The sequence below is a fragment of the Arachis ipaensis genome, chromosome B3, assembly GCF_059453495.1.
Source record: "Arachis ipaensis isolate K30076 ecotype BB chromosome B3, ASM5945349v1, whole genome shotgun sequence".
Lineage (NCBI taxonomy): Eukaryota > Viridiplantae > Streptophyta > Magnoliopsida > Fabales > Fabaceae > Arachis > Arachis ipaensis.
This window is the reverse complement of record NC_142438.1, coordinates 131,717,853-131,769,316: the sequence shown is the minus strand read 5'-3', so window position 1 is coordinate 131,769,316 and position 51,464 is coordinate 131,717,853. Positions and strand designations below refer to the sequence as shown.

Genomic DNA, 51,464 nt, shown 5'->3' with positions numbered 1-51,464 from the left:
ACTATTAGTATGGATGATGCTATGGTTCGGAACCATCTAAATCTTATAGTTCAGGGAAGCGTTCGGCCGGCTGGGGTTTGTACCAAGCTCTTGGATATTTTTGAACATACTCCCCTAAGTTTTTTGGGTTCCACCCCAAGAGTTGAGGAACTTGAGGGGGAGATTTCTTTATATCAGGAGGAGGAGAGAAAGTTGAAGGAGGAAGTTACCAAATTAAAAGAGGAAAAGGATAAGATTCGAGAGAGGGAGAAGAAGCTGATGGGCCAGTGTGCCATGGCGAAGGGTCTTAAGGAGAAGGCGGAGCAGAATTATGTCAGACTTTTTACGGAGAATTTAGACCTGAAAAAGGAGCTCTCTGGGTGTCGGAACGCTTTCCAAGACTTGGAGAACTCCATTGCTGAGGGAGCGGAAGAGGCGTGGAGGATCTTTAAGGAACAGGTCGGGGTCATTGCTCCCAACCTGGACCTTTCTCCCTTAGATCCTGATAAAATCGTAGTAAATGGCGTGATTGTCTCCCCTCCCCGACATGAAATTGACTCCGAGTTAAAAACTTGGGGGGGCAGAGGATGATGGAGTCTCCTCCTCGGGGTGACGTTCCGAGTTCTTCGGGGGCTCCTTCTAAAGTTCCCGACCAGCCTGCTCCGACTCTTGGTGGTGACCTTCCTTCTTCTAATTAAGTTATGTTGGCTATATGGGGCTTGGCCTGTGGGTCCCCCCTTTTTTAAACAATTTTTATGTTTTTTATTTATGGTGGTAACTTGGTGACAATTTTGTGGCCTTTTTTGGCCATACACAAAATTACAAATACCCTTTTTTTTATAAGGGTTTTAGGTTATCTTTTATGTTGGCCTGCATGCTTTCTTCTTAGGTTTTTGGAAACCTCTTTTGATCTTTTTTGTTTTTTTGAAAACTTTTTTTCATTTTTGAAAAGGTTTTTACTAGAGCTGACCGTCCTTTGTTTCCAAAGTTTTGGGACAGTTTCTGCCTATTGGTTTTCGATGTATTTTCTTATCTCTTTTTGAGTTGTTCCTTATACTCAATTTTGGATTTCATTGAGTTTCCGTAACTTATGTTATTTTTGCGATGCATTTCGTCTATCCTCGGTTTTCCGACTTCTAGGTTGGCCAATTTCCGAGTTTTTATGATCTGTTTATATAACCTCTTTACACCGACTTATACCTCATTGTTTTATCCTGACGACCATCTAGGTCGGTTCATGGGATTTTCACGCTTTGTCGAGCTTAAGTCGACGCGTTTCGTAGAAAGAAGAAAAATGTGAAAAGGAATTTATAAGAGATATTGTAAAAGATCTTTGATTTATTTGCAAAGGTACTTTATTGCTACTAAGGGTTTTTGATAATTTGTAGTCCCTTAGTCTCTACTTTGATGCCTCATTAAAACCCCCCTCCAGGAAAACCCTTTCTTTTGAGAGAAAACCATGAAGTTAGGAAAAGAGTACATCAGGGAGTAGAGTTTGCTTTTAACTGTAGTGCCTTTTCATATTACAAGCATGCCACGACCTTGGTAACTCGGTGCCGTTTAAGTCAGTCACCATATAATAACATTTTTCTAAGACCTCACTAATTTTGTATGGTCCCTTTCAATTAGCAGCGAGGTTCCCTTCCCCAGATTTGTTGACTCCAATGTCATTTCTGATTAAGACCAAGTCGTCTGGGGTGAAACTCCTCCGAATGACTTTTTTGTTGTATCTGGTAGTCATCCTTTACTTCAATGCCGCTTCTCTTATCTGGGCTTGCTCTCGAATTTCAGGGAGCAATTCAAGTTCCTCTTTGTGCCCCTGTATGTTTCCGACCTCATCATGGAGGATCACCCTTGGACTTTGCTCGTCGATTTCTACTGGTATCATGGCTTCCACGCCATAGACAAGTCGGAAGGGTGTTTCCTCTGTGGCAGATTATGGCATCGTCCGATAAGCCTACAACACTTGGGGGAGCTCTTCAGCCCAAGCTCTTTTTGCATCTTGCAACCTTTTCTTCAATCCTGCCAGTATGACCTTGTTGGCTGCCTCGGTTTGTCCATTTGCTTGTGGATGTTCCACCGAAGTGAACCAGTGTTTAATCTTCATACTGGCTACCAGGCTTCTGAAGGTCGAGTCGGTGAACTGAGTTCCATTATCCGTAGTGATGGAATGAGGTATCCCATACCTTGTGATAATGTTTTTGTATAGGAACTTTCGACTTCTCTGGGCAGTGATGGTGGCTAATGGTTCTACTTCTATCCACTTTGTGAAGTAGTCTATTCCCACTATTAGGTACTTTACTTGTCCTGGGGATTGGAGAAAAGGTCCTAACAGATCCATCCCCCATTTTGGGAAAGGCCATGGAGAAGTTATACTAATGAGCTCCCCGGGGGGAGCTACGTGGAAGTTTGCATGCATTTGGCATGGCTGACACTTCTTCACAAATTCTATGGCATCCTTCTGCAAGGTCGGCCAGTAGAACCCAGCTCGGATTACCTTTCTGGCTAGCGACCTAGCTCCGAGATGATTTCCGCAGATTCCATTATGAACCTCCTCTAACACTTCAGTTGTCCTTGAGGTCGGGATGAACTTTAGCAATGGTGTTGATATTCCTCTTTTATAGAGGATATTTTTCACCAGAGTGTAGTGTTGTGCTTTCCTCCAGATCTTCTTGGCCTCTTTTTTCTCTTTGGGGAGGATGTCGAATTTTAGGTATTCGACTAAGAGATTCATCCATCCGAGGTTTAGCTCAGTGATTTCAAGGACATCCTGTTTGGCCTCTGCTTTAACTACATAGGGTTCTTGGAGAGTTTCCTGGATCAAGCTTCTATTATTCCCCCCGGGTTTGGTACTTGCTAACTTGGAAAGGGCGTCTGCTCTGCTGTTAAGATCCCAAGTTATATGCCTGATCTCAGTTTCTGCAAAGCGCCTGAGGTGCTCCAAGGTTTTCTCCAAGTATCTCTTCATATTTTGGTTTTTGGCCTGATACTCTTCATTTATTTGGGAGGTCACCACTTGAGAGTCGCTGAATATCATTACTTTTGTTGCACCGACTTCTTCTGCCAACTTCAATCCTGCGATCAAGGCTTCATATTCTGCCTGATTATTGGAAGCTGGGAATTCAAATTTGAGGGAAACCTCTATTTGTGTTCCCCCTTCATCGACTAGTATTATGCATGCGCCGCTTCCTGTCTTGTTTGAGGATCCATCCACGTATAGTTCCCATGTAGTTGGTTTTTCCTCTTGATCTCCTGCATGTTCTGCTATGAAGTCGGTGAGGCATTGGGCTTTAATCGCCGTCCGGGTTTCGTACTTCAGGTCGAACTCGGAGAGCTCTATTGCCCATTGAACCATTCTCCCTACAACATCCGTCTTTTGGAGGATTTGCTTCATGGGTTGGTTCGTTCGGACTTTTATTGCGTGAGCTTGGAAGTAAGACAGTAGCCTTCGTGAGGCTATTACTAAGGAGTAGGCGAACTTCTCTAGTTTATGGTACTTTAGTTCAGGGCCTTGTAGAACTTTGCTGGTGAAGTACACAGGATGCTATCCGACCTCATCTTCCCGTATTAGAGCTGATGCTACAGCTTTGTCTGCTACAGACAAATATATGACGAGTTCTTTCCCAACTAGAGGTTGGGTCAGGATTGGAGGTTGGCTCAAAAACCTTTTGAACTCCTGGAATGCTTCTTCGCACTCTGGAGTCCATTCAAACTGGCATCATTTTCTTAGTAGAGAGAACAGTGGAAGGGATCTTAATGCTGACCCTGCCAAGAACCTGGAAAGGGCTGCAAGTCAGCCATTCAATTGTTGAACTTCTTTTAAGCAAGTTGGGCTTTTCATTTTTAGGATGGCTTTGCACTTGTCGGGATTTGCTTCAATTCCCCTTTGCGTCAGCATAAACCCCAGAAATTTTCCAGCCTCCATCGCGAAGGTACATTTTGCGGGATTTAGCCTCATCCCATGTAACCTTATGGTGTTGAAGACTTGCGAGAGGTCTGTCAAGAGGACGGTCTCCTCCTTGGTTTTCACCAGCATGTCGTCCATGTAGACTTCCATTAAGTTCCCAATGTGGGGAGCGAACACCTTATTCATCAGCCTTTAGTATGTGGCCCCAGCATTTTTTAACCCAAAAGGCATGACCACATAGCAGTAGTTTGCTCTGGACGTGATAAATGATGTTTTTTCTTGATCCGACTTGTGCATCGGGATTTGGTTGTATCCTGAGTAAGCATCCATAAACGACAAGTATTGATACCCTGAGCTGGATTCTACTAGAGTATCAATGCTTGGAAGAGGATATGAGTCTTTAGGACACGCCTTATTGAGGTCGGTGTAGTCAACGCACATCCTCCACTTGCCGTTTTGTTTTTTGACTAGTACTACATTTGCTAGCCATGTCGGATACTTGAACTCCCTGATGAAGCCGGCCTCTAAGAGTGCTTCTACCTGCTCCTTCACCACTTGAGCCCTTTCTGGACCGACCTTACGCCTTCGCTGCTGTACAGGTCGCAATCCAGGATATACTGAGAGCCTGTGGGACATGAGTTCGGGGTCTATCCCTGTCATGTCAGAGGCTTTCCAGGCAAAGAGGTCGGAATTATCTCGTTTTAGGTTTTCCTCTAGGCTGGCTTCTATGTTGGTGTTTTTTCCTTCCTCTTCACCAACTTGAATTTCTTCGATTTTGCCCCCTAGTTGCGACCGCAGCTCTTCTTTGGCTCTTGCTCCGCCGAGCTCTATGGTGTGAACTTCCTTGCCTTTTCCTCTCAGGTTCAGACTTTCATTGTAGCATTTTCTTGCCAATTTCTGGTCTCCCCGTACCGTTGCTATCCCCGCATATGTTGGGAATTTCATGCAAAGGTGAGGGGTGGACACCACCGCTCCGAGCCGATTTAGGGTAGTCCTGCCGATCAAGGCATTATATGCTGACCCGACGTCGACGACTATAAAGTCTATGCTCAGAGTTTTGGATTTTTCCCCCTTTCCAAAAGTCGTGTGGAGGGGTATGAACCCTAGTGGTTTTATTGGCGTGTCGCCTAACCCGTACAGGGTATCAGGATAAGCCCTTAACTCCTTTTCGTCCAACCCTAGTTTGTCGAATGCGGGCTTGAAAAGGATGTCGGCTGAACTCCCCTGGTCTACTAGAGTTCTGTGGAGATGGGCGTTTGCCAGGATCATGGTTATCACCACTGGATCATCGTGTCCAGGGGTTACCACTTGCCCATCCTCTTTGGTGAATGAGATAGTTGGGAGGTCGGGTGGTTCGCTCCCGACTTGGTGAACTTGCTTTAGGTGTCTCTTGCGAGATGACTTAGTGAGTCCCCCTCCCACGAATCCCCCCGAGATCATATGTATGTGTCTCTCTGGGGTTTGTGGTGGTGGGTCTCTTCTGTCCACGTCATCTCGCTTTCTTTTTCCATGATTGTCCGACCCTTCCATGAGATATCTGTCAAGTCGACCCTCCCTGGCCAAATTTTCCATCACATTTTTAAGGTTGTAGCAGTCCTTTGTTGAGTGACCATACATCTTATGGTATTCACAGTAATTGCGGCGACTCCCCCGCCCCCTTTTTATTTTTGATGGGCCTAGGGGGCGGCAGTCTTTTCGTATTGCAGATTTCTCTGTATACATCCATTATGGAAACTTTTAGAGGAGTATAAGAGTGATATCTCCTCGGCCTATCGGAACCGACCTCCTCTTTTTTCTTGGGCTCCCTTTCTTTCTCTTTTGCTGAGTGAGGGTGCCCAGGTCGCCAACTCGGTTCTCGTAATCTGACATTCTCCTCCATGTTGATGTACTTTTCTGCTCTCTCTTGTACATCGCTCAAGGAGGAGGGGTGCCTTTTTGATATGGACTGGGAGAAGGGACCTTCTCTAAGTCCATTTACTAGCCCCATGATAACTGCCTCTGTGGGCAGGTCTTGAATCTCCAAGCACGCTTTATTGAACCTTTCCATGTAGTCTCGTAAAGGTTCTCCGACCTCCTGCTTTACTCCCAGGAGGCTTGGCGCGTGATTTACTTTATCCTTCTGGATGGAGAACCGCATTAAAAAATTTCGCGAGAGGTCCTCAAAACTGGTGACCGACCTTGGAGGGAGGCTGTCGAACCACTTCATCGCTGCTTTTGACAAGGTGGTCGGGAAAGCTTTGCAACGAGTTGCATCGGAAACATCAGCCAGATACATCCGACTTTTGAAGTTGCTTAAATGATGCTTCGGGTCTGTGGTTCCGTCATAAAGGTTCATATCAGGGCTTTTGAAATTTCTTGGAACTTTTGCCCTCATTATGTCCTCACTGAACAGATCCTCTCCTCCCAAGGGCGACTCTTCTCGGTCGCCGCGGGAGTTCCGACTTCTAAGGGAGGATTCTAGCTTCAAGAGTTTTTCTTCTAACTCTTTTTGTCGCTCTATCTCTTCCCTTAGATTTCTCTCCGCTTCTCGTTGTCGTTCTAATTCCTGTTCCAACTGTTCTAAACGACCTTGGTGGCTGTGGACCGACCCCATTAGTTCGGTCGCATGGGGTGGTCCTTCTTTTCCTAACTCGCGTCCCTCCGAGGAGTTTACCTTTGGATTTTTTAACCCCGAGGTTCCTTCTCTATGTTGGTCGTTGGTTCCTTAGTGGAGGGTCAAGTCAGCGTCATTATTTCCGGTGTCCAAATTTTCTTGTTCTGAATCGGACGCCGTATGACCATCTTCTGGTGAATTGTTCGCCATTATTGGTTGATCTCTCGGGTCCCCGGCAACGGCGCCAATGTTACGATGGGTAACCGGTGATTAATGGGCAGGACTCGTTGGGTTGGCCCAATCGTCTGAGGAAGGAAGCCTCCGAGCGGGTCCGTGTCTTTGGGGCCTCCGTCCGACTTGTGAGTGTGAGAGAATGGGGGGTGGTACCTGCAAAGACACTCTGATGCCTAAGTTAGCAAGGGTGTAAGCAGGTCTAGAGAGTATTGGGACTTAGTAATACCTGAGGGGTGTCAGTGTATTTATAGTGGTGAGCCAATAACCACCGTTGGAGTAGTTCCACTTTTTAAGGGGAATAACCGTCCCTTTATCTCAGGGAAGTTGGGATATGGCTCCTGGAAGTGGGTTGAGAGATTTTAGGGGCAGTTACTTATTTGAATGAGCGTTATCTGCCAGCTAGCCTCCATTCCCGACTTCTTTAGAGCAAGTCGTGGTAGTCACCGACGTCTTTGAGGAAAAGTCGGTGCAGAGTGAGGGTCAATCCTTTGGATTGGGCCTCTTGTTTGTTCCTGAACCTTGGCGTTGGGGCAGAGTATGAACAACTATCATACACTTATCTTAATAAGTTGTTATAATAACGTGATATCCGACCTGGCTAAGTTTTTTGTATATATCAAAATGGTTATCCGACATTACTATAAAACTTTATGACTCTTAAAAACCAATGTTAAAATTAAAATAATATTTTTTTAATATTTAAAATATTTTTTAATTTGAGAATATAAATAAAAAGTATTATAAAAATAAAAAAATATGACCTTAACTCAAAAATTATATAGCCCACCATAGCAAATATAATGAATTAATGATAGCCAGGATACAGTCGACACAATTCTTAATCTACAACTAATAACATTTGATTTTGACTTTTAAACACCACTAAAATATGCTAATTATAACTTCATATTTTAGTTTGTAGGTATATATATAACTGAAAGATTTTGTTAAAAAACCAACTTTTTTTTCAACCAATAGCTAGTCAATAATATAATAAATGAATAAAGATTAAAATAAGAAAACAAAAATAAAAAGATTGAATTAATATTAATTTTCATTCTTTTTCTATATTATATATGCTGTAACATCATAAATTTAACCATAAAGCCAATTATACATGTATTTATTTAGTTTTGGGCCTGAAAAGCCCAGTTATATTAACAGCTTCTTTATTGGGGTTCGTATTTAGTTCATCAAACAAGTAAAATAAATTGCTCTCCAATTTTTTGTCCGTCTCTTTATGGTTTGGGCTTTACATTCCTTGTATTTTAAAAGGTCAAAATTACGTCTAGTGAAATTAATAGTTGATAATTATTAAATAATTTAATATATTTAATTAAATTATTATTTAATAATTTTTAATTATTAATTTTATATAAAAATAATTGTATATAAATTTGTACCATTTTAAAATTATCATATGAGACTGAGAGACTGCAATACTTGACAATTTGACATTTTTTTTTGTTTGCTTGACAATTTGACATATTATGTTTTTCATGTTTGGTTGTTACTTGTACATACTACAAACATCGAAACTTACTTCAGTGCTATTCTGTTCTCTCAAGCATTTAATTTCTTCCGTCTCAACTTTTTTATTTTATTTCACTGTATTGCTATTTAATTGCTGGGCCTCATTATTAGGATTCAACATCTATGATTTTATTTTATTTTTTTTGAAGTTTAAAATATCATAAACTCATACAATTGTGTAAGCATGAACTATATATTATTAAATATTTCATTTTAATTAACCTAATAAACTATTTATCCGTCCCTTTCCCCAGTTAGGCAGGTTTGTGGATTTTACTTCTTATGGGGTACTCGTAAATCGTAGGTCCAAACAATGAAATTGTGTTTATTTTTCTCTCTTTGCTTTTTTAATGATAAGTTCTTTATTAATTACTTTGTTTAATGCAATAAATCTATGACTTGTACTCAAATCTAGCATCAAAGTATGAACTGAGTTTGATACCCTAATTAGTAATTATGGCCAACTAATCCAACATTAACCAAATAGATCAAGTTGGCAGCAGTCTATTAATTGTCGCTAAGAGATAATACAAAACTCAATCATATTATCTATTGATTGATCATATAATGATTGGATTTTCGATACAAATTCAGTGAATATGTATTCTAAAAATATATATTAAGGTTATTATTGATAAAAAAATTTAAGTTTTTAATGAATAAATTAAGAGCTTAAATTATATTTTTCATGAAAACATTTTCTTAGTATTTTTAACGTGCCGTGAAGAGTTATTTTTAACGTTTGTTAAAGAGTGTTTGGTTAGTAAAAGTGTTTATTCATAGCATATGACACACATCTAATGTTTGATATTGTTCATACACACAATTTTGAATGACAATGAAAATGTGGTATACAAATTGACGCAAGAGTGGATCTACCACCGCTTCTGTCTTTGCCGTTGTCTTATATGATTTTTTTTTTTTTTTTATCAAACATAACACATACACACATGTATATTGTGTCTATATATTTTAACATTTGTATTCCATAATTTATTCTAATAAAAATGAATTTTGAGTATATCTTAATTAAACTCTTTTAATAAAACTTTTTTTTATATCTAACACATTAGCAAGTGCTTTTAGAAGAACAACACTTGTTAACTAATTTTGTTTTTAAAGGTGGCCTCAAATTTTGCATTATTCATTAATGTATTATTCATTAAAATTGGGAGCTTATTGTATAATAATAAGCTGACCATAATGTAAATGTAGGTCTCGTTCAACAGATTTTTTTTTTTGAAAAATCATTGAAAGTTAGTTCAAAATGGTTAGGCTTCAGCTTAGTTTCAAACATGTGTATAAGTCGATTATAGGGTTTTTTGTCATTTTTTATTTGACTTCATATAAATTTTAATTATTTATTTATAATTTTAATTATTAATTCTATTAAAAAAATCAAACTAAATAAAAAAAATACTAACAAATTATAATAAAAAATATACATTAATAAAAATAATTAAAAAAAATTATATAAAAAATATGCATTAATAAAAATGATTAAAAGAATTATATAAACAACGAATACTAAAAATTTCATAAAAACTTAAATTTATGTTACTTAAAACAACATAAATTTATATTATGTAAAATTAATATTTTTTAACACCTTTTGACATTTTTTTAAAGAAAAAATTTAAATTTATGTATTAAAATTTAGTACTCTTTTATTATAATTTGTTAGTATTTTTTTAATTTAATTTAATCTTCTCAATAAAATCAGTAATTGAAATTATAAAAAATATATTTTTTATTTTTTAAGTTAAAATTTAAATAGATATAATTTAAATTAAAATATTATAGATAAGAGTACCCTATTATGCAACCATCACTCTATAACAAGAGTGTTAACTAAGCTACTAAAAAGTCTGATTTCTAACGTCTTATGCTAAACTACATACACCCTAAATCATTAAATCCTTGAGTTCTTAGGGTTACTAACTTGGGCATAAATCGTCCCAGCCCAATTAGTGTTACAAACTAACACATAAATCGTGCCAGGCTGAAGAGGGTCCCAATAATGCATAAATCGTGGCAGCCCAGTGAGAGTTAGCCCATTAACACGTGAAACCTACCACCCTGGGACGATTTATGCTCTTCTTCTAACCCTGGAGACCCTGCCACGATTTACGTTTGATTTGCCTTACATGTTCATGCATTAATCGTCCTAGGCTGAGATGATTCACGTTTTATGTAACCCTGTGCAGCCTAGGACGATTTATATAATAATACCAAGAGGGGATTTACGTTGCAGAATCTGTTTCAGGGGAATCAGGTAATTTTGACTTCCATACAATTTATTTAAGTAAAAAACCCTCGATTATATTGTGGCCCTTTGGCCTATGGAAAATATTATGAAAAATTACTTTACTAATAATAAGCTATCAAGTATAAATACTTTGCTAAGTTGTTACACACATTTTGGATATAACACTAATTCAATATTCGTTCGACACACATGTTTTTTTTATGTTTAATCATAATTTAATAAAAAATAAAAATAATTTTTTGAATACGTTTAAAACACATCTAATTATTATTTGTTATTTTCTCTTTTAGTTATGTTTTTTTTTTATTGAAAATAAAAAGACTCAAATTCACAATCTCTTAAGTAAGTATGAAAAATCTATATCATTTAAGTTATTCTCCTTTCTAGCTATGTTAAGAACTTTGTTGGAAGTCATATGAATGAAAGATAATATTAAAGTGACTCATATTCAATTTGGTAAGAACAACATTCACATTTATTAAAATAAAAGGGCATGATACCTACCATTCTTAATTTGTATATAAAAAGTTTAAAACATATTTGAATGCAATTTAATTAGATTAAATTCAAAATTAAATTTGAGTATTAAATTTCATTAATTAATAAATAGGTAATTTATCAAAATAAAATATTTGAATTTTAATATTACCGAAATACAATTTTTATAGTTTGGATACCAAAATATATTTTTTTAAAAATTTATGCAAATTGCGGGAGGGTTCCAGGAATTCTGAATACATATAAACTGTGGGTAGGAATTTCACGGTTTCTATTAAAAGATAAAATGAACATAAATAATCTTTTTTGTGTAAGGCACACACAAGAGAAAAAATAACAGGTAAAGTTTTTTTTTGTGTAAATAGATTGTACACTGATAAATAAAATTAAAAAAAATCACAAAAAAAAATAAAGTTAGAAGTAAGTCAAATGACTCATGAATAACTAGGTAAGTTGAGTTGGAAAAATTATTATTACATGGGTCAAATTTAAACTTGTTAAGCTTAGTTTATTTGCTAGTAAATTGGATTTATTTTCATACACTATATTGATGAATTGCTAAATTACATAAATTACATGTAAGTTAGCATTCTAAACATTTTGATATTTGAAAAAAAAATTATTTGCTTCTTCAATTATATTATTTATATACTAATATTAATTATTAAATTAATCATTCATATAAAAAAATATATTGAATATATTAGTTAATAGATGAATATGTAATTTTAACATTTTTTTTTCTTTTTTACCTTAGTTAAATTTTTGGTTGCTTTTCTATTATATATAATTTATAAAAATTATATTCATGATATTTTATGGTTACTCATTTTCAATTTTTATGTTTATTAGGTAGAAAAAAACTCATGTCATTTCAATGAATTTATAAAAAGCAGTCAAATAATATATGAATTTTTTATTGGGTATTGAATTAGATTCATACAAAATAGTTAAATTATCACCTACTAACTCACGAATTTGATATTTGTTGTAGAATGAATATTACACTTTTTATATTATTTATAAGCAGTATATTGGCTGGAAGTGAGCCGAGCTAGACCGAGCTCAAGCTCGGCTCACGAAAATTGAGCTTGGCTCGCGGCTCGACTCATTAATAATCGAGCTTATTTCTTAAGCTCAAGCTCAAGCTCGACTCACCAAAAGCTCACGAGCTGGTTCGAGCTCACGAGCTGGCTCAAATAAGAAAAACATTTGAAAATATCAATAAATATTTTGAAAAGATCAATTTTATATATTGTTTATTTATCAATAAATTATAAATTTTTTTATTTATGTCCTATATTAAAATTATATGAAAAAAATAAATATAAATATTAAACAATTAAAATTGTTATAATATATATATATATATAATCGAGCCAGCTCACGAGCTAATGAGCTGAGCTTATCCAAACTCAAACTCGACTCATTTAATTTATGAGCTTAATTTCAGGCTCAAGCTTGGCTCATCAGCTCACGAGCTTAGCTTATCGAACTGTTAACGAGTCGAGCTCGAGCTGGTTTGACTCACTTCCAGCCCTAAGTATATATACCAAATTTATCATTTTACATTTTAATCTTACCTACTAATTAATAATCACACATAGAATATATATCATTTATTAATATCTTCTTATATTTGTATTAATATGGATTGAATAGGTATAAATATAATAATGATAAAAACAAAAAAAAGAAAGTGGAGGAAGAAAAAGAAAGAGAAGAAAATAAAAAAAAGGTTAATAAAAAAAAGAGTAAACAAGCTGAGAGAAGAGAGAAGAAAGAAAAAAATAATAATAAAAGATTAAACCAAAAAACTGAAAGAAGAGATTTTGATGACTTTTACAATTTATACAAAAAAAAAAATTATTTATGCTTATTTTACCCTTCAACAGAAACCGAATTTATAAGACTCCTCCTACAATTTACATAAATTTCTAAAAAATTGTATTTTAATATCCAAACTACAAAAATTATATTTCAATAATATTAAAACTCAAATATTTTATTTTGATAAATTACTCTTAATAAATTATATATAAATAATTCATAGAAGTTTTTAAATATGCAGTCCACCGTAAAATTCGTAATGTTTAATAATATCTAAAATTAAATCCGACAAAATAGAATGGTCAACTGTAAAATTTAAATTTTTAGAATTTTGAGTTAGGATTTTTTATATTTTTATATTGGTCTCATTTGACTCGAAATTAAATATTTTTTTAAAAAAATTATTTTCAATAAAATTAGTGACAAGTTATTTATATCTGGACTAATTTTTTTTTATATTATTTTATACTAGTTTGACCTGAATATTTTTTTCTAAATTTTTTATTTTATTATTGAATTTAAATATTAAAAAATAATTATATTATATGTATATTAAAATTAATTATTAAAATATATATTAAAAATAAATTAAATATTTTTTATTGAAAAATGAGCCCATGAAGAAGGCGGGTAGAATGCAAATCTAATTAAAAGGAATCCAACCCAATGTGTGTATATTGAAGAGATTTTCTCCATTAATAATGGGATGTTTTTGATTACTTAGGTTGATGGATAATCTGCTGCTACACGTTGATGACGTAAGCAAAGCCATCGCGAGTGGGACCCGAACACGCAAACGCAAACGCAACCTCTCGGGTGCACCGCATCGCACCTGATTAATCTCATGCAGACCCCCTTCCCTTTCATTCATTCTCCGCTCTCCTCAAACTCTCTCTCTCTCTCTCTTATTACAAACACCCCCCTTTCCCCAATTCCCATCAACCTCTTCGTTTCTTCCTGCTCTCTCTGTGAGTTTCTTCTTTCTCTCTCCCTCTCTTTCTTTCTTTCTTTCTTTCTTTCTTATCCGTAATTTTACTAATTTCGAGTTTCTCCTTATGCCGGGGATTTGATTTTTTACAATGGGATTCTCATGCTTGCTTGTTTGCTTTTCTGCTTTGCTTGTTTTTCATCAATGTTTGCGCTCCTTTGTCTTGTTTGCTTCAATATTTCAGGATAGTTTCACAAATCACAATCTACCCATTCCAAGCTGGGTTTCTTAATGTACAAAAGAAAAAAACCCCTCTTTTTTTACTTGGGATTTGAAAGTAAATAATAGAAACCCAGTATGATTCATTGACTGTTTTGGATTGCTTCTGGTTTGTTTCGATGGAAAGATAGGATATTTATTAGGAATTGTTCTCGTGTTTTGTTTTGTGTTGTTTTGTTTTATCACATGAGAATGGTGAATTCGCAACTCTTGGTTTTAGCACTACTCCACAGTCTACAGTATATTCTTTGCATTTTGGTTTGTCATGTTACGAACTGCTGATCTTAGGTTAGATTCCCCAAACCCCTTTGGTTGGTTTTGTAATCTTAGCACTATTACATTTCTGACCATGTTGTGTTTGTTTTTATTCCTCAGTGAAGAGGGGCTCATCCCTTTGCGCGTGTCCCGTTCTCTTCTCCAATCCTCCTCCTTCAGTGTATTCATATTACCCTTTTATAGTAATACTATGGAGGTTAAGCTATGGAATGACAAGCGCGAGAGGGAAATGTATGATAACTTTGCTGAGCTCTATGCCATTATCAAAGCCACTGAGAGGCTTGAGAAAGCGTATGTTAGGGATATAATCTCACCACAGGAGTATGAGTTAGAGTGCCAGAAGCTAATTGCGCATTTCAAAACACTGGCTTCCACGCTCAAAGACACTGTCCCTAGCATTGAGCGGTTTGCAGACACTTACAAGATGGAGTGCCCTGCTGCCATTAACCGGCTTGTGATATCCGGTGTTCCTGCCACAGTGGAGCATCGGGCGGCGGCTGCTGCCTCTACATCAACCTCGGCTGCCATTGTAGCTGAGTGTGTGCAGAACTTTATTACGGCTATGGATTCGTTGAAGCTTAACATGGTGGCTGTGGATCAGGTGCACCCACTGCTCTCGGACCTTTATGCTTCCCTCAATAAGTTGACGATCTTGCCACCTGATTTCGAGGGGAAAACAAAGATGAAGGAATGGATTGCAAGGTTGTCGAAGATGGGGGCAGCTGATGAGTTGACAGAACAGCAGGCTCGGCAACTTCACTTTGATCTTGAGTCTTCTTACAATTCCTTTATGGCAGCTCTTCCCAATGCCGGTACATGATTGAGTTTGGGGATGCTTGTAAATTAAATTGAGATTTCTTTTTGCCTTCCTTTTTTTTAACTAATTATGTTGATTAAAGAGGAATTTCTTATTTGGTCACTGCTTATATATTGTTAATGCTGGATATTGGCAAATTATGGCCCTATGCTGTTTTATCTTGTGTATGTGCTTTGGTTTTTTATTTCCTCTAGTTGTTTGGCTGAGTTCCCCTGTTGTTGCTGTGTAAATTGACTGACTGTCAGGAGGTTAAGATGAAGAACTCACTAAAAGAAATTACCATCTTACAGCCCTGAGATGATAGTAGTTTTCATTTATCTGTCTTTCATTAACTGGGTTTCAACCTGCATTGTCAAAGATCCTCTAAATAGTTAGCATCATGAATTGACATCAAGACTTCTGCGAGTCATCACAGCCTCCAAATCATGGCCAATGCAAAAGAGTCTTCAAAGATACTAAGTTCATTAATCATTTCATTCACATCTCTCTCTTCTTAGGCATTGGATAAATAACTTAAATGATTTTTAAATGATTTTTATTAATAGCAGTTTATAAATAAGTTATTTTGTGTTTGAATTTTTAGTTATAGAAATACTTATTTTAAAAATAATAGCGTTTGGATAAATAACTCAAAAAATACACTTTTTTTATACAAAAAATAGATATTAAAATAACTACGATAACAAATGTTGAATATTGCATGTCGATTTTACATAACTTAATCATTAAGATTACAATCGATTAGGCAATTAATTCTTTATTTGTTTTTTTATTAGTTCCATTTTTCTAGCGCTTTTAGCATTGGGTTCTTATCCATAACGGTGTTCTTATATGTGGTGAATAATAACAAAATTCTAATTCACAATAATCTTCATAACAATGTCAAAAAAATTATTGTGCAGTTAGTGTTTGTTGTTTTATTGTGTATGATATGGTAGGTGAAAATAAAAAAAAATGTAAAATGTGTATCCATGTATATTTTGTTGTTTTTTATTTTTTTTATTCTTATTAGAACTTCCTCCTCCTTTATTAAGGTCAAGAACTTGCTATAACTAATTATAAAAATAAAATCATATGTGAAAAAATAAAATTAAAACTGAGATTTTATATCACACACAATGTTAAATACAAACTTAGTAATAAAAATAGTGATAAAATAAAAAAAAATTACCTGGAAGGAATATTTGCAGTAGGTGATTCAGATGGAACATTGTCTGAAAATGCTGGTAGAAGGTCAATATTTCCAACACATGAATCATTACGTGAAAATGGTGGTAAAATGTCAGTACTTCTAGCAGAGTCATATATTTTTACTTTTTCAAGAAATTTTTACTTTCAAGAAACTGTGAGTTAACTCTTCAGAAAATTAAAAACTCTATGACTTTTCATCATTCAAAAAAAAAAAACTTCTGTTACTTACCAAACAAACAGGCTCTTAATCCCGTAGGCTTCTTGATCATAATCTAATCGACTTATGGGCATGCTAGACTCTAACATACGGTAGCTTGCCATCCAATCTTTGAAAAATAAACGTATTCATAAATGACATTTGCATTTGGTTGATTTCAACTTTTGAATGGGTAAATCTCGTTAAACGAGGTCAATTCTATTAGACAACATTAATACGTTAATACATCGTGGGATTATAATAAGGCCATTTTTGTGTCGCACCTTGCTGTAGTAGCTTTTCTTTAATTCATGTATTTAGTTCCACGTCGTTGAAGAAGCAATTTAAGCCTTAAAAAGGGGCCAAGTTATATAAACAAAAAAGAAAAAGTATTTTCTTTGGGGATTGACATCACCTGCGAGGTGTAGCTTATTCTGTTGGAATTTGGATCCCATAATATGATATACCTATTTATGATCTATCAAGTTGCATTATAGAATTGGATGATATGGAAAGTCAAGTTACTAAGTAAGTATTTCAACCATTATGGTTACAACATTGTGATGCTCATGTTTCTGTTGTAGTCTTCCTATTACAATTCTATGTGAATTCAAAAAAAGAAAAAGAAAAATCAGAATAACCTTTGTTCTAATGATCCTTAGCTTCAGAGAAAGTTGTGATGAGAATGAAGGCTATCTGGCTATGAATGAAAATGTGTGAAGTGATGTTGATCAAAACTGCCATTTGGCGAGGCACAAAACATGGTGAATCTAGCGTGTTTAATCAAAACAAGTGAGGCGCTATGTTTATCAGTATAGGGAAGAGGAGGACAATGATGAGGACAATGACGAGGAGGACGGCATAGCAGTACCACTTCCTGGAGTCCTTTTGAATATCTCTAGCTTCCTGAAGCTGCTCGGTGCCGCGGCGAACGAAGGAACTGGCATGAGCAACATGGCTCTCTATGTTGTTGAGCTGTTGGCCCTGAGACTCCACCAAAGCTGCCATGTCGAGGAACACCTGGTGAAGCTCAAGAAGGTTCTTCTCTATCTCCTTGACAGCATCATGTCTCTCCTGAATTTCAGAAATGGTGTCCATAATCTGACCCCTCCCCTGTTCTTGAATTGCTTTCTGGAGGAAGCTCTCACTCTCGCCGCTGGAGATCAAATTCTCAATGGTGTCTTCATCTGCCTTCTCCCCAGTGATTGTGAAATACCTGCGCTCCACTGTCTCCTTGTACTCCGATTGCATCCTGGCCCTCAATCCTTGAAAGTCATCCATCAAGTCCTTTAACTTCTTCCCCAAGCCACTAACAACCGAAGACCTTGTCCTGTCCGCTGAGGACCCTGGACCACACCCCGGAAGCTTTCTGTTTTCTGCGTTGGACCTTTCTAGAGCCTCCAGCTTACCCTTGATCATCTTCACACGTTTCAGGACCTGAGACACGTCTTGGTCCATTCTCGCGCGAAGATCCTTCATGGTCTGAGCATTGTGGACAATCTTGCTCTCTTCATTCGCCTCTTGCAGCTTTCTGTACAGCTTCTCGATGGTTCTCATCTCTTCCTTCACATTCTCCACATCTTCGAAGAACTTGTCCAGATTGATACTTTCCTTTCCGGCCTCCACATCGTTCATGTAGTCGCTCTGCGGCGCCACATCAGTGTATTTCTTGAAGGAACTTGAGAATAGGTCATTCATTTTTGCTTATGTTATGTTTTTTTTTTTTCTTATACTGTTTTGTTACTCTATGTGTTTCTGAACTTGGTAAATCAAGTATCAGAAATCACATATAAGACCATAAACAATGGTCATCATCTAACACAGTAGGGTATGTTCCTCATCCTCCTCTAGATTATGATCAATGGACTAACAGGGAGGAAAGTAGGTGGTGACAAAATGCAACAAAAATTGTCACCAACAAAAGGGTTCTGAAGAGAGAAAAGTCCCTTTTCTTCTTGGGGTGGTACTCTAATAGGAGGCTGTGAAACAAGGAACAACCGAATTTATTTGATGCTAATCAAACAAAGGTGCTTACAACTTGGAACCACCAAAGGTTGCTCCTATAACAACAAATGGCATTGCTGTTTTTCTATTTACACTTGACTTGGTCATATTTTTTCTGTGACTCTCTTTTGATCTTTTTTATTTTTAGGGAGTTTTTTAGCTGAAATTGTAGTTTATTTAAATAGAACTTCCCATCTCATCCCATTTTAAGTTTCTTTAATGTTCCTTCTCTTCTAATTAAGCCTGTAAATGGATAACCTTTTGTTGTTTAAGTCATTCTATTTATATATTTCTTTTTCTAAACAAAACAAAAACTAAAATGATCATAATTAATCAAGGTTGCGTACTTGCGTTACATTATTTTTTCTTCTTTATAAACTTCTGTTTTGAAAAGTGGTTGACTGTAGAATAGAACAAGGAAACTCTCGTAAAATAAAATTAAACGGAGTTCTCTTTAAAATTAGATTGTTATTTATGAATTTTACAATAACAAGAATTAGGATAAAGTTCTATTTTCATTGAAAATAAGATTGTCTCGTTAGATTCATGCTTTACAATAAATAAATAAATAAGTTAATTAATTAAAATTTTAAACATATCATTTATGGTTGGCAAGAAAATCATTAATAAATAGACAAGTTAATGATAAAATACACTATGTTTTTACGATTTGGATTCTCAAAATTTTGAATTTCACTTTAGAGGGTAAAATTTGATCATTTACCCTTGAATAGTTTCTCTCTCATATTTTCTTTTGGTCTCACATGTGAAATAAATGGTGAGAGATCACACTTTACCCTCTAAAATGAGAATTCAAAATTTAGAGGATCCAAATTCTTGTTTTTAGATGTTAAGCATTTCGAAATCAATCATTTCAAAGAAATCCACCAAAATAATTAATTAAAAAAATGATTTTGAAGTGAAAATTCATAGAATGAAAAAGATAAAGTATAAATATATAATTGCATTCCACCAACAAAATTATAATGTGCCAATGCTGAATAGATTCTATTCTAAAGTATTGCTCTTCCCATCAATATACACAAAGTTAACATTAATTACGGAGAACAAATTTGGGCTAATTAATTACATCAGCCTACCATCCCATTCAGCTGCATTTTACAATTTGCCTAAACAAACTGATATGATATCCACTTACATTACCGGACATATTGTTAGCTTTTCACCAATCCCTTTTCAGTTTCCTACCCCTCATTTATGTACAAGCACTCAAAAAAGAAGCATTTAATCGAAGTGGATAAATGTACACACAAAAATCTTCCCCACTTCAACATAGCTTTGCAAGAGTATGTCACTTTAAGTAATTACCAACTTGGGAGTTTGTTGGAACTTCACACATTCATAGTCAAAGGCTGCACAAGCTCCCTATCAGAATTGTGACTATTATTTCCGAGGACTACACCATTGCTGAGTTTTTGTTCCCTTGTTTCATCTCCAACTCCCTTTGACTGGCTACCTGAAGAATCTGCATCCCCGGAGTTCAAAATATTCAGCTGCCTGAGATGTCTTTCTGTGCCATCAAGCAGTGCCTTCATGCCACCAGAATCTGATCGCGGCGACAACTCTTCCTCTCGCTCGGGCTGGATATTGAGGTCGATTTGACCTTTGAATGGTAAGTTAGATGATTTTATCCGGTTAGGATCGTCATCTGAACCGCCATTTCCATCCTTGTTTGGGTTTGGGCTGCTATCTCCTGCATTACTACAAGGCAACGAGTCATCTTCAATCACTATTTCAGCTGATTGTCCCGGGGGAGGAGGCTGCTGCCTTTTCCGTATTGTCTCCGCCTTTTCTGTTTGTTTCTTCTCACGCTTCTGTTGTAGGGTAAGGAATCGACGTTTCACGGTCGAGCAGACAGTACATGTGCATGTCTGCTTATGCTTAGGGCCCTTCCCACTGGGAGGTTGAATGCAAACAATGCAAGAGCAGCCAGGTCTATGCCTGGGGTGTTTCGTTGTAACCTGGGTAGACGTAGGGAGTGACTCATCCTCCCCCAAGATAGCTAGGTTCGCAAGTGTATCAAGTCCTTCCATAGCATCAAAATTATCTGTCTCTTGCTTAGTGGCCTTCATTTTCTTTGAAATAACTGCCAAATAAATGCATTGAACAGAACTAGAGTTGTTATAATACCATAGCTTAGAAATACCTTAAAATATTACAAAGTACCAGAGAAGCAATTCAAAACATTGCTTCGAAAGAAGGAGTCAACATCGAAACCTGAATTACAAGAAGGTAGCAAATTCTCGAGCTCTTCTGCAGTCAGCTCTTGTGCCACTGAGCAAGAGGATCTGTTTTCATGGAGTAAGATTTAAAGAAAAAAAGGAGCTACCTTTCAGCAAGGCTTATGACTCAAAAAAGGGGAAAAAATCCATCAAAGTAAGGAGTCAATTGAAGCATAATTAGATATACAGTAAAAAGAAAAAATTTCCAACTCCTTCAACTTCTCGAATTTTTCATCCATACCACATCACTCTTGGCCCATATCCATTAAGCCTGTATGGCATGCATTCTTATTCACCAGGGATATGTGTTTACTAATTTCATCTGCACTGTCTTGCTAGACACATACAGAAACAAGAGTTCCACAAGAATTAAGAGAAATGGATCACTGCTGTACCTTTCTGGGTCCCATGAATTGTCAGAGCACGTCCATTTTGAGTGAAGAATTGCACTTGCTGGCAATTTGCGCCACTTGAGACAATTTTCACATTGAGCCCACTGGATCTTTTCACTGCCACAAAAATTTGATAATCAATATGCTCAATTAAATTAATAGAGTAAATTACCAAGAATAAAAGAGAGTAAATTTTGCAGAAGGTATAAATTGTCATTTTAAGGTTCTAAATAAACTGATAGCATAAGCACAATAATAAATACACTCGTGCATATAAAATGCTAATCTAGCATACACAACAAAAAACGAAAAATGAAAAAAATTGTGTGGTTTTTGATAACCATGCTAAGGTCACCATTAAAATATAAAATAATTCATGTGCCTTTATCGAATAGTTTAAGGTGGAGATAGAGGACTCTTAGCATGGTATTATTGTCTCTAGAGAGTTCCATCCTTGTTCTTATTCTTCTAAATACAACAACTCGAATTTTAACACAAGAAAGTGGGTCTGGGCATTGTCAAGGCACATTAAGATACAAGTCATTCATATGACTCTATGCAACAGTATCAACTTTAGAAGAAATTGTCCATGCAAGTTACAACAGAACATCATTCCACAAACTATTAAAAAATATGCCAAAGATATCGAGCCATCAACAAATCAAATTATGGATGAATGATGGAAGATAAGTGACTTACCCTTCATTACTAGTGGTGAAAATGGTTGGTTTACCCAGCACTGGAGCATCCTAAAAAAGCACAAGGGAGTCAAGAATTTATACAAATTTCTACCATTTAAATGACTAAAACAACAAGGTAACAACAAAACCAACCAAATAGTTAAAGTACTAGTCTAAAAGACTTCAACATTTTAAATATAAACAAAAAAAGCACATTACAATGTCACATGTCCACTTCCCTTCCTTCCAGTCTTTTTAGCTCGACTTTAAACTCATCTTACGCAAGAGTCTTACAACTACATGCTAAATTAACAGTAGGATAATTTCTAACATAAAGCAAGAAAAAGGTACCTCATATTCCTCAAATTCAAAACCTTCAATCACCACAATGCTAGGGACATGGTCAGGAGGCGGCCTTAGCAGGCCTTGAGCCTCTTGCCAAGTAATCTTGAGTTCTATCAAATCCTCATTTTCAATTTTTAAACGTTTACTCTTTGAACCCAAGATGCTGCTCTTTCTCTTTCTAGAGATTGAAGATTTGCTCCCAAGTGCTTCTTTTGCAATGTATCCTGATTTATCAACTTTAGACCATGAACTAGGATCAGCCATTTCAACCTAAATAAAGAAAGGAAGATACAATCAATTGGGAATATCTCAAATGACAAACATTTGCAGTTCAATGGTGTTTTGGTTTTGCGATACTAACTTCACCAATTGTGGAGTGTCCATTTCCGGTCTTATTTGCTTCATTGTCCTGTAAACAATAAATATAAGTTTTAAGTTGGAAAGTACAAAGTTTCAATTAACTCTACAAATACATGCAATATGCATAATATAAATACAAAATAAGAAACAAAAATTATAAGTCTTTATTAATTTCATGAATTAATTACAGATCCCCTTGTCTTTCACGAATTCTCTGTAAACGTGAATGCCGAGTCCTTGCTGTGTGTCAGCAGATTGGTTTTGGCATAAATTTCTTTACAGAACAACCACCACCATATCCAACAAAGTTTGAATATAAAGAAAGTACATGAAAAATAATATAGATTGCATCGTTCAGAAATTATACTTTTAGTCTCCAAGGCTGTGTTTGGTGAGGAGTACAAGACAGAAATACAAAGACATGCTAGGACACAAATATGTTTGGTTACAAAACAGACACATTAATACAAAGACGCATCACGGCACGTGGTAAAATTTGAAGAAATTTTTGTACCACCAAATTGGAGATACAAAGGAGGAAAAGAATTTTTTGTAATCTTATATTCTTAACGACCTTTATCATATTGTTCTATGGACAATGATGCCCTTAATTGAATCCACTTTCTTCTGTGTCTCCCTCTTTCTCTTCTTCCCTTCCCTTTGCCCCCTTCACCCACCCATTTTCCTCTTCTGACTTCCCCAGAATAACAAAAGCCTTTTCACCCCACCTCCTTGGAAACCAAGAGAGCCTTTTTGTTCTTTCAACCCTTGGAAGGTAAGATTCATTCCCTTTAAATCTTTAATTTTCATTACTGTTATTGCAGAAGTTGTGTTTTTCTCCCTCAAATTTTTTTCTTAGTGGTTGATTGTGATTTTTGTTTAAGGATTGGTTGATGCTGAGGAAGGAGATTATATTGGTAATTTGTGAGGGAAGCTGGACAGCAGATCTGCAGTGAGAGAAGGCATACCTGGAGATTTTGGCCTCGGTGGTGGTGAGTGGTTGATGTTTGTGTGTGTGTGTCTATAATGGAGGATCTATGATAGTGAAAGGAAGATAATAGGGATAAAATAGACTTCTAAAATTTTTGTACTTGTATATTTAAACACAAACCAAACAAGATACAAAAAACGCTTTTTTTTCTGTCTTTGTTCTTGTATTTATGTCTTGTTCCTATCTTGTCTTTTCACCAAATGCACCCTAAAGGCCGTACCTGATCAGATTGGGTAGCAGTTGAAGCCTTTCGAAATCCCATAACCAACTTCCCTTCTGGCTCCAGCCGGCTAAATGTTACTGGAGGAAAAAAAAGTAACACATTCAACAACTAATACAGGAGGAAAGGTCTTAAACTAGATAAATTATAAGGTCTAACTACAAGGATAGGGGGCTCGGCTTTGTGGTAAAGAAAAAAAAAAGATTGTCAACTTTGTTGGAATATTTGAACATTCAAGACATTTTAGAATATAAAATTCATCCAAGTAAATAAAATAGCATTAAGTTAAGGCGTGGAAGAAATGCAAGGCAGACTGAACTACAAGGATCGTTCATGCAAACCTCACATATGAAGGTAAGCTATCAATAAGGACAAACGAACGACGAATATTCCATATATTCTAGCATATCATGTCTTTAATACCTGTGTCACCTGCTTGCAACTGCATGGACTGTATGCAGGGAGTGACACCTTCCAAAACATACATTCTACTGTTATTGTTGGGCCAGAAACGAAACTGAAATATCCACTCTTTGCCTTTTGCATCAAGGATTTTGAGTGGCAACCCTTCAGGCTGTGAAATTGGAGGGAAATAAGCCTGTCTCATGCAGCAGAATTTTAAACTATAGAAAATCAGATTAAATGAAATAAATATGATAGGCTTGCCAAATAAATCAGATTTCCATTCTTTCTTTTTTTTTTTTTTTTTTTTTTGTGGATAAAAATATTATTAAAAGAAAAGAATAGCATGCAAGAAAATAAGGTTTCCTCACAGAATAACAATCTAAAGACTAAGTGAATAAACCATGCTACAATGCACAAACCAAATCATTTGTATGTCAGATGAAGACACAGTCAAATAGATCATGAGTAGAGCACACCAAAATGGTGATCCCGTGACATCCAATTCACTACGCACATTGAACATCCATATAAATTATACCCAATCCAAACTCCAAAAGAGAATTACATCACTAACCTCAGCACACTTCTTTGGAAGCACTAGACGCCCAATTCGCCCAGCATCACTAGCGCTCAAGGTTTTTTGAAACAACGGGGTAATGACAGAATTAGAACTCAAATAAAGTTAAGGAATATAATTCTTCCGTATGATTTTAGTTACAGCAAAAAAATTCCATAGAAAAATGTAAGAAAGAACATGAATTCATGACATTATTATTATCATTTGTAGCTTAAAGGATACTCGATAGATATTTGCTGTAGCTCCTGATCGGTACATCTGGGCCAGTACCGTGGGAGTAACTGGCTTCTTCCTCGTGCATCTACTCGAGGCCGTCCATTACGAACTTGTGTTTCACCTGATGTGTCAAGTGATAAATGAACAGTGCCACTATATTGCTTTCCTAGAGGAGCTGGAGGGGTTTGTTGTAGTTGATTCCCCCCGGGTTGACCATTTCTTTCATTTGGAGATGCATAAGGTACAGGCAATGCAAAAGGTTGCGGAGATGAATCCTCCTTTACAGAAGAAGACTGCTGGCAAAGATTTAAACATGAACTAGGTTTGTCCTCATTCATTGCTCCTGTGATACAATAAAAGAATCAGGTCAAGTAGCTAACTACATGTTAATAAGAGATGCCTTGAGCTCCTAACTAATAACAGGTAAAAATAATGATAGAAACTCAGATAAAACGAACATTACCATTCACAAGCATTATCTCCTGTGATTCAAGCTTAGTGTTCCAGTTGGATATTCCAGGAAAATTTTCATTTTTCTTTCCCAGAGAAAAATCAGGCAATCTTTCATTTCCATAAATTTTGCCAAGTTTATGTGTCAATTCAACTAGAGAGGCCACACCTGGCTGCAGGTTGGATGAAGAAACAGAATTATATAGGCTGGGTGCTTGCTTCCATGGTACAGGACCTGATCCAGCTAACTGATTCCAATTATTTGTGGAGATGTCTCTAAGTCTTAGAGATAAATTAGAGCAAAAAGACTGAGACCATGGCCGGGTTGATGACTGACATGTATAACGGAAAAAAGGAATAATGTAATTACGCATATAAAGAAATAAATGTTGCATAAAACATACTTTAAGCTTGAAAAAATGTCAAGAGTCAAACCATAACCATGAATTTGGAAATATACAAGGGCAAAAAACCAGATAAAAAGGGAATTCAGAAAGTTAGGCATTGCAACGCACAAATAAGTAATTATTAAAGATGTTGAAAAAAAGGATAGGAAAAAATTTTGGCCGAATTTAATCAACATAGTGCATAAATAAAATAATATTTCAGAATTTAATCACCATTATAGATAACCTACCATATGATGTTCCTTTGCACATACATTACATTCAACTCCACCAGGATCCAACAACATAAACGAGTTATCTGAGACAATACATCCACAATGAATCCGCTGCAAAGAAATAATCATCATGAGTTAACACAGTACAACTTGACATGGGGAGTTCAAGTAAAAAGTATTTGGCGCCTAAAGAAGTACCATATAAAGCCCTTCAAGCAATTACAGAATAAAATAAAAATAAAATAAATATTTAACTCACCTTCCTACAAGTCTCACAGTTCCTCCAACCAGAAGTGTTCAAATGAAAAGTCTCGCAAAATCTTCCTTCTTCAAAAGCAGAGCTAAGAAACACAGTAACAATCAGATCTTACAGATGCAGTAGCATATATGCACCATATAAAAAAAACAACACAAACTAAAGATAAGCAGCAGGAATTATTTAACCAAAATAGTGTCTTTTGGTACAAAATGGTTTCTTTCACCATGAGCAAAAGATCAAAAAGGCATTCAGTTCTAGTACCCAGAAAGTCAAAATTCAAATGCATTGGAAATTTTGACAAAATGTATAATAGAAAAACTTGAGTCAACTGAATTCTATAATTACTTTTCCTCACTTTCATTAATGTGCATTGCAGTTGAAATGTTAAATGTAATTAATCTATGATTAGATTAGAAAATGACATTTTGATAGTTTGGGGTCTATCCCAAAATAGAAAAAGAAAAGTTGCATAGGAATAATAAAGTAAATTAGATTACAATAATTAAAAATCCTGGAATTTGGGAGAACCATGAAATGAGGCCAGGGTAACAGAGAGTTCGGAAAAGTTAACACAATCCTCAAATGTCTACTCTTTGCCTCCTAAAAAGTAAGGTGAAACCTCATACTTCATAATCCTTTACCCTCTCTTGTGTTCTGCTCTAAACTAAACTCTTAACAAATTTTAAGGGATTGGATTTAAGGGTTACTTGGCAATTCCTCATTTCAAAATACTCCCAAGCAAGACTCTTCCGCCATCCCTTTTAATCCACTATTAGTGTTCATAATTTCATATCATAGTCTAAAATGTAAAACACCTCCCAAATCCCACAAAAAAATTGAAGGTTGAAAGAAATCAAAACCAAATAACCCTCTCCAAAACTATCTATACATAGAACCTAGTCACGTAATTAAAAGAGCCCCTCAGTCCCGCTTATAAATGGCCCCCTAAGAAATTCTTCAAACTTCAGCGATCGTCACAATATACATTCAAGGTTCCAAGCTTTTAAATACATTATAAGAGAAGTTATTAATGGAAAGAGGGTTCCGTCCATCCGATCTCCAACACACGCTAACAAGAGCTTTTTAAATTAAAAGAAAAAAGGAAAGAAAAAACAAAGAAATAAAAAGTGACCCCAGCTATTTAGATTAAAACCGTAAAAGAAATTTTTTTTTTTTCCAAAACTAATCTCCAATTCACATTATAATTCCAAAACGCCACGCAATGAACAAAAATATGGGAAGTTTCAAAAAGAAAGAGCAAAAGGAGCAAACTTTGTATGAAAATCCCAAAGGCAACCAACACTAACACTGATAAACCTCAGCTAATTCCCAATCTAGTGGCATAAACAGCGCAGAAGTAACCAAAAGAGAAATATATATGTGTGTGTGAAGGTTGTAGTAACAGAAAAAAGATAAAGTCAAAGAAACTAGTTACCCGCATCGATCACAAAGTTCAGCTCGGTCTCCGGAACGGAGTCTCCAACCTTTCTTAGGTATTTGAGACTTCAATTCTTTACATTCAGGGTTGTAGCAGAACCCGGACGACGGCAAGGAGGAAGAAGACACGGAAGCAGCAGCAGAAGCCATTGAAATTTGAAACTATACAACTCTGCAAACTTTTAACTACACCACCAAAATCAACAAGCAGCACCGAGGAATCTGCGAAAGAAAGGTGGCGTGCTTCTGCAGAGAGTGAAAAGTGGAAGAGTTGTTGGTGGCGCGGCTTGATCTGTAATCATACGTGAGTGAGTGAGGGAGAGAGAGAAGAGAAAGAGGGAGGGGGTAGAGAGAGAAAGGTATGATACGGTATGGTGGGAGTAATAAGGACTAAGGAGTCTTTTTCTTTTTTTTTTTTTTTTTTTTTTTTGGGGACATGGAGTAGTAAGGAGTCTGAATTGTTAAATGTAGTAAGTAGTAACGTCGGAGAGAGAGAGTGTGTGTGTGTGTGCGTGCGTTGTTGTGAATTTGGGTTTGGCCTCCGGAGATGCCAACGTGTTTGTTAGATTGGTTTTTTTTTTTAATTAAAAATACTGTGAAAATTCAGATGTAACTAATTGAAATTAATAGTTAAAAATAATTAAATAATTTAATCAGTTAAATTTTTATCTAATAGATCTTAATATTAACTTTTCATAAAATTAATTATATCCTTAAAGATATAGATAAAAAGATATTATTTTTTCGAATTTTAAAATTAAAAATAAGAAAGATTGGCTTGAGTTGATTTATGTTGCAGTTAATTTCTTAAATTTTTTTTGAAAAATAATTGAGAATACATATATTTTAACTTTTAAATAAATAAATATTAAATTTTTATCTTTTTGATATTTCTAAAATATAACACATATATTTAATTTTTTTACTCTTTTAAGTTCTAAAAAAATAATTAAAAGAATGACAAACTTATCTTTGAATAAATAACCATAATTAATTGGTAATTATTTTATTATTATAGTTAAATTAAGAAATTTTCATTAAGAGAATTTTAATTAGTAGATTGATATTAATTCGAACATTAAAATATAATTTTTTTTGAATGCACGATGGGAAAGAATTTATAAATTTTTGTCTGTCAACGTTATGGTAAAGTGCTATATACAAACTTCTTATAAACTTTCTTTTGAGTTATAGGTTTCTGTGTATATATAGTTAATTAATAATAATAATAATAATTTTGGTCACAAGTATATGGTTGTATAATTATAAATACATATAGTTATTTGACTAATTTATAGTTTACTTATAAGTTAAAATATGAGTAATCACCCACTTCAATTTCTAGTTTTATCTGGATGAATAAAGTGATTTCTAAAAAATTAAGAATTTTATATTGGTTTTTGTTTTTGCAAGTTTTGGGACAACACAATCTTTTCTGTTGAATCGAACGTTAAAGGTTGATCTACATGAATTATTAAGGAGTAGTGAGGTTGGATAAGGAGTAGTTATTTGTCCAAAATTGTTAAAATGAAAACGGCAACATTGTAAATTGAATTTTGTTGTGAAAACTCTTCTTCTCTGTTTCAAAATCATTAGAATCAATTTATATTAATTAGTATTGTCTAGTATATTTGTATATTAATCGTAGGATTCTATGCTTTTATTGCTTTAATTCATTTACCACCTATAAATACCCCTTGTATATTGTACCTATGATAACTCAATAATACACTTTTCAGATTACTCTATCAGTCTCTTGTTTCTAACATGGTATCAAGAGCCTAAAGTTTTTTTTTCCAATGAACATTTGTTCATAGCCTCCTTATTTTTCTCTTCCGACAGTGCTTCTTTGCTCTGATTTTTCGTTCTGTTTCCGACGCTTTGGTTCGTTACCTCCGCCACCGTTGTGTTCATCTCTCCGTCAGGATTCCAACGCCGCCGGAACCGTCGCCTAAAGCCGCCGAACACGCCCTCACGCGCCGCCGGAACGTCCCTGCCCACCTCCATTGTTCCTCCTCCCAGATGCTTCAATAGCCATTGAATCTTGTTGCTCATCCCACGATCCTAGAGCCTCCATGTGTCACGCCGCCAGCTTCCACAGCGACCCGCGCGCCCGCTATCGACCCGACCCGGCCCGGCCCGCTGGTTGACCCGACCTCCACTTCAGCGCCAGCCTGTCTTCTCCGTCCTCTCGCGGGCTGCCACGTGTCACCGTTCTGTTGACGTGGCGCTGACGTCACTGCTGACGTGGTGCTGACGTGGCAGTCAAGTGGGACCCTCCCTAAGGTTTTTTGGTGAGCTCTTTCCAATTCTACACTCCGATTTCTCATTTTCTGCTCCGAAATTGCCATTTTCTCTCCTCTCTTTGATCTTTGTGACTACTATCATGGAAAAGCCAGATATTTTTGCTGCCACCGACAGAAAGGGTAAATTCTGTCGAAATTGTAACCGTTCTAGGCACCTCTTCCCCGACTGTCCTTCTGTTGAATGTCGCACATGCCACCAGAAAGGTCATATTAGCTATCATTGTTCACAGCTGTTCTGCCGTTACTGCAAGCTCTCGGGACATTTAATTACTGCCTGTCCTACTCGCCCACCACGTCCTAGTCCACTCAACTCGTCTCCTGTCTCTCTTTCTGATATTGCATCTCTTCTTCAGCGTCTTCTCTCTGATTCTGGTAATACCCCTGATGCTTTTTCCACCCCTCCAGGTAATTCTAAATGGTACTTTGACTCGGGTTGCTTTAATCACATGTCTCCGTTGCGTCATATTTTCTCGTCCATGTCTACCACTATAAATGGACCTTCTGTCAATACTGCAAATGGCTCCCTCTTGCACGCAACACACAAGGGTTCTATATCCCAGTCAACTCTTAATCTTCCTGATACTTATTATATTCCCAAATTAAACTTCAATCTTATTTCTGTTGGTCAACTTGTTGATCTGGGTTTTGAAGTCACTTTTTCCGTTTTTGGTTGTCGTGTACAGGATCCTCGGACGGGACAAATCATCGGGACTGGACGTAAGGTCGGAAGGTTATTTGAACTCGAGAATCTTCATATTCCTCCTGTACTAAATCTCTGTGCTGCTTCTTCTCTCTCTCCCTCCACTTATGGCATCAGCGTCTTGCCCACACCTCCTTAGGAAAACTGCGTCCTCTTGTGTCTCAATGTGTTTTAGGTCAGGTTCCAAATGAATCTTTTGATTGCATTTCTTGTCAAACTACCAAACAACCTGCTTTATCTTTTCACAATAATTCATCTCTTGCTTGCTCTCCTTTTGATCTCATTCACTCTGATGTTTGGGGCCCCGCTCCCATTGCCTCTATGGGCGGAGCTCGATACTTTATCGTTTTCATTGATGATTATTCCCATTTTACTTGGGTTTATTTGATGACTAATCGCCATGAGTTACCTCAGATCTATATCAACTTTGCTACTATGATTAAAACTCAGTTTTCCAAGGTCATTAAGGTTTTTCGACGTGATAATGCTATGGAATACCGTGATTCTAAACTCTTAGCCTTTCTTGCAGAACAGGGTACTTTGTCTGAGTTTTCTTGTCCTGGTACATCTCAACAAAATGGTAGAGCTGAACGCAAACACCATCACATTCTTGACTCCGTCTGTGCAATGCTCCTTTCTTCTTCGTGTCCTGAGCGTACTTGGGGTGAAGCTGTTCTTACTGCTGTTCATGTTATCAATAGACTCCCTTCTTCTGTTCTTGGTAATGTTACTCCCTTTGAGCGTCTTTATCATACCTCCCCAGATTATAGTTCTCTTCGAGTTTTCGATTGTGTATGTTTTGTTCTTCTTCAACCTCATGAACATAGTAAACTTGAACCTCGGGCTCGTATGTGTTGTTTTCTTGATCATGGCACTGAACACAAGGGTTATCATTGTTGGGATCCTCTCTCTAAACGTATTCGTATATCTCGTCATGTTGTCTTCTGGGAGCACCACATGTTTTCTCGATTCTCATCCTTTGAGTCCATTCCTACTACTCAGTCACCTTTGTTTACTAACCCCAATGTTGATCTTTTTCCTAGTGATGATTCTATAGATTCTATCTCGAGTGACCCTCCACAGCCTCTTGTTCTTCTGCCTTCTCCATCTCCCGATGATTCCAGACCGGACGATGATCCTGCTCCTACTGTCATGCCTCCTCCTCCCGCTCGTTCTTTTAGGGTAAGGAATCCACCTCCTCATCTTCTTGATTACCATTGCTTCTCTACTATTCTTCATCAACATGAACCTAAGACATTCTGAGAAGCCTCCTCAAACCCAAATTGGCAACAAGCAATGCAAGAAGAAATACAGGCACTTGAAAAAGCACACACTTGGAATCTGGTTGATCCTCCTTCTGATCAGGAAGTTGTGGGCAGTAGATGGGTATACAAGATCAAGACTCGCTCTGATGGCTCTATTGACCGTTATAAGGCCCGCTTGGTTGCTCAAGGTTGTACGCAAGAGTATGGTATTGATTATGAAGAGACTTTTGCCTCTGTCGCTCGTCTTACGTTTGTTAGAGCTCTTCTTGCCATTGCCGCGGTTAAAAAATGGTCCCTCAGTCAGATGGATGTGAAGAATGCATTTCTTAATGGGGATTTGAAAAAGAAAGTCTATATGAAACCACCTCCGGGATATCCTTGTCCTTCTAATAAGGTTTGTCTCTTTCGCAAGGCACTTTATGGACTTAAGCAAGCTCCTCGTGAATGGTTTGACAAGTTCAGCACTACCATATGCAGTCTTGGTTTTACTTCTAGCCCTCATGAGAATGCCCTCTTCATTCGTAAAAGCGAACGTGGAGTTATTCTTCTACTTTTGTACGTTGATGACATGATCATTACTGGGGATGATGTTGATGGTATCTCTGATCTCAAGGCCTCACTTCACCGTACCTTTGAGATGAAAGATCTTGGTTCTCTCAGCTATTTTCTTGGTCTCGAGGTCATCTCCACCGATGATGGCATCTATCTCTCTCAAGCTAAGTATGCTTTAGATCTTCTTACTCGCGCTGGGATTACAGATAGTCGCACTGAGTCTACTCCTCTTGAGCCTAATGTTCGATTTACCCCTATGGATGGCACTGTTTTGGATAATCCGACTCTCTATCAACAGTTAGTTGGCGGTCTCGTCTACTTGACTGTCACCCGACCAGACATCGCCTATCCGGTTCATGTACTTAGCCAGTTCTTGTCCGCTCCTCGTACTACTCACTATGCGGCAATTCTTCGCATTCTTCGCTACATCAAAGGCACTCTATTTCATGGCCTTTATTATTCTGTCCATTCCTCTTTGTCTCTTCAGGTTTACTCCGATGCTGATTGGGCAGGTGATCCCACTGATCGTCGTTCTACTACTGGTTACTGTTTATTTCTTGGCGATGCTCTCATTTCTTGGCGTGCTAAGAAGCAAACGTTCACTGCTCGCTCAAGCACAGAAGCTGAGTACCGTGCCCTCGCTGACACCACTGCTGAAGTTATCTCGGTTCGTTGACTTCTCGAAGATTTAGGTGCTCCTCAGTCGTCCCCTACTGATGTTTTTTGTGATAACCGCAGTGCTATTCAGATCGCCCATAATGATGTGTTTCATGAACGTACCAAACACATTGAGATTGATTGCCACTTTGTTCGGCAACGTATCCTTATTGATGCTGTTCGTCTCATTACTGTTGGAACACTAGATCAAACTGCTGATATCTTCACGAAAGCTCATCACCCGACTCGTTTTCGGACTTTGTTATTCAAACTCAAGTTGGTATCCTTGGTTGAGCAAACTGTGAAACCCTAAAAAGTAAGTAACGGTCGAGTTGAAAGGAATAAAGGTGACATACATGTAAATGTGACGTGCTATTCTATATATATATATATATATATAGGGTTAATACTGAAATTCGTCCCCGAAAGATTACGCGATCTTCATTTTCGTCCCCGAACGATTTTTTTAATCAAATTAGTCCTTGAAAGATAAAAAATAAGTCAAATTAGTCCTCTTGTCAGTTGGGCGATGACGTGGCACGTTAAGTGCCACGTGGCATGATGACTTGGCACGCCACGTGGCAGGTCAATGCCACGATCAACGCCACGTGGCATGTCAGTGCCACGTGGCAGGTCAGTGACACGTGGCATACCCATGTCAACGCCACGTGTCACTTGACATGTAAAAAAGATTTTTATAGTCAAAATAGTCCTTGAAAGTCTAGAAATAAGTCATTTTCATCCCTCAAATTTTAAAAATTAGTCAAACTAGTCCTTATATAATTTTTTTTTTAAATTTTTTCTTCATAATATTAAATTTGAAATATTTTTTGATACTACTAATTTTAATAGAAATGTAATTGATAAACAAAACATTAGTAATTGTATCTTTTCTTCTTAAAAATTTTTTCCAATAAAATTATCTCTCTCCTTTAATTCTTCTCAAAATCTCTCTTATTCTTTTCTATTATAAAACATTTTTCTTACATACATTTTGCTGGAATATATATATATATATATATATATATATATATATATATATATATATATATATATATATATATATACTCAAAATTAAAATGTATGTATTTATTAATCTAAACAAAGTTATATGCTCGAAATCAAAATTTATGTATTGTTACGGATTCGACCCACGGATCCCGGACCCAAGGTTAAACCCGAACCCGGTTCCTCGGGTCTGACCCATCTCCTTCTTCCGGAAGGCCCGGAAACGGCCCTCTAGAACTCCTAACCGACTTTCGAATTCAAACGTCTCCCTTATCTTAGCCAAATAAGATAAGATAAGATATTCACCATCACCTATAAATAGAGGACCCAGGTCCCTCCAGGTATTCATTCATTCCATACACTTTACACCTCTCAGATCCATTCTGACTGGAGCGTCGAAGTGTCTTTACAGGTACCTCCCCCCATCGCTCCAGTCACGCGATCCGGTCTTCGCCTCGACTCGCAGGTTCCCGATCCATCCTTCAACCCGTACCAGAGACATCTTGTACATGTATGTTAAGCTAAACAAAGTTATACCACTATTTTTTTAGGTTAACATACATAAATTTTGATTTCGAGCATATAACTTTGTTTAGGTTAATAAATACATACATTTCAATTTTGAGTATATATATATATTCCAGCAAAATGTATGTAAGAAAAATGTTTTAGAATAGAAAAGAATAAGAGAGATTTTGAGAAGAATTAAAGGAGATAGATAATTTTATTGGAAAAATTTTTTAAGAAGAAAAGATACAATTACTAATGTTTTGTTTGTCAATTACATTTCTATTAAAATTAGTAGTATCAAAAAATATTTCAAATTTAATATTATGAAGAAAAAATAAAAAAAAAATTATATAAGGACTAGTTTGACTAATTTTTAAAATTTGAGGGAGGAAAATGACTTATTTCTGAACTTTCAAGGACTATTTTGACTATAAAAATCTTTTTTACATGTCAAGTGACACGTGGCGTTAACCTGGGTATGCCACGTGTCACTGACCTGCCACGTGACACTGACATGCCACGTGGCGTGCCACGTGTCGCTGACATGCCACGTGGCGTTGACCGTGGCATTGACTTGCCACGTGGCGTGCCAAGTCATCATGCCACGTGGCACTTAACGTGCCACGTCATCGCCCAACTGACAAGAGGACTAATTTGACTTATTTTTTATCTTTCAGGGACTAATTTGATTAAAAAAATCATTCGGGGACGAAAATGAAGATCGCGTAATCTTTCGGGGACGAATTTGAGTATTAACCCATATATATATATATGTGTGTGTGTGTTTGTTTGGAGTAGAGAAAATTTAAATAGGTTATTCCAAATTTGAAGGTATTGTTAAATTTGGGGTTGATTATTTGTTAAACGATTTCTATTTTAATGTTATTAATATGTGGTTAATTGTTATATATTCTAGATTGCATCATCCCATTACAAAGCTAAGCATGACTTGATGAATATGTTTTTTTCTATTTATCAATATTCTAGTGGTGATGCTTGAAATAGAGTTTACAGAAAATACTATCAAAATTAAAATTATGTGATAGAAGACAAATAAATTGAAAGAGCTTGAAAAATGACTATTTTTGGTAAGAAGTTTATATAAGAGATTTGTTTTGTGATTCTGGTGTTTGTAATTGAATGTGATTGGGAAGCACTAAATTATTGTTTAGGATATCATTAACAAAACACTTATGTTATTATTTTTTTTTTTTGAAACTGATCATATTCTAGATGAAAATTATTTTTGGATGAAATGAGATGTTACTTGTTTGTATTTAATTATTTTTATGATATTCATTGTTTGTGTTCAATTGTTTCTATGAAAGAAAAAGGTAAACGTAAATTATTAATCAACTTTAAAAGCATGAACATATAACATAAACATAATCTTTCATTTTCCCATAATTGCATTGTCAATCATATAACTTTTAAAGAAGGCAAGCTGCTGCTACAACAAAGTAAAAATTTACACGTTTTTAGATCTAATACTATATCATACAACTCTTAAACAAGGCAAAATCATGCCACATTAGACTATAACACAAAAAAGTTTTGATAACATAAGTATTCAAATACTAATAACATACTAAAACTTAGTTTGGTAAAATTTTTATTTTTTAAAAACTGCAGTACTTACATTTGGTAAAATAAAATTAAAAATAGTTTTCAATAAATACAAATACCATAATTGTATTTAGTAAAATAGTTTTTAAAAATAAAAAAATCATAATAAATATATATATATATATATATATATATATAATAAAAAATAATTATTTTTTTAGTGTTAATAATTAATAAAGATAATTTTAGATATTTATTATTATATAGGATTATATTATATTTTTTTAATTTTGATAAATATAAACTAATTTTAAATTTTTTTTATATTTTTAAAAGTATCCCTAACTTTTAAAAACTCACAAGCACATAAATTTTTTAATTTACTAAACACAAAACAAAATGTTTGTGTTTTTCAAAAACACAAACTTTTTTTTCAAAAATTTTATCAAACTAAGCTTAAAAAAAAAACATAAGTTTTAAAGGCACTTGTGCCACAATCAATTCACAATTTATCCAGTTTTTCTAGGAGACTTGAATCCAAGAATAGGGACAAAGTTAAAAAATCTTAATGCAGTTCCAACACTAGCTACTGCCATTGCCTCTGCTGACACACCATGTGAAACGGATGGTCTTACATTTGCTGGAAGAACAGATCAGATGGTGTCACAGTTGGTAGAACATATTGGAATAATGTTTGGAGAGTTGGGGACTAAAAATTTTCTATTTCTTTCTTATACGAGCTAGATCAGTTAAGTGTTGTGGCACAGCACTAGCTGATACAAATGTTGTTGACTAGTCCTAGCGTGCTTAGGACCACAAAAAATTCAAAATTCAGAGTTGTTCATGAATGAAATAACAATTTCGTTAGGTAATTAATAAGAGTCTAACTAATTAAATCAACAAGTATTTTTAAACTATATTCTATATTAATTAATTATCATTAATTAATGATTATTTTAATTTTTTTTAAATATTATTAATTACAGTTATTTAAAGTTAACTGATTAAAAATTATTTATCTATATTTTTTTATAAAATAAAAAATATAACTTACTTCAACTGTGTGTCACCACCAACATCGTCTGAACTTCCATAAATAGTATCATCAGCAGCAACTTTCAACACCAGACAGCGTCAATAGCTCAAGAGGGAGAAGACATTTAGGTATTAGGGTTTGAAGATAATAATTTTGAATAGATTGAAAGGTTAAAATGAAGTTCCTTTAATTTTTTTAGAAACAAATTGTATTCACCATACAAAATACGACATCATTTTGTCTAGGCTGACAGGGACAAATTAGTCCATATCTAATTTGAAATTGTCAACAGACAATTCACCCACTTAACGATCATAAACATTTTTTTTAGCTTTTAATGTTGAATTTGTCAGAAAAATTGCATTGTTCCAAAATTTACAAGAACAGGGATCGATTTGAGACTTTTTATTTCTCAGATATCACTTTATCTGTCGAGATAAAAATCAAAAATTGAAATGGATGTTTACTCTTATATTAAAATATTAAAGTAAACTAAATTATACATAGTTTAAGAATCATTTCCTTAATTATTTTTTAAAATATATAAAAAAAATAATTACTTGCTACATACTAACAATTTAACATATACATAAGAATTTAATTTTAATATACTAATAAAATAAAAAAATAAAAATTAATTATTTTAATTAATATAATATTATACGATCGATTATTTTCAAATTTTCTTTAAACACTAACAGTGTGTATAAATATTAAATTCTATATACAATATCATAAAATAAATTTGTTTTAATTAAATTATAATAATATCTAAAAAAAAATGCCTTCTCAGCTTATCACAAGCACACACAATGTCTGTGGTAACATTATTAAACTAGATGGCGTTATCCGGCGTTGTGGTTTGTCTCTTGCCATTCTCAGCTTCGTTTGGAATTTTCCTTCCACGCAATGTTCTTCATCACTTCTTCTGTTGTCCTTTTGTTCTCACATAGCATGGAAAAGTAGATAATGCTATTTTATTTTGCCGAGAATAATTCTAATAATGGACAATCAAGTTTATTTTAGTAAATAAATTTAATTTTGATGTATTATCGGTATAAAGCGTTTTATACGGTCGTATAATCATATTCATTTTTTCGGATTATTATTTATACAGATACAGTCAATATAAAAAATAATTATTTTACTGATATAATATTATGTAACTAGATGTACTTATAAAACTATTTTATACTAATAATATAGTACATTAATTAAAATTAGATTCATTTCTAAATTATAAAATTTAAGTTTTAAAATTGATTACATATATTAAGTGAATAATTAAAAGCAAATTTACGTTAGTGTCGATTGTAGATTGGAAAACGCGAAGCCGATGCTTATCTAAACCATGGTTTTATACTTGCAATCAAGGACCCCCAGCACTAAAATTAGAAGAAAATCATCACACTCTAATTAATTTAAATTATTACTAAAAAGACGTCAAAAAGAAGTTACAAACGACAACCATGTTAATGCTATCGTACTTCGTAATGATATGATGTGTGATATTTTTCTATGTTTGGACTTATGTGTTACTTATTATTAAAGTTTCTACAAATAAAATTACACATGTTAAGCGCGAGCTATAAGTATTAGTTTCGCATTTACATCAGAATCCATACCATATATATGCAACGGCTGAAAAATACTAAAAACTTTGTTTTATAATTAACAACTATAATTACCCATATGTCATGTACGTAATAAGGTTGAAATTATAATTTTAAATTATCTTTTTAAAATTAATTTGAATTATAATAATTTGATTAATAAAAAAAAACATGTTATGTATTATTTTTTTTAATTTAGTGTTAATTGAATTAACTCTAAAATAGTTATTAATCGGTTTTAATAATTTACTTTTTTCAATAAATCACACATATATATTAAATGTGATCATAAATAATATAGTAATAGTTAAATCCACCAATAAATATATTAGTTATTATCACACTATAAAACAAATTAAATATAAATACTATTAGCACTTATAAATCTATAAAATCGCACTGTTTTTGTTCGCGTGCAAGGGTTTAGTTATCAAATAAACTTAAAATATGAACTAAAAATATTTATAAATTAGACCTAGCATCACTTGAAAGAATAATGGAAAATAATCAACTTACCTTATCATCCATGAGAACCATTTCTATGTAAGTCGTCTTGTTCTTATCAAATTTGGATGAGACTTTCTATAACCTTATATATTAATTTTGTTAAATAATATATATATATATATATATTACGACAGTTTTTCTTAATATATATACATATACATAAATAATTATATACATATATATAAATAAATAAATATATGAATTATATTTTATTAAACTCTATGTTACCAGTTATTAAAAATATTAAAATATATGAACCAAAAATATTTATAAAATGGACCTAACATCACTTGAAAGACTCATGGAAAATAATCAACTTACCTTACTATCCATGAGAACCATTTCTATGTAAGTCGTCTTGTTCTTGTCAAATTTGGATAGAACTTTCTGTAACCTTATATATTAATTTTGTTAAATAATTCTATATATATAGATTACGTAGTTTTTCTTAATATATATACATATACATAAATAATTCTATACATATACATAAATAAAAAATATGTAAATTATATTTTGTTAAACTCTATGTTACCGGTTATTAAAAACATCCAAATCACATATATTAATTATTTTTTTGTTATAATTATTTCGTTGTATATATATATGATTATTTTTTATTCTACAATCGTGCAATAATTTTTTATGTTTTATATCTATATATATTCCTCAATTCCGACTTCATTCATATGCATATTAACAGTTTTTGTCTAACAGTGATGTTTTAATTTTTCGTTTTTCTTTTTTTCACGTATCTTTCTTTTTTTTTAAATAGTGATGTTTTAATATTTTTTTCTTTTTTTTAAATACATTTTTCTTAATAATTACATTACTAATCTGAAATATAAAATGAGAAAGAAAATAAACTTAAAAATCAGAAAAAAATTTATATTAAAAAATATAAAAATAATATATTCAAAAAGAATAGTCATAATATATAAATTGAGTCAACAATTTAAATTTCTCTAAAACTAATTTAATCAAATACCAATATTAGAAATAAATTACTTAAATAATATTTAATCTATTATAGTCCTTAGACACGTATAGATTAGCGTCATTCTCGTAATGACAACGAACTAAAACAACGTCATAAAAGTTCGAACATTTAGAATTCGTGTAAATTCAGACCATTCATTTGTTCTTTGAAAACCTTCTGTATCCCTGATAGAGTTGAATCGAAATTCCTTTTATGGAAAAATAGTTACGGAGATAGCTTTGATGTGTTAGAGACCAAAATCTGGAAGTCACTATTTATATTTGAGTGTCACACCCATTAAACCCGAAAGACTAAATAAAATAGTATCTCTGGTTTTATTCTCATTTAATTCTAAATCAAAAATAATAATGACTTATTTAATTCAGCATTTATGATAATAAATGAGATGACCATTATATAAGTCATTTAATGTAAAATAGCTTAATTTACGATTATAATTAATATATGTATTGCCCATAAATAGATTAGGAAATAATAATTTCGTAACAAAATAATTATTCAATTTGAATTATAATTAATTGATTGATAGAAATTATAATAAATTGTATGATATTTAAAAAATTAACCAAATCAATTAGTTGATATAATTAATTTATTATAATAAAATGAATTTAATGAGTTAAAAGAAATAAATCGAAAAACACCATTAGAAACATGTTACGACAGTTTTATCATTAAGTGCAGAAATTTAATTTTTACATAATAGAATAGATATTTACAGATTATTATATTAAACACAGACTAAAAAAATACACTAAACAAAATAAAAGCATCAATGGTAAAATATAACCTAAAAAATCATTTAAATTAAAAAAAAAACCTGTGATGAATTATAATAAATTTATATATGCGAAGTAAAAGTAAAATAAACAATTAAAAATAAAGTAAAAAGAGCAATTAAAAAAGTAAAAGAAGATAGAAAAGATAATGTGTGGAGTAGATAAAAAATGTATTGCAATAGAAGATCAATATAATTAATTAATACAAAGGATGAAAGAGAAAAATCAAAATACGATATTATTAAAAAAATTTCAAAAAAAATATTTTAAAAAAGAACCTATTAATCAACTTTTATAAAAATATTACAAAAATTTTAAATTATCTTTAAATAAAATAATAATACCCTTAAGAATTATTAATCAAAATAAATAAAAAAATTAATATAAAACAAAATCATAGAAAAATATTAACAAAATTAAGATAAAAAATAAAAATAAAAAATTACAAATATTTTACCTCAAATACAAAATAGAGAAGGAGAAAAGGAATATATAAAATAATAAGATAATAATTTGAATTAATTGAGTTGATTTATTTTATTACTTTATATATTATTTATTAAATAATTTAATATTTATCTCGATCATATTAAATAATAAATTAGTTATAATTAATTTGGTTTAATGAATCAAACAAAATTTAAAATAATTTGATATTTACTCTAATTAAATTAAATATTTGAAGTTATGATTAATGTAATTTAATGAATCAAATAAAATATTAAATGATGAAATATTTATTCTAATCAAATAAAATTACATAATTGATTAGTTATAATTAATACAATTGAATGAATCAAACACATTAAATTGAAAAATAATTTAGTTAATTTGTGTCTTAAGGACACATTTTAAAAATATTTATTTTGCAACAACTTTTATAAAAGATTTTTTATAATATTTTTAACCTATGATTTAAAGGCACAGTTATAATAACCCATTAAAAAGTACTTAATTAGTTAATACAAATAATTAATATAATTGATTTAGTTCAATAAATTAAAAGAAATAAATGTGAAAGGAAGAGATAAAGAGAAAGTAAAATTATAATTAAAAAGCAATAAAAAAATTCTTTTTTAGTTTTTTATTTATTAATTATTAATTTATTATAATTAATTTCACAACATTTATTACACGTTATTCATTTTATAAATTAATACAATCAATTTATTGATATCAATTATCGATAATTATTTATAATTGATATAACTCATTTCGCTATACTTTTTAAATAAATAATTAAAAATGCACGTCTCAATTTTTTGTTAAAAGTAAAATAAAATAAAATATATAAATTGAGTAGATATAAATCTGAAAATTATAAATTTTATTAACAATTCAAATAAATTAGTACCATAAAATTAAATTTAATATCTATTTTACAAATAATTACTGACCTTTTATTCTTTTAATTATTAATAATTTAAATAAAATAATACCCTATAACTTATTTTGTTATTTATTTTAAGTAATTACTAATATAGTTGTTAGTAATACCCAAGTGTATATTATCAACATAATTTTATCACGGGTATTTCAATCCTATGTCATTGCAATTTTGTACCATCTTAATTTTTTTAATTGTTATTATTAGAATTGTTAAATAATAATAAAAAAATTCTTTAAAAATAGAAATAGCGATGGCACCTTCAATAATTAATTCAATAGAATTAAATTTAAACGAATAAGATGATTCAATCAATTATACAAATAATAGCATATTTATAAATATTAATATTAAAAATAGTCTCACTAATGTAAATGATCAATACAATAATTATATAAAAAAATAACTAATTACATAATTGCATAATTTTCAAGATCCTATATAGTTAAATCTAACGGACAAATAAAAAAAAATATTTATATGATAATGTCCTAATATTTTAGCATACTATAAATCATATTATAAATTTATATATCATATTATAATTTTAAGTCAACTCTTTAAACACATTATAACATAAACCATCTAAAAAGATACTCCAGATTAACGAATATCACATGGGTCACAACATACACTCTAAATTGTCACGATATTTCAAATAAAAAGAGCATCAATACAAAAAAATCAATGAATATATATAACTAAAATAAAGAGCAACAAAGAGACACACAAAAAAATAAAATAAAATAAAGAGAATTAATAAAAACATTAACATATAAACCACATACACAAACAATGTATATATTAATTGTGAATCACAAAAAAAAGACAATATATATATATATATGAATTGAAGTACACATGACAAAATATAATATTACAAAACAAAATTATAGTAAGATTATTTAAAAACAACATAAAAATCATACATTTTTTTTTGTTAATCAGAAGCTAAAATAAAAAAAAAAGTGTGCGCCTAATAATAAGCAATTAAAATAAACAAAAATTTTAAAAAATATAAAAAAATAAAATGTATAAATAAAGATAAAAGAAACAAAAAATCAATAAATTACAAAAATTGTACCTAAACATGAGAGAGAGGGGGGGAGGGAGGGAGGGAGAGAGAGAAAAGAAAGCAAATGAGTAAAAAATATTTGATCTTGTATAAATAGAGGGTATTGAGAAAAATAAACTAATTAAATTAATTCATATGTTTCGTTATCATATTTATTATTTATTTATTAAATAATTCGATATTTATTCCAATCAAATCAAATAATTAATATAATTAATTAAATTAATTAATTGATATAATTAATTACAATAAATGGTAAAATTTGAATGTCTAATCAAATTAATTAATTAATTATAATTGATTTGCTTTAACGAATTAAATGAAATAAATCAGGAAACACCTTAAGAGCATGTCGCATCAGTTCTGTTATTAAGTGCAAAAATCTGATTTTTATATAATAGAATAGATAGATAATAAATTAAAGATATTTTCTTAAATTAGTATAATTGTGCATTATTCATTAAATATTAATTATAATATTGTAATATAATTATAATAAAGATATTTTTATAAAATAAATTTATTTAGAGAAATATAAATTGGTTATTAATAACCAGTGCCATTATCATATAATTATCATATATTATTATTATTATTATCAATATAATTAAAATGATTAGAAATATTTTCGATTAATAATTGATAAGTAGTTTAATAATACATTAAATATTAATTTTATATAACTATAATAAAGATATTTTTTTAAATTAGTACAATATGTACTATTACTTAAATGCTAATTATAGTATAATTATAATAAAGATATTTTTATAAAATAAACTTAGAAGCGAAAATAGTGCATTCATTTTAGCGAAAAATAGATTCATGAGAAATCGACACCTCACTTCCATTAGTTGGAAAAAAAATCTAGTTTTAGTATATTAAATAGAATTAGAAATATAAATTCTATTATATCTTTCTAAACAAACCTAAACAACTCTACACTAATAGCCCGTGCCATGTCGTGTTTTTCAAGATTTATATTTAGGAACATATAGAATTTTAATAATAATACACGGGTAATTGAAATAGATTATATACGGATTTTTCAAGTTATTATTATTATTATTATTATTATTATTATTATTATTATTATTATTATTATTATTATTATTATTATTATTATTATTATTATTGGATAATGAATAAGAATTAAAATTATATCAATATTTTTAAAATTAATATAATTAAAATGACTAAAAATATTTAAAATCAATGTGTGTTATTAATATCATAAGATTTGATCATTTTATTATTAGAATCAAATATTCTTATCATGATTACCACGACCGGACACCGGTGCCATTATCATATCATTATTATTATTATTATTATTATTATTATTATTATTATTATTATTATTATTATTATTATTAAAATGATTAAAAGTATTTTTAATTGACAATTGATAAGTAGTTTAATAATACATTAAATATTGATTTGATATAATTATAATGAAGATATGTTCCTAAATTAGTATAATTATGTATTATTCATTAAATATTAATTATAATATAATTATAATAATTATAATAAAGATATTTTGTATAAAATAATTTAGAATAGAGATAAGTATTATTTTGGAGGAAAAACGGAGTCACGAGGGATCGACACCTCACCTTCATTAGTTGGGAAAAAACCTAATTTTAATATATTAAGTAGATAAATAGTTTATAGTTTATTGCTATCAATTACATCAATGCGCTTGGTACTTTTATTTACATTAATGGCAATAAGATCTAAATCTTCAAAAATATTTATATATTTCTGTTTTTTTTTAATAACAATTTCAAAATTTTATCTTTTAATCCAAAACTTTTTGAATATAAAAATGACAAAACAAAATTATAAAAATAATATTTTTATCACTTTTGTTATTTTAATTTTATTTTCTTTGCTTTTTTTATGTATAATTTTATTTTATATTAACTTTGTTTATTTAATAATAAAATATACTCATATTAATTCTATCATATAATAATATAATTTTTCTCCTATATTAATCGAAGAATTTTAATAGTTATCAACTATATCTAATAGAATGACTGAGAAGTGAGAACTATGAAAAGTTAAATCCAGATTTAAAATGGTGAAACAAAAAAAAGAAAATAGTGGATATATGATTAGAGAAAAATGTATAATAATGACAAAATATACTAAAATCGAATTTTTTCTCCAACTAATAAAAGTGAGGTGTTAATTCCTCATGAATTCATTTTTCTCTAAAATGAAATCACTATTTTTTTTTTCTAAATTTATTTTAGAAAAATATATTTATTATAATTATATTACAATTAACATTTAACGAATAATGCATGATTATACTAATTTAGAGAAATATTTTTATTATAATTATATAAAACCAATATTTAATACATTATCAACTAATAAAAGTGAGGTGTCAATTCCTCATGAATTCATTTTTCCTCCAAAATGAAAGCACTATTATCTCTTCTAAATTTATTTTAGAAAAATATATTTATTAATAATTATATTACAATATTACAATTAGCATTTAATGAATAATGCATAATTATAATAATTTAGAAAAATAAAATAAAGTCCAGTAATTTATCTTCCGACTGCACACGTGTGTAGAATAACTTTTAAGAAGGAGTCATGTATAGTAAATACGGTCGATGATTGTAAAACTGTATACTAACATTGATATAATATTATTTCAGGTATATGTTTTGCAAGCATCAAAGAAAAGTGTTGAGTTGTTTTTTAGTAGATTTAAATTATTTATTGTTTATTAGAGAATTTTGTGCATTAGAATTCTGTAATAATTTATTATTTATTTTGAGCTAATTTTGATATGTTCTTACTTGACAATAAGTTATTTATGGTCACATTGAGTATATATATTTGATTTATTCAAGAAAGTAGATTACTAAAACCAATTAATAACTATTTTAGAGTTAATATATTTAACACTAGATTAAGAAAAAACAAATAATACATAACATGTTATATTTTTATTAATCAAATTATTATAATTTAAATTAATCTTAACAAAATAATTTAAAATCATAATTTCAATCTTATCGCGTGCATGGCACAGATTAATACACTTGTTAGTTGGGGAAAAAACCTAATTTTAATATATTAAGTAGATAGATAATTTATAGTTTATTGCTATCAATTACATCAATGCGCTTGGTACTTTTATTTACGTTAATGGCAATAAGATCTAAATCTTCAAAAATATTTATATATTTCTGTTTTTTTTTAATAACAATTTCAAAATTTTATCTTTTAATCCAAAACTTTTTGAATATAAAATTTAAATTTTTTTTTTATAATTTTTTATGTATATTTTATTTATATTCAGATAAGATATTTTTGTTGACATTTATATTTTTATATTAATAAAAGTAAAATATATCAATAAAATGTTGAATTTAAAAAATTACACATTAAAAAACGGAAACATGAACGTCAGCAGTGGGCACAATCGCACAGGGCATTGGCTCATGAGTCATGACGGGGCAAGCACGCATACATGGGGGCATTGTGGTAATTAACTTTGTGCTGCGTTTGACTCTTGCATGACTTGATTCTAATTTGGGCACGTGTAATGCGTGCGAGAAAATAGAAGAGTGAATTTGTAATTTTGTGTTCCTGCATGGCCCCACCCACCACATGCAACTCCAATCACGTAACTCTTCACTACCATATAAATTGGGCGATAACTGATAAGTCTGTTATATATATATATATATATATATATATGAAAGAGTTTCAAGTGTATCGAGAACACCGGTTAAGTGTTGATCTGAATTATAAGAAATATATATAATATATATTAATTGAAATTAACGGTTAAAACAACTAAAATACTGATATTTTTCGATACACTTGAAATTTTTCCTATATATTATACGGGTGTCAATAATATTTAGGGTATAAATAATATTTTTTATTTTATTAGTAGTGTCTCTCATACACTACTCAACTAAAATCTCCCAAGCACAGTATTTAAATTAAATTTTTTAAAAAAGGAGGTGCTCACCCAGTTGTAATCAGATTGGAATGAACATTGTAATATATCCACTTTTCCTATCTTACAAAATGTTCTAAATACTACTTTTCTCTCTGAAAGCTTAGCTAGTGTTATTTTCTTCTTCCTCAATCCAGTGTCATAAAAGTATGCTCTGAGCTTGCCTCTCAAAGAGGATCCTTCTCATCAGAAAATGGCATGGATCGGATCCACAGGAATTTCTCATAGTGGAAAAGGGATTCATTGTTCTAATGCTAAGTTCTGCTCGGACCCTTCAATCTCACTCGTTTTTATGGTAAAAAAGAGTGATTGGGATAAGCAAACGATGCATTATTTCATTGTTGTCCTGAAGTACTGGAGATTCACTCCTGTGGTATCAGAGCCTCAGGTTTATAAGAGGAAGAAGAAGGTACTACTAGTAGTAGCAAGTAAGAGAGAATCACTAAACATGAACCCTACAGACTCATCAAACCCTTCACAACCCATCCATCATTCTACCTCTCTGAGCATAGACCGATTACCCACTAATTTAAAGAAAACTCTTGGCAACAAAATTGATCAGTTAGTAGAATTCACCCATGTTCTTGAAGATTCCCGAACCCCAGCCACTGAATATCCTCTTATAAGTCCCTATTCTTTCTACCAAAGACAAAAGAAATCAACCCTCACTTCCATTCGTCATCTCATCCACAGAAATCCTTCTCCTCCTCCCAAATAAGTCATCCAGTCCTCCCATCTACAACAGTGTGGTCTAAAAGCCACTACTGCTGAACAATACATAACCTTGGAGATCCCTCCAGAACTCATTCAAAACTACCAAAATCAAGGCTATACTCACTTGCATCTAGGAGCAGTTAGGCTGATTCTCACTCTTCATGGGAGAAGATCCCTTCCTGTAACAGCCAAAGTTGCTCTTCTAGATACCACTTTCAAAGAATACCAACATGCATTGATAGGAGCATTAGTAACTACACTCTCAAATGGAAGTGTCATCCTCACTATTGCCCCTAATTTCACCATGAGACTCTCAGATCCAACGATATGTCAAAGGCTAAAGATCCAGATTCAGTTAGTTGGAGTAATTCAAGATTCTAATGCTGAACAAGCCACCTTGCACCATCAAGTCCTCTATAGAGTTCAGGATCATGCTCTTGATCTCAATCTCCCAAACACTACAGGAGAAGCATTATTCATGTTCACTGATAATGCAAGAGGACCAGCAATCGTAAACATTCCAAGAATGATCACCACTGATGAACTCTCTTCTATCATTCCATTGGAATGGATTACTGATTATGAGAAAGCCTTCCCGAAAGAACAAGTTGATGCTCATACTTCGGCACCACCAACTATTACTCATAATAGTGATGGAACGGTGACAACTGTTTTTTAGAGACCTGGAATTACCAAACAAACTTCACTGCGAAGGCCATCCTTCAGAAGAATCAATATGATCTCTCCTGTTCAGGTACAAACAACTCACGATCAGAATGATCCACCTGTGCATTTTTATGAGAACGAAAAACCTGTTTATGTTTCTCATATAAATGGCCACTTCATTTGGGATGTTGATCCCTCTATGTGTGATTCTGATTGTGACTGTGTTAACCAATGGAGTGACACTGATGATGAGGATTATGCTAAAAGACGAAGGAACAAGAAAAAGAAGTCATTCCCTACCCCTTGCTCCTTTAAAAGACCTGAGCCTCCTGATGATGATAAAGCAACTCCAATGGTCAAAAGGAGACCAATGCTCAAGAAAACAAAAATGTCCAGAAAAGGCTCTATGGATTATCTTTATCAGTCAGTCAATACTAACCCATGCATTGCCACTCTCAAATCTTATGAGGAAGAATTCCCACCTCTGGTGACCCAGACTGATGAAAAGAAAATCACTAGAAGACCTTATGTAATCCCTCAAGGAATTACTCCACATGGACATCAAGCTACAACTCCTCAAGAAGAAGTACTCAATTGGCACACAGACAATGCAGTCAGCCAAAATAAAGTACTACTCCGAATAGATCACACTCTTGATGCTCTTGTAGAAAAAACTGAAGGTCTTTCTGCATAAATGAGTTCCATGGCACAATAAGTGGCTGAACTCAGAGATCGACTTTCTGCACAAGCCTTCCAACTTGATCAAGAACTCAAGGCCTACATTAATAATCGCTATTTTGGCCCAGAATTCCACAAGAAAAATAGAGAGCTAGATCAAGTTAAGGCTCAACTTCGACAAATCGAGATGGACAAAAGCAAAGCAGCTGTACCCCAAGCACTGGCTATAGACCCATTATCCATGTATCCTAAACCATATCCTTCATATTCACCTGTTTTGTTCCCTCCCACATATTCACCACCAGAAACCCCAGATTATGATTTCATTTTCAAATCCACCTACCATTTAGCCAGACAAGCAAACACTAAAAAATCCATCTCCCCCAAGGACGGAGTTATTCATCCCAACCTCAGTCTTCTTGTCAACCCAAGCCTCATCCTCCTTGGAAACTAGGAAATTTTTTCAGAGAAGAAAATGTCCCTACAAAAGATAAAGGCATCAAAGAAGGGTCGCCTGCCCCAGGACGATCAATTAATATGATCTCCTTGGACAATCGATCACACTGTGAAAAAATCACTGAAGAATCTGAGGAAGGGACTGCTGAAACCAGTGAAGAGACAGATGATTGGTCTGAAGAAGACTACAAAGCAGACCTTTCAGCAATAGCTATGGTCAACCCTGTAGAAGAAGAAGAAGAGGAATAAATAACCTCCGAAAGAGATGAACCAACAGCTTCATCTAGCCATACACAGACAGGATCCTTTGAAGTTAAAACTTCCAACAAATGGTTCACCTTTGATGATATCCCACCAGCAAGGTACAGAGAAAGGTTAAATGAATTTAGTGCTTGGATTGAGACCAACATGGCTAACCCAAATCTCACAAGCAGACAAGTTCTTGCAGACTTCATAAATCGGATGACTGGCAATCTCCGGGAATGGGCAACTAACCTTTCTGAGTATGAAAGACTCCAGCTCATCAGTGGCACCTCTTCACAGTTTCTGGGAATAATACACCAAGAATTCCTGGGAGATATCACAATCATTCAGAAGAGGAATTCTCAAGAATATTTTGAGATGAAGTGTTGTTCACTCAACAGAAAAGACTTGGAGAAATATTACAAGAAAATGGCTACTAAATATTATCCTCTTGGAGGAAATAATAATCCGCCACTTAAACAAGTCTTTATCGCATCCTTGCCAGATGAACTCCAGCCAGAGCTACATCGAATGATGATGGCTCTTCGTAAAGAAGTGGCTACCACTACCATTGGAGAAATATACCAACTGGCCCTAGCCGCTCTTGACAAACTGTGTGAACAACAACAGATATTCAAACAGCTCAGCAAAAATTCGAGCAAACTCAAAGGAGCATGCAACAAATCTTATTTGAAGATCAAATGCAAAGAGCCAAGCACGTGTGAATGCAAGCCAAAGAAAAAGACCCATTGGCAATCGCCAACCAAAGCATTTCATCAAAAGGCATTTAGAAGGGGAAGAAGAAAGCAAAAATACCGCTATTTCAAGCGAAGAAAGCCTCAGACTAAGTCAAACAGATGTTTCATCTGTGGAAAACAAGGACATTTTGCTAAGTCATGTCCCCACAAGACAAAAAAGGAGATAAAAATGCTTCAGTCCTTAATGGATGTATCTTCCATTGGAAATGAAGAAGATCTTGAATCAGTACTTGAAGAACAGGAAATTAAAGATG

At 33.0% G+C, this 51,464-nt stretch overlaps 3 protein-coding genes across 6 annotated transcripts; 1 reads left to right on the top strand and 2 right to left on the bottom strand.

The window, feature by feature from the left end:
* The first annotated feature begins 13,757 nt into the window (after positions 1–13,757).
* Positions 13,758–15,289, top strand: LOC107631045 (vacuolar protein sorting-associated protein 28 homolog 2). Of its 2 annotated transcripts, none has more exons than XM_016334362.3 (2): positions 13,758–13,811; positions 14,426–15,289. In XM_016334362.3, the coding sequence occupies exon 2, from the start codon at positions 14,517–14,519 to the stop codon at positions 15,144–15,146; it is 630 nt and encodes a 209-aa protein (XP_016189848.1). In that variant the 5' UTR covers positions 13,758–13,811; positions 14,426–14,516; the 3' UTR covers positions 15,147–15,289. The 2 variants fall into 2 exon arrangements, with proteins under 2 accessions (XP_016189848.1, XP_088366136.1); XM_088510010.1 differs by lacking the exon at positions 13,758–13,811 and adding an exon at positions 13,814–14,338.
* A 1,732-nt stretch (positions 15,290–17,021) lies between these two features.
* On the bottom strand, positions 17,022–18,494 carry LOC107633630 (syntaxin-124-like). The gene has a single exon (XM_016337236.3). It carries the CDS (start codon positions 18,226–18,228, stop codon positions 17,314–17,316), a length of 915 nt encoding a protein of 304 aa, XP_016192722.1. The 5' UTR covers positions 18,229–18,494; the 3' UTR covers positions 17,022–17,313.
* Positions 18,495–19,482: 988 nt separating this feature from the next.
* Positions 19,483–28,267, bottom strand: LOC107631046 (B3 domain-containing protein Os07g0563300). 3 transcript variants are annotated; one of them, XM_088508683.1, is made up of 14 exons: positions 27,730–28,267; positions 26,295–26,376; positions 26,051–26,146; positions 25,427–25,745; positions 24,970–25,306; positions 24,745–24,841; positions 24,189–24,363; positions 23,766–23,845; positions 22,556–22,603; positions 22,201–22,464; positions 21,869–21,918; positions 21,173–21,286; positions 20,773–20,843; positions 19,483–20,641 (listed from the first exon to the last, which is right to left on the bottom strand). In XM_088508683.1, exons 1-14 carry the CDS (start codon positions 27,879–27,881, stop codon positions 19,887–19,889), a joined length of 2,640 nt encoding a protein of 879 aa, XP_088364809.1. In that variant the 5' UTR covers positions 27,882–28,267; the 3' UTR covers positions 19,483–19,886. The 3 variants fall into 3 exon arrangements, with proteins under 3 accessions (XP_088364809.1, XP_088364810.1, XP_016189849.3); XM_088508684.1 differs by having other exon boundaries at positions 24,189–24,339; positions 27,730–28,186; XM_016334363.3 differs by having other exon boundaries at positions 26,295–26,362; positions 27,730–28,165.
* Positions 28,268–51,464: the final 23,197 nt, after the last annotated feature.

Coding starts and splice junctions, on each gene's coding strand:
- LOC107631045 (XM_088510010.1), top strand. CDS start 14,316: ATGTTACGAACTGCTGATCTTAG. Junction 14,339..14,425: donor TTACGAACTGCTGATCTTAG/GTTAGATTCCCC, acceptor TTTATTCCTCAG/TGAAGAGGGGCTCATCCCTT.
- LOC107633630 (XM_016337236.3), bottom strand. CDS start 18,228: ATGAATGACCTATTCTCAAGTTCCTTCAAGAAATACACTGATGTGGCG.
- LOC107631046 (XM_088508683.1), bottom strand. CDS start 27,881: ATGGCTTCTGCTGCTGCTTCCGTGTCTTCTTCCTCCTTGCCGTCGTCC. Junction 25,307..25,426: donor GGAGATAATGCTTGTGAATG/GTAATGTTCGTT, acceptor ATTGTATCACAG/GAGCAATGAATGAGGACAAA. Junction 20,642..20,772: donor GCTACCTTCTTGTAATTCAG/GTTTCGATGTTG, acceptor TTTATTTGGCAG/TTATTTCAAAGAAAATGAAG.